Below are 72089 nucleotides of genomic sequence, written 5' to 3' on the forward strand. Positions count from 1 at the left end.
TGATAAGAAGGGAGAAAGAAGCGAAAACAGCAATTTTGAAAAAATAATCAATGAAGTGAAAGAAAGTGACGATGGATTTAGAGATGAAGGTTCATGCATAATCGAGGAGATAGAAAGCGAGAAAAATCCCAGTCATCTACGAGTAGTAGGCAACGTGGAGACTGATGATATTGAGGGGAAATGGGATGTCAACCCGATATTGAGCGTGGATGATAAATTTAGATTGAGAAAACTGATTCGGGAAAATTATTTCGGGAAACTCGAAAGCGAGCCGAAGACATTTGATTTTAAGGCATCCATCCTAGTGACGTCAGGGAATGCGACCTACTGTTCACCTAGGAGGTTATCGTTCGCAGAGAAACAGGAGGTGGGGAAAATAATAACTGATTTATTGGAAAAGGGAATTATACGGCCCAGTAATTCTCCGTACGCCTCACCCATTGTACTGACCAAGAAGAAAAGTGGTGAGGTTCGGATGTGTGTGGACTATAGGGCCCTCAACAAAATTATAGTCAGAGACAACTACCCCCTCCCACTTATCGAGGACTGCTTAGAGTATCTCGAGGAAAAGTCGTGGTTCACCGTAATGGACCTAAAGTCAGGGTTTTACCATGTGAGGTTAGAGGAGGATTCGGTGAAATATACATCTTTCGTGGTACCGAACGGGCAGTATGAGTTCTTGCGATTGCCATTCGGGTTAAAAAATGGACCGGCAGTTTTTCAACGATTTATAGCCGGAATTTTTCAAGATTTTCTGAAGAGAAACGAAATAGTTATCTATATGGACGATATTGTGATAGCTTCAAGGACGTTAGAGGAACACATGTGTTTGGTGGGAAAGGTAATGGACCGATTAGCCATGTATGGATTAAAAATTAAGATCGAAAAGTGTAAATTCGCCTATGGGGAAATTGAATACTTGGGATATAAGGTGTCGCGAAAAGGTATCGAGCCATCGGATAGCCACGTAGAAGCGATCGGGCGTTACCCGATGCCGAAGAACATAAAAGAAATGCAAGCTTTTCTCGTGGTTCGAGATATAGAAAACTGTCAAATCACCCAGATTCCTTATGATGGGGAGATAGAAGCCTGTAACATGAGGCTATGGAAGGCAAATGACCCAGATGACGGGGCCCAGGGCTGCTCTAGCCCGTAGTGTATATAGTTGTATCTAGTTGTATATAGTTTAGGTTAAGTGTTGTACAAATTTTGTTGTTTGATATTTGACACATTACCATTGATTAATTAATTTAACCCCCATGTGACCGGGGCGGTCACAGCCGTCAGGCTGGCCGAGATGTAGTAGAATTAGGAACACACCCAGTATATTTAATGAAACACACAGTCGTATTTACACGCATAATTGTATTTTAACACAGAGTTGCATGAAACACTCAGATAAACACAATAGATAAGATGAGATAAAATAATGTACCCTAGGCTAAGTTGATGTAGAGAAAATAAAGAGACGCCATTCATTGTGCGATCGTTAAAAAGACAAGACGTGTTCAACTCATGAATTTTATATGAGCGTGACCCCCAAAAGATGACGTTCTTTTTTGGATCCTTAGCATGTCATTTTAACCAATGCATTGACATGTCATTTTCAGCAATGCTTTGGCATGTCATTTTAACCACTGCTTTGACACGTCATTTTCACCCATTCTTTGACATGTCATTTTAACCAATGCTTTGACATTTCATTTTCACCAACCCCTTGGCATGACATTTTCATATCTTGTTTGGATAATGGAAATGCTCTATTGAAATATGGACAAACAAAACTCTTTATTAATTCAAACGAATTCACGAAATAACTACAATTAATTGATCAGCAAAAAGTTTACATCCAAAATTGCAATGTAATCACCACCGCTGCAACGCAAAAGATTACTTCCTCCGTTCTCCGCAACTGATATTCTTTCATCTTACAAAAGGTTTTTTCTATTATCTTCCCATCACCAGTTCTGATTTCGACATGGACTCCAACGGCACTCCTTTAAGTATATTTATTTCGTAAACTACAAGGCTCTGTCTTGAGCCCTTTGAGTTTCAACGTCTATATCAACGATATCTTTAATGACCTGGATGTGGAAATTTTGGGATATGCAGATGACTTAAGGTAGAGTTACACTAGGCAAATTTGCTCCAGCGACCGGCAGTGTGCGCTTCCTGAGAGCAAGTGAGCATAAATTCAATGTATTATTAACACTCACTTGACCTCAGTAAGCGCACAATGCAGGTCGCTGGAGCAAATATTTGCCTAATGTGACCTTACCTTTAGTCATATTTTGCGCAGATGCCGATTTAAATACAGCAAACCAAAAAATTTAAAATGCCCTAAACACCATTGTTACTCGTTTGGGCGAAATACAATTGGAAATTTCCCCTCAGAAATCAAAAGGTATTATTTTCAAACCATCTTATTGTCGCGCCATACACGTCCAACCGGATCTGTACATCAAGGGCGAAAGTATAGAATTTGTAAAGAATTTCAACTTTTTGGGTTTTATACTGGACTCTAAACTAAGTCTATTGCCGCATCTGGACCACATTCATAAAACCACATTTCAATTTATGAATATTATCCGGGCGTTATGTGGAGTTTCCTGGGGAGGCAACCCACAACAACTTATACGGCTTTATATTGGCGTAGTTAGGCCCAAAATTGAATATATGGGTCATCTCCTGCTTGACTGTCCACTAAGTAAAATTCTCAAAATACAAAGGATTCAGTTCCGAGCATTGAGAACCTCTCTCTCACACACACTCAATCGCTAGAATTGGAAGCAAACGTCATGCCATTACCTGAAAGACTTAAATTCTTGGCAAACAACTATATTAACAACATCTTAGCGATTGCAGAAACCCAGCCAACAAATTTATTTTAAAGTACAACGAAATGTTTTATGCCAAACCTACTCTCTTCCAAATGTACGAAGATAAAAAAACAACAACGAACTTAATAAAATTACAAAGGCCTAGTCAATACCAGTTTCCACTGAATGCTAACCTGCTAACTCCCAAAACGACATATTTAAACGTTTGTAAAAGCCAGTCATCGCCTTCCGACATCATCAACTTATACAACACAACGGTGGAAGCAGAATTCAGTGATTACATAAGAGTCTTCACCGATGGCTCGAAAACACATGACAATAACCTGCAGTGCTATATGGATGCCTTCTTTAGACATTGAAGCCTCCTTCTCACTTGATAACTCGTGTTCTATATACTCCGCTGAAGCACATGCCATTCATGAAGTTCTAACGCTGATAAGAACCTGTGAAACCGGAAAATACCTCATCAGCAGCAAGTCAGTCCTTATGGCCATCAGTTCCCAAAACAGTAAAAACACCCATCACTCTATTTACAAAATAAAGAATGAGGTGTATGAAATGTCAATGGAGGCCTTCTCCGTGCACTTTTTATGGGTGCCAAGCCATTGTGGCATTGATGGAAACGTGGACTCTCTTGCCACCAATCACAGCCCTGATGATTCTTACCCAAAAATATGTCCATCGGACTTAAAACGGCAAGATAGATCCGCTGCCATTATATCATGGCAAGAAAAATGGAATAATAGTGTATTTGGAAGAAGATTTTACACATTTTCACCCAAGGTCAACTGCCATCCTTGGTTCAGGAACCTAAAATTACCCCGAAGTGTCATAACAAATACTACAAGACTACGATTCGGCCATAATCAAATGAAATGCCACTTGCATAAAATTAATATAACCTGAGCCGAAAGATGTGATTGCGGTGAAGTTCACACTGCAGACCCATGGTAACACAAATACAAGGTAAAGTTAATACTACAACAAATACAACTCGAACAACAACCACAAAGGAATTTGTTTTTGTTTGTAACGTTACTGCCAGTTGTATTTGTAAACAAAACAAGGAAATGTCTACAAATTATTGGAATTTAAAAAACTAATAATTTTTCACATTTGGTTGAATATTTTGGAAAACATGAATGAAAATTCGTTACATTTTCAATTTTTATGTTTCCACATCATTCCACTAAATGCATAAATTCTCGCAGAAAGTAGAATTCTTGCAGAAAAGTTTGGGGTCGCTGGAAATTCATAGAAAAAGGAGAAGCTGTTTCAATGTTTCGTTTTAGAAATCAATGAAGCACATGTTTATTAGGGTTTTATTTTTTTAAATTTTAACAAAATACCTCACACATTAACAAACGTTGTATCGCCTCTACAAGCGGGGATTTACTGCGCGGCTTATCGTTCGAACTTGGAGGAGGTTACATATCATTGATATGAAGAAGTCTTTCTGGGAAATGTTTTTTTCCGAATGATATATATTTTTTTTTTTTCTAAAAAAATATATGTCCCTAATGTACATCGAAATAGAAATAAATGTATAAAATGTCATATGAAATTTGACACTAACGTAACAACCCAGTTCAGTCAGCTGTGTATTGCTGCTACCTTTTCTTATTCTACCATGCTGCAGACCACATCACCTTTCATTGTCCAGGCATACACAACAACACAAGGTTTTCCTTGCTGCAAAAACTGAGAACACTGAATATACACCAACCAACTATTGACTTAATACTAAAAAACAACAACATAAAGGCATATTTTGCCTTATGGAAATTTTATAAAGACGCCAATATCAAAATTTAGATTTAACATACAAAATTTACATTATACCCATGAACAAATTTCAACTAATCTACAAAGTTCCCGAGAAATATAATAATACCCGTGAAAGTGACAACATAGACTTAGAGCTTATTTACACGAGGAAACAATGTTCGCTCTAAAACGAGTGTTCCGTTTTGATTCTCATTCGTAATTGCATTTTCAGGGTTGCGTTGTTTAACAAGCGTTTTTACATAAAGTTACCAAAAATGATTCTCTACCTATTGTACATGAATATTCAAAAAACAACAACAAACTGTATAACAATCACAAGAAACATTTTTTACAACACAAAATACGAATGAAAATCAAAACGGAACACACGTTTTAGAGCGAACAAGCGAACATTGTTTCCTCGTGTAAACGAGCTCTTAGTGTCTCATGTCACTTTAAAATTCCACCCCAAACTTGGTGGAATTGACATATGGAAACATATGTCAGAAGAAGAAGAAAACTGTTTTTGCAGTTGTCGTCACACAGGCAATTTTTGTGTTTTTGACAATCAATGCACGAACTCAACTGTCATGTGTAAAGGCAGGGATATATGCACATTTCTACTCACTTTCCTATCTATAGATCCATTTAGCTACCCATTTTCCGATCTATATATCCCATTCGGTTGTCAATCATTCATTCCCAGTTTTGTTTTGCTCCAGATTTTCATTGATCAGTGTGTTTCTTTTTGCTGTGCGTAATTTATTTTGTTATATATTCTTATTTAACAAAACTATAAAACATTAATTTATTTGAAAATGTCTAGAGAAACAACTTGATGTTAGATGAACGGAAGAGCGACACTGGTTCCAAAGTTCATTTCGGTGACAGTTTCAAAAAAAAAAAAACTAAAAAGTGCATATTGCACGGAATTTTTATGGAAATAATACTTTCAAACACGGTAATCACAACGGTCATTGTAAAACCTATTAAGCAGAATCATTTCAAGGTCTAGTATAAATATAAATGGAGAGCCCCACAGATCCCAAATATGATGGCATAATGGATTACACCGACTACGATTGGTCAACAAATAATTTGCCTATGGAGGTTGGTATGAATGAAGAAGTCCTATATTTAGGTACATATATAAACGTATTAGTTCGAAACTTTATGCCAAATATAAAAACATTTCACGTGATTATGACGCACTTAATTGATCACTGTGTACATCGGTAATTTATTTTATTCAGTTTTATCTTGAATGAATGCATTGATATGTATGCATTCGTTAGACAAAGAAAGTAAAGTTTTGGTTAGTTAGGTATTAAGTCATGTGGCAACCACCATTCCAAGGTATTTGGAACAGTAATGTTTTTCCCATCGATTACGAAAAATATTTAAAATTATAATTTGGTCTGCTCCAGAACTGCAAGAATCTACTATTTGTTACTATTGTGTCCGATAATATAAAGGAAAAAATGTTATCGTAGTAAAAAATAGTAGCTTCTTGTAGTTTCTGGAACAGAGCAATTATAAATATTTAAAAATTATAGGTACAAAGTTTTAAGTGTCTTAAAATTTTAAATATTTTCATAATGTAACGTCTAATAATACAGTAAAATTATACCCTCTATTAGTAGGCAGGATTTGGAGAATTTTAATAAACTTAAAGCTTCCTATATTTATATGGACCTATTGAATGGTGTTCTATTTATAGTCAGCAAAAACAACAACAAATTATTTAAGACCTAGCTATCGCCCTCAAAACAATATTCCGTCAAAATATACAAATATAAGGTCTGTTCCAGAACTGCAAGAATCTACTAATGTTTACTATTTTCTCCGATAACATAAAGGAAAAAATGTTATCGTAGTAAAAGATAGTAGCTTCTTGCAGGTTCTGGAACAGAGCAATTTATTTTATAACAAATACAGAATACCTATTACTTTGAGGTGTCAATAAAAGTATTGTAACGAGAAAAACACATTAACAATACGATAACGAATCGGCTAATCGATAAGTATGCAAAGAATGGATATTTAACTCAATATGCATTCTCGGAAAATAGACCAATGTATAACAGCATCTGTAACAGTCCTTGCAGATCTGGAACAGACCAATTCATTTATATTCATTTGGCCTGAATCAAGGCAAATTCATATAATCTATGTGCAAGGCGAATTAATTTAATTTAATTAATTTCTTACACAATGCTATGTGCATGAATTACAACAAGTAACAAATTTACAAAAACAACATTGTTGTTATTGAAAATTAATTGTCAAAGAAAATATTGAATAATAGGGTCGTTCTAAAAATGTTCTCAGGAAAAACAAATACATTTTGAAATTTCTCTAAAATAGAAAAAATTTGAATCAAAATGTAAATATAAAGCATTCAGAACTGTCGTAGTAGTGTTGGGCAATCTCGTTTGTTGAGCGGATCGATCTTTTTCATTCCGTTCACCAAAAAGATCTGGATCTTTCACTTCGTTCAATATAGAAAAACTAATTTTTATTTAAATATAATTTTGTTTTCGCAGACACTTTCGTCGGAGTTGTATGAGGTTGCCAAGGAAAAACTTCTCATTGAACTTTTTTCTTTGCTTACCTTTATACTTCGAGCTGACGATTGATGTTTGGGTATAACAAGTTTCTTGTTGAAGAAGTTATTGAAAAATAACTTCGGTGGAGAATATCCACAAACAAGAAACAAGGGAACTGATGAGATCCAGTGGCGTGGATCGAAACTATAGTATTCCCTGCCTTACCCCTTGGCGAACAATGCCAAATCTTTTCCACTAATAAAAAAGTTGTTTTAAAATATTAAAACAACAACAATGGGATTAAGCCAGACTATTTTGAAAAAACAAAATTGCAAACGCTATCCCAATAAATAAAAAAAACGCCACAATGCTTCAAATTGAAGACACTGGCACGACGTGTGTTGTTTTTGCTGTAAAGCAGACCAACCAAATTTTGGTGTGTGCATTTGTCGAAATTCGACTCCACATACAAGTGGAAGAGGTTTGAATTGTTTTCGCAGACACTTTCGTCGGAGTTGTATGAGGTTGCCAAGGAAAAACTTCTCATTGAACTTTTTTCTTTGCTTACCTTTATACTTCGAGCTGACGATTGATGTTTGGGTATAACAAGTTTCTTGTTGAAGAAGTTATTGAAAAATAACTTCGGTGGAGAATATCCACAAACAAGAAACAAGGGAACTGATGAGATCCAGTGGCGTGGATCGAAACTATAGTATTCCCTGCCTTACCCCTTGGCGAACAATGCCAAATCTTTTCCACTAATAAAAAAGTTGTTTTAAAATATTAAAACAACAACAATGGGATTAAGCCAGACTATTTTGAAAAAACAAAATTGCAAACGCTATCCCAATAAAAAAAACGCCACAATGCTTATAATTTCAATTAATTTATACCTATAAATTAAAAAACACTACATTCGACACACAAGATATTTATTTTTTAATTCACCAACGCGTAATGATATTAACAAGAAAAAAAAAACAAAATGTTTTCATCGTAAGGGATACGAGTAGATAGAGCGAAAATGAACACACGCTCAATTTAAAAACTTAACAAAAACAAGTAAAAAAGTATCAGTCGGCTTTGCCGACAGAGATATACCCTCAGCCTGTGCAAATTGAAACACTTTTTTCACAAAAAAACTTATGTATTTAGGGGGTTTCAAAATTTTGGTCGTATGAACCGACAAAAATGTTGATTATTATTAAAGTTCAAAAACTTTGCGAAAAAGGTACTTAAAGGAATGGACCGACATAAACCATGGGGGTGCCATAGGGGGTTTTTACACCCTTCGGGCAGTTTTCTCAAGAAGTATGGACTTGCCCCTGAAACAACTTTTACAATCGTAATTGAGGCAGCGAATGTAAGTTGCTTCAACAAACATCAAAGTGATTCAATAGCAGGTCTTATCAAAATTTTTTGTGTGGGAGGTACGGGATGGAGTGGACAAATATAGTCTATATTCGAACCTGATCTTTATCTGGTAGATATTATGAGAATGTGTAAAGTATGGACCAAATCGGTCACTCCCATCAAGAGTTATCGTGCGCACAATTTTTCCGAATATTTTTGAACTTTTGTGGGGTAGGTATCTGAAGGAGTGGACCGATATGGATTATCTACGAACTTAAACTAAGTTTGGAAACAATATTACGAAGACCAAATTTTGGCCGGAATCGGCATTTCCGTTCGAGAATTATCTTGCGCTTCCACCCATAAACATGGTGTCATAGGGTTTGTTTTTCAACTTTTATGCTGTTTTTCAGGAAGTATGGACTTGCCCCTGCGGAAACTTGTACCTTCGTATAGGGGACAGTGAATACAAGATGTTACAACAAAAACCAAGGCGAATCGAGAGCAGGTCCTAATCTGAACTTTTCCGAAATTTTGTGTGGGAGGTACTCGAAGGAGTTTATCGGTTGAGTCCATATTGGAACCTCATCTAAGTCTGGTAGAAATTTCATAATGTGCAAACTATGGACCAAATCGGTTACTTCCTTCAAGAGCTATCGTGCGCACAAATTTTCCGAACATTTTCGAACTTTTGTGGGGGAGGTACCGGAAGGAGTGGGCCGATATAATCCATCTTTGAACTTCAACTAAGTTTGGACAAAATATTACGAAAGCCAAATTTTGGACCGAATCGGCAGATCCGTTCGAGAGTTATCTTGCGCTCCAACCACTACACACGTTGTCATAGGGTTTTTTGTAACTTTCAGGCTACTTTCTCAGGAAGTATGGACTTACCCCTAATGAAACATACAGCGTCGTAAAGAGGACAGCGAATACAACTTGCGTAAACAAAAATCAAAGCGATTCGAAGCCAGGTCCTATACTGAACTTTTCCGAAATTTTGTGTGGGAGGTACCCGAAGGAGTGGACCGATTGAGTCCATATTGGAACCTCATCTAAGTTTGGTAGAAATTACACGATGTGCAAAGTATGGACCAAATCGGTTATTCCCTACAAGAGTTATCGTGCGCACAAGTTTTGCGACAATTTTTGAACATTTGTGGGGGAGGTACCTGAAGGAGTGGTCCTATATGGCCCATCTTCGAACATAAATCGAATCTGGACAAAATATTACGATACCCAAAATTTGAACCGAATCGATTGATCCGTTCGAGAGTTATCGTGCGCACCAGCCAGCCAGACAGACAGACGGACAGACAGACAGACAGACAGACGGACGGACATTGCTAGATTTACTCAAAATTGTCTGAAACAGATATCGTACAAACATACTTGGGGTCTAAAACCATTATTTCGATGAGGCACATTTTTGGTCGTATCAAAGTGTAAATACCCTCTTTAGCCTAAAGGCTGAGGGTATAACAAGCGCTTTAAGAACGAGAACAGTAAAAAGAGCGAGGTAAGCAAAATAGAACGAGCGGATTCAGCTCAAAATTTAAACGTACGATGTAAAAAAACGACACAACTCGCAACCACATGAATTTGTTTTTCTTGCTTGCTTCTGCGTGTGCAAAGCTAATGGTGGTGGTTTTGTTTTGTAAGCAGCAATGTCTTGGCTATTAGCGATCTAAATGAACGATATAAACGAATGAGCTGGATACGGATCCGTTCGTTGTTCTCACGGAGTCGTTCCTTTGAGCCGGTTCGTTCATAAACGACACAACTATATGTCGTAGGGCATTTTTATTACAGGCTTAGGATGAAAAAAAGTATTTTATGGTAGCAAATTTCAAATTTCATCAGTAGACCCTATAACATTTTGAAAACTAAATTTACAAAAAAGTAAGAATACAGCTGATTGTCACCTCCAACTTATATAAATATGCCTTGGCCTGAATCAAGGCATATATATATGCCCGCGGGCATACGACACACACGTATACTGTAAACACATTCGTTCGTTAATGCATTGTTTAGTCCCGGGCCACACTACAGTAATTTCACTCAAATTTTGATATGAAATTATGCGTCTATAGATCGACGTCCATAGTAGAGTAAAATCATAAAATTGCTGTAGTGGGGAATTCGATTTAAGAACACCTAATTTCATGAAATTTTTTAATGAAATTCACGCTAGTGTGGACCGGGACTTACGTTTCCACTCACACTAGAACAAGTTATAATTTGCAAATGTGTGTTTTTGGCCATCACTGTTGTAGTTGTATGAGCAGCCCTATTTTAAGTAACTCAGCATACCAAAAAAAGCTTGAGAATTATATTATAATAAGCTTACCAACATAAGCCTTAAGCTTATAAAATACTTGAGAAATTTGTTGTTAAAAGCTTATGTCATAATTGTAGAATAATCGAAACGGATCCCTTGTTTATAAGTAGACATCGGATTTTGCATATTTTTTAATATTAAAGATACGAAGATTCTGATTGGACCAAAATTCGTTTCAAAGAAAACTGAATTCAATAACAGGGTCATATATTGTATTTATTTTGCATATGCACAAAATATGCAAAAAATATGCAGAATATGCAAAAAATATGCAAACAGATTTTGACTGAAAATCGTCATAAAAGTTGTAAAATTCTCATTTAAAGTTGGAAAAACCATCAAAAAATACATAATAACGTCGATTTTTCAAACGTTTTATGTAAAATTCAATATTTTTTGTCTTAATTTGTAGAATCGATCTCGGTTTTTTTTAGCCGGGGAGCCGCCTTTTAGTATTGTTAAATTTTAAGATTGCCAAAGTTTGAGTACAATTGGAATATGTCAACACGTGCTACTGGAGCCTCGAAGGTATGAAAATCTAGATTTTTTTGCTATTTGGCGACTTCGACGACCCATATATGTGGAACGGTTAAAGCTATTTGCCCGTGTTATGCATTCTATTAAAGGTCATTATGTTCTTAACATTGCTTGCTGAACAACAAAGTACGTACATAAGTGTTACTGAATTCGAGATAATAAAGCCAATGTCCCGAAAAAGGCCTTATGGAAAAAATGTAGTCTATTTTTAATTTTTCGAATTTTTCGATTCGAACCCACACAGCCACCATTATGTGACATGTTTCGCCTTTTGTAGAGACTCATCAGACATATCGGCCGTGGAATGGCTTCGCTATCATCAAACATTTATTTTTTCAAATGCAATTTTGTTTTTACAAAGATGGACATTTGTACATTCATTGTATGGCTTCAATGACAAACTCTTACATTTTGTTCATACATATTTAAATTTACGTAATGGACTGACATAATGTGGTTTTGGACCCATCTGAGTACAGATGACAACTTGGTGATGAACTCGACTCCTTGCTATGTCGCTCACAATTCTCAAGTTGTTTACCTTCCTTTACCCCTCCTGGTAATTGATGTTCTGTGGTCAAGTTGCAGGATCTTTTTCAAGAAATTCGGAGTTAAAGTTTAATCTCTTGAACAACAACTAAGTCTCACTTGTAATTAAGCTTGGTAAACCTTTTTCTAGGAATTTTGGCAGTTGATTTTTGTAAGTTTGGATCGAATATTTCTGGAGAAATTTCTATCTTTGCTTTGCTAAGATATTTGTCGTCTTTTGTATCTTTACGGTGTTTTGCGCTATCAGATCAAACAATGCCAGGCCAATGAGTTCAGGACTAAGGTACCACATATGATTTATCATTTTATTATTTCCTTTATCTTATATTTGTTTGTGAATGCCTTTCGTATTAAGTAAATCTTCAATGCGGTTTGGGTCTTGTTTTGGACCTAAAAAATATTTCTGACAAGTAAACTTTTCTCTTACGTCAAAACACCAATAGAAAAACAACAACAAAGCAACATTGTTTATGAAGTAGAGTGCAATGGGAATGAAGAAGAAAGCTGTGATCTTGTGTACATAGGCACAACAAAGCGGACTTTACAAACGAGAATGGGGGAACATAAAACTGATATAGAAAAAGGAACACAGAAAACAGCACTGGCTCAACACATATTGAAAACTGGACACAAGGCGAACTTTGAAAATGTCAAAATATTAGATAAGGAAAACAAAGAAAGGAAAAGATACACAATAGAAAGCTTGAGAATTCAACAAAAAATAGAGAGGACAATGAACGTTAAAGAAGATACAAATAACATTAGCATTAGTTACCGCGTTGCAATATAGTATAATCGATCTGTGATTCTAATTTTAAGTTGTGTTTGTTATTAAATGTGCTTCTTGACAAAAACCTTCATGTAAAATATACTTTATTCATTGTAAGTAAATTATAATTTCATGAAGATTAGATTTTAATTTGATGTTTTTAATAAAATAGACGTATCCCCTGAAGATGTCAACAAATATTGACGAAACGTCGGGACAAATGAAATAAAAAGGAATTTTTATTTACAAACACTTAGGTCTAAAGAGCTTAAATAACACAACAATACATTTCTGAATATCGTTTTCACTATTTTTTGTATTAAACTCAATCTATTGTCTCTATTTTTTTTTCAACCTATCGATAATGTTTACCCAATTTATCCTATATTATATCTATATAAACATTATCTTGTTAATTATACGTTTTGTAAAATCAATAACCCAAAATCTCACTTATAACACTCAGTTGTTGTCGTGAGGGATACCAAATAAATAAAATAGAAAAAACATTCCGGGGGCGTCCAGTCTCGAACGAATTAAACGCTAGGTGCTTGTATGGTCTCTTGTTCTTGGGAAGTGGGCTGGGCAGTAGTTTTAAAACACTCTCGCCTACTTCGAACTTGGATTTGTCAATCGCAGACTATTCTTATAGAAATTGCTTGAATGTGTTTGGTTGATGTCCGGATGTGCTTCCAAACATGCAGTCAAAAATCCCTCTCAACAATTTTTTAACAAGTTTGTGCAGTGGTACAGAAGCTCTCGACCTAATATCTGCTCGAGCTGGTGAGACCCCATTATTCTAGGCATTTGTATACTGCTAGTTCTTGTTTCTCCCATGAGCTACTGTTAGTTTCGGGAACGCCTAGGAGTTGTTCTTTACCTCCATGTGATACCAGAACAGCAACCCGTTTTTTCTTCTCTGTTTTGAGAACATCTGGTTACAGTTTTCCGTGCCAGTGCAAGCTCCTTGAAGCTGTTGCATGTATTTTTCACGGTTTATTATCCGCTGTTCACGGATAAAGCTTCTAGAGATCTTATATTTGTAGGGATCCTCCCCGATAGCTTCTACTGTAGCCACTTTACAGGGGTCCAGCACCAATGACAATTTCATAGTAACGATTTTCTTGAACCCACGCATGATTGTTTTCGGGACAGATGATTTTTCAAATTCTACGATACGTTTAGCATCAAAACAAGACCTAGACCTCATTGAAAAGGTATTGAAATATGAAAACATTGACACACAAATTTCAGAAAAGGGCAATAACAACATGATTAATAATTTGTGGTATCTTAGTCCTAAACTTGCTGTCCTGGCATTGTTTGATCCAACGGTGCAAAACGCCGTAAAGAGCCAAAGGGCGACAAAAATCTTAACAAAGCAAAGATTCCAATTTCTTTAGAAATATTCGATCCAAACTTCCAAAAGAGCAACTGCCGAAATTCCTAGAAAAAGGTCTGGCATAATTATTATTGTTCAAAAGATTAAACATTAACTCCGAATTTCTAGGAGGCGCAAAGGATGATAAACAACTTGAAAGTTGCGAACTACATAGCAGAGCGTTCTTCAAGTAGTCACCTGTACCCCCAGATAGCTCCAAAACCACATGATGTCTGACTCCATTTTCTTACAAAGACGTACATAGTCACGTTTTTCGGGACATTGGATTTGTTATCTCGAATTCAGTAATACTAACGTAGTTTGTTTTTCAGCAAGAAATGTTAAGAACAGAATGGCCTTTAATTTAATTCTTAATATGTACAAAAAGCTTTAACCATTCCAGAGAAATGGGTCGTCGAAGTCGCTAAATAGCCAAAAAATCGAGATTTTCATAACTTCGAGGCCCCAGTGACACGTGTTAACATATTCCAATTGTGCTCAAACTTTGACAGTCTTAAAATCTGACCATATTAAAAACTTTATGCGGGTGCCGCCATAAATAATCCGATATCGATTTGTTCCCTTTGAACAATAACCAGCCCAATGCTACAAATTATGACAAAGAAAATATTGAATTTTACATAGAACGTTTGATATTTTATCAAATATTCTATTTTTATGTATTTTTTGATGGTTTTTCCAACTTTAAATGACAATGTTACGACTTTTATGACGAATTACGTCCAAAATCTGTTTGCATATTTTGCATATATTTTGCATGTTTTTGATATGACCCCAAATATCGAAAAATGTACCTTTAAAACGCCTAGATCCAAAATTTGAGTCCAATCGGGTGAGAAATAAAAAAACATGCAAAAATCCGATGTCTATTTATAAGCTTACCCTTGTAATTGTAGAACAAGCTTATGCAATTAATATTATATTAACATATAAAAAATACAGAAAATACAAAAATTTTCAAAATTAATGGAAAATATGAAAGAAAAGTGTGCAATTAAATATAAAATATACATTCGCAGGAAAGGTTAGTATTTTTCCAGCTCATTTAATATGGGTTATGTGTTCAGATTCTCATAAAAAGTAAGTAAGGAAAAATAAATTATGTATGTTTTGTAGCTTTTAGAACCGCTCTTGGCCCTATGTGCTAGGTTCCCATTTATAAAAATAAATTGAAACTGAAATTGAAAATTATTTTTCTCTTAATTACGAATGGTGTCGACAGGCGAACAACGTAATTGGAACGCTCGTGTGAACATGACATTACCCTTGTAACTGTAAAACAAGCTTACATATATTTTTTAAATTTTTATTGAAATTTTAAAATTCAGTTCAAATTTTGAGATTTAGTTATAAATTAACAAAATGTGTTGTGCTTTATATCATTGTTATTTTTTAATTTAAATTAACTTAATTAGTGATTTAAGCTTTCACTCTATGGTATAATAAAAAAAATTTTATTTACAGTTACGTCTTTTGATTTTATAAGTGTTACCCATCTTTATACGATTTTAAGCGAACCGTCTTGAATGAATGTGCGGTTGGAGCTGCGGCATCTATGAAAAGTAGAAATTTAGTGCTAATAAGATAAGACATTTTTTTGCTATCATTCTTCAGTGAATGGCTTTTGAATTTAACATAATGTTATATCTCGATATGGTGATATAACATTTTTTTTTCTTTTATACATTTTTACGTATTTAACCGAATTTACCGATCCAATTGACATGGAATTATTCTTGAATAGATCCTTGAATTCAAAAATTTCGTTTCTGATACCATTACATGAAATGTTCCTCCTTGCTTGCGATTTTAAACTAACTGCAACCAGTTAAGGGTAATGTTTCTATACAAAGTTTGGTAAGGGGTAGTTTACACTATATGTAAATGTCATATGACAGGAAATTTTCCATCGTTATATATTCGCTAATATGTGTAATATTGGAGATTTTCCTTACGCCATTTACTCTATGCGTCCACACCAGCAAAAATGTAAAAAAAAACTACGTCTCCACATTGCCTCCGTGGGTAAATATTGAATGTTTTTATTTCGTGTCATATGACATTGATAGATAGTGTAAACTACCTCTAAACATTTTTTTGTTGCATGAATTTTGTCTAGTCTTAGTTGTATTTATGTCTTTGGGGTGTCTTTTTACTTACTAAATGTTGCTTAAACATTTTTTCAGCAACTTTTCCTTTATACAACTGTCAAAATCTACAACATTAGTAATAATTTTTACTAATTATCACGTAAAAAGACACAGCTAATATTATTCTCAAGTCCTATTACCCTTTATTTTTATTTGGAATGTTGTTTTTATTACACACTTAGGATGATAAACAGTATTTTATGGTAGCAAATTTCAAAATTTCATTAGTAGAGCCTATAACATTTTGAAAACTAAATTTACAAAAAGGTAAGAATACAGCTGATTGTCACTTCTACTTTATATAACACTATGCAACACTGAAAATGCTAACAACTTCTTGTGTGCATTTTTTGAAAGTACATATTTAGACTACAAAAACCCTAGTAGGGTTTTGTCCTGTCAGATCCAGTTCGGACTTTATGGCCTCGTCTAAACCGGGCTAAATCTACACGTTTTGCAATTATCAGGAATAGGAATGTTTCCTTGCTGTCTTTAGCAATATTGTAGCCCTAAACTAGTATAACTTATCTTTTGAAAAAAAAAACATAAGAAAACTCCATCTAGGGCATCAAAATCCATAAAATGTAGAAAATTTTACATAATTGCTGAAATTATGGTCAGTATCGGCTAAACTATTGGGAGTTGAACCAAGTAACCTTCTGCAGAAATCTTCCAATTAGAGTTCTAAACAATTCTTTAGAACATTCTGAAACTCTAAAATACTTACTTCATGTTGTTTCAGCGGTATTTTGCATCATATCTTTTACAACACGTATTTCACACACAGTTCACACCAACAGTTTATTCTCGCATTTCGGATTTCACTGCATTATTGATATTTTTATTAAATCGTCGTTGAAAAATGTACTGAAAACTGAAGAGTTGTGTATTACATTCCGGGGAATATTTTTCCAAAAGAAAATATTCAGTAAAATTAACGGTTTTGGAGATACGGTGCGAAATGTATAAAAATTGTGGAATTTTTGCATCTATTTTTAAATTTGTGGCAACAAATGTGGTTTTTCGAGTTTATTATTTCTCCAAATATTTTATTCCTGTCCATATCTACAAATTTGCTTCAGAGGTCAGAAGAAGATTCGCATTGATTTCAGAGATATAGCCCCGAATTTCTTTAAAAACTCAATATTTAACCATGTTTAGATGGGGCCATAAAATTCGAACTGGACTGACACAACAAAACCCAACTAGGGTTTCTTGTCGTTTGGGTCTGTACTTTAAAAAAATCCTTAGTTCGAATTTTTTGCACAAGATCACCTTAAAAATGTTGCACAGTGTAATTATGCCTTGGCCTGAATAAAAATTATAATAAATTTATACTTTAGGAAAATGTCTAGGCACTGCTCAACGTGTTCCTAACTACAGCATCAATCCCAAGGCAGCCGGTTCTTTCGTACCGGATTGACCCTGCGTAGGTTTAAATGCTGCTACAAGAACAACAACAACATGACTACAGTATTCACCAAGACAAACAACATTTTAAGGCACATGTACATAGGACCACGACAATTGGAAAAGTACGAATTAAGATGTAAAATATATTTTTGTTAAATTTTCTATGTTTTTAATTTTTTAGTCTACAAATTCTAACCGAGCTAGTTCTTTCTGTCATTTCGAAATTTCAATGGTCAGAAAACTTCACACTAAACTTTTCGTCGTAGATCAAGCTGTTGGTAAAACTGATTTATTTATTTACAATTATACTTATAGTTAATATAAGGATAATTACAAGGAGTACAGGAGCATTAGCTACAAAGGCCATCAACTCATGCTTGGTAAAATTAACGATAAATTATATACATATGTATATTTATACCCGTGCCACCGTGGTGCAATGGTGTGCACACCCGCCTTGCACGCTGAAGGTCGTGGGTTCGATTCCTCGGTCAGTCAACATCAAAATTTTCAACGGTGGCAAAATACCCCTCAGTAATGTTGGCGACATTTCCTGAGTATTTCAGCCATGTAAAACTTCTCTACGAAGTGGTGTCTTAAGACACGCCGTTCGGACTCGGCGATAAACAGTAGGTCCCATATCATTGAGCTAATATGAATCGGGGTGCACTCATTGATATGAGAGAAGTCTCCCTTGTCTCGTATGGGATGTTTGTGGAACAATTATTATATATATTTATACCCTACACCACTATGTGGAAAGGGTATTATAAGTTTGTCCCCATAAGTAAGCAAAGGCTATAGTCGGACGGGGCCGACCATGTGATACCCTACACCACAACTTCTAGGAATTAGCTATGTGCAACCACTTTGCACGCTGAATGACCGGGTACGATTCCCACGCCTGGCCACATCAAATTTTCAACGGTGGCATAATACCCATTTGTAATGCCGCCGATATTTCCTGAGTACTTCAGCCATGAAAAACTTCTCTACAAGTGGCAACTTAGGACACGACTCGGATTCGGCGATAAAAAATACGTCACATATCAATGACATAACATGAATCCATTGGTATAAGATAAGCCTCCATTGTCCCTACTAGGATATTTGTGGAAGAATTATATAAATTATACATTTCTAAACAATATGCCAAAATAGGAAAATTCACATTGATTGTGGGTTTATTTAAGATCTATCGTCCTCACATGTGCTTGGTAATGCACGCAGTTTTGTGATTTTCAGGCCATTTCGAAAATAGTTCATTGTGGTTATAAACATATGTATTTTATTCCGATAGAAATAACTAATAATGAATAGAAATTCAAATAATTTGCATGCAAACAAATTTATAAATCCCAAAATTATTCATATTCCATTACACACCAAGTAAGATAGTATAAGTCAGCTCCCCTAACGGTGATACACCCTCAGCATCTGACCAAAAAAGAAGTTTGAGAATTATTTTTGGAAATTTTGGACCATTATCTCAGAAAGTATGGACTTACTGCGGAAAAATTGTGCCGTTGCAATAGGTACCGTGAAAAGAAACTTCTTCAATTTAAATAAATCCGAGACTGGTCCTCAAACTGCACTTTTCCAAAATTATAGGAGATACTCGAAGGACGGGACCGATATAGTCCATATTCCAACCTGATATATTACTGGATGAAACATTAGGATGTGCAAAGTTTCGACCAACAAGAAAATCCCCTTTAGAGTTATCTTGCGGATTTGCCATTTTAGTTTGTTTTCTTGCTTGTTTTTCAGGGTTTCTTGGACCTTTTCGGCCATAATCTCTGTCATTGCAATTGTACCATCGTAAAGCGGGCCGCAAGGACAATCTGCTGAAAAAATCAAAACTATTCGATAGGACACTTAAATTTCACTTTTCCAAACTTTGTGTGGGAGGTAATCAAAGGTGTGGACCGATATAGCACATATTCGAAATTAAACAAAGTTTGGGCAAAAAATTATGAAGTGCAAAATTTGGTTCGCATCGGTAGATCTATTCGGGAGTTATTGTGCGCACCAGCCAGCTAGGCAGTAAGAGAGACAGTTGAACGGACATGGCTAAGTCGACTCCAAATTGTTTGAAACGAATTTCGTCCAAACATACTTGGGGTCTAAAACCATTTTTTCGATGGGCACATCATTGGTCGTATTTTGTATGTTTTGTATTAACCTAAAGGCTGAGGGTATACAAGAGGCGGCGAAGCGACCCCATATTTGTATAATAGTTCAATTGGACAACTTAACTGAAAATTTCTGTGTCATGATTGAAACAATTTGTAGTATGAGAGGAAATTGTGGTTCTCTACACAAAACCCACTATATATTAGGCAGTAGGCCCGTTATCTAGCAGACACATTTTTGCAATTTGCATCAGGGGAAATATCAGTATTTATATTTCCATATGTAGGCTACTTTGCTGGTATATGCCATCCAGGAATAAAAATATGGACCAAAAATAAAATTAGTATATTTTTCATACTAAAGTAATGGTCCATTTCACCCGCTAAATAATATCGGATCGTCATCCAAAATTGTAGGCATCTTCTTCGATCTAAACCCTTACCTCGTGCAAAATTTCGTGACTATTGAGCTATAATTGCGACCTCTAGTGTGCTTATGATTACACTTCAAGCAAAAAACTGGATATATTAAGCTTTAACTCTGTTATCTGACCGCGTAAATCAATATAATTAGCATCAATGGAAAGGGCAAGAGTTGGTCTTCCAAATATTATTTATGTGGGCGGAATGTGTCTTCCAGGAATAAAGATATAACCGGTATATAAAATAATTTCACAATTTTCACACAAAAGTTATGGTCCATTTAACCGTCTTAACATCATCCGATCACCGTCTCAAGCTGCAAGCTTCTTTGTCATATACTGTTAGCTTGTTCGAATTTTCGAGGCCATCGGGCTATTATTGCGACCTACAGAGCAGCTACAAAACCAAACAAGTGGGAAAAGCGTTAAGTTCGGTCGGGCCGAATTTTTTATACCCTCCACCACAAATTTCAGCCATTTCGGTGGATTAATGTGGACACAACATTCAAAATACCGAAAATCGGAAGTTACCGTTCTATGGGGGCTATATGATGGCGCGGACCTATACCTACAAATTTAAGGGGGGGGGGGGGGGGGGAGTTTTATATCCCCAACGAAGACTAAATACCAAATTTCAGCCATCTCGGTGTGATAATGAGGCCAAAACCTTCAAAATACCGAAAATCCGGAGATATCGTCCTATGGGGGCTATATCAAAACGTGGACCTATATAAACATTTTATGGTCGAATTGTTTCTTAGCCTCTGGAAACACAAAATACAAAGTTGCATCCGATTCTGTTGTCAAATGGGACTAATACTTTCAAATTATATTAAAATGACGCGTACTTTATATGGGGCTATACCAAAACGTGGACCTATATAAACCAACTTTGGTAGGAATGTTTTTTGGCCTCTGGAGACACAAAATAACAAATTACAACCAATTCGGTGGTAAAATGGGACAAATATCTTAAAAATTCCTTAAAACGACGACGCGTCACTCGTCATTTTGTATGGGGGCTATACGAAAGCGTAGACCTACATAGCCAACTTTCAATACCAAAAGTCCTACGTACAAATAATAGATTTTCCCAAAATTTCATCCACCTACGCCAATCCGTTCGGACGCTAGAGTGATTTCCACAGACGGACAGACGGACGGACACGGTTATATCGATGTAGAAATGCACGCTGATCAAGAATATATATAGTTTGTGGGGTCTACAATTATTATTTCGAGTAGTTACAAACGTAGTGACAAACTTAATATACCCCCATCCTATGGTGGAGGGTATAAAAAAATATGTTTTTGGTCCATTTCACCCGCTAAATATTTCACGATCTTCACCAATTAAAATAGCGATCTATTCTGATGTGAAACCGACTAATGGTTTTAAGTTAAGGCTGCTCAAAGGGCGCCCTTCTGCTGTCGGTGGGTGTCACACAATTAAAAAAGAGAGCTTTTGTTTTTGAAATGAAAATTTTCAATACACAATTTTTTCCATTACACAAGACAACCCAACAAACCAACATTAAGGCCTGCGTACATAAGCTGCTCTGCCTGATTGCCTTGCTTTCCTGCTTCATTTCTGACGTAATAAAAATAAAAGAATAAAGAAGGCCGAGGAAATTTCGAACTGGGTTGCCCTTTTCTTTTTTATTCTTTTATCAAAAACAAGCAAGGCAACCAGGCAAGGCAGCTTATGTACGTAGGCCTTTACTCGAAAAAAAAAAAAAACATCATATTTGAATTATAAATTCTTGTGTAGCCACTCATGGTAGAACAAGAAAAGGTAGCAGCAATACCCAGCTGACTGAACTGGGTTGTAGTGTTAGTGTCAAATTCCATACGACATTTTATGTATTTATTTCTATGTTCGATGTATATTAGGGATATATATTTTTGAAGAACAAATTTATTCATCAGAAAAAAAACTATTTCCCATAAAGACGGCTTCATATCATTGACATGTAACCTCCTCCAGGTCCGAACGACATGCCCCTCACTAAAACACCGCTTATAGAGGCGGTACAATATTTGTTAATATGTGTGGTATTTTGTTAAACTTGAAAAGAATAAAGCCCTAATAAACATGTGCTTTTTTGTTTTCAAAAACAAATGATTGAAACAGCTTCTCTTTTTTCAATGAATTACCAGCGACCCGAAACATTTTTGCAAGTATTCTACTTTCTGCGAGAAATTATGCACTTAGTGGAATGATATGGAAACATTCAAATTGAAAATCTAACGAGTTTTCATTCATGTTTTCCAAAATATTCAATCAAATGTGAAAAATTATTAGTTTTTTAAATTCCAATAATTTATAGACATTTCCTTGTTTTGTTTACATTTACGTTGACACTAAGGTTTACAAACAAAAACAAATTTCAATGTGGTTGTTGTTGAGTTGTATTTGTTGTAGTATTAACTTTACCTTGTATTTGTTCTACCATGTGTAGCCACTGGAGAATAAACGAAACTTGATTCTCTTGAAAAAATGAATGTTTATGCTAATTATTAGCTTATCCGTGTAATTGTAGAATGTATGTTGGGAAACTATCAAAATGTTTGTGCTTCAAAACCAACACAATAGCTCTGTTCCAGAACTAAAAAGTTTTTACAGTTTTTACCACTTTTACACATTTTGCGTTCCCGTACACAAAATTTATATGAAAATCGTTTACGACTTTTACAACTTTTACGGCTTTTACCACTTTATAAAGTACGGGAACAGGCCAAATAACAAAATATGTTTGTAGTTGTATGAACAGCACTATTTTAAGTAATTCAACACCTCTGTAGTGGGATTCTGTAACTTTTTTTCTACCGAACCGATATCGTTAATTAACGAAAAATGTTCGGTTGAAATACCGAAAGTGCTATTCTGTAACTCAATGTTATCGATACAAAAATGTTAGCGACGAATATCGGTAGAATGACGGAATTTTAAAGAATATACACGTCATTTCAAAATGAAAAGCTTATAAGAAGTATATAAATTATTCTAATTTTGAAACATTTCTTGTTATTTTTAGGAGAAATGGAAAAAAAACACACTTTAAACGAAATAATGTGCATTCAAAGTTAACATAATTCAAATTTATAATGAAATTATTTAAATCACTATTGTATATAAAATGATTATTTTTCAAATTACATGTAGAAAATTTCTACCTAAAACTTAAAAAAAAAAATTTTAGATAAAACTATAACAGCCTGTTTCTGTGTGTCGAAAGAAGAATGTGTGCGAAAGAAACACGTCCAAACTCTTGTGTGTTTTTTAAATTTGTTTTTTGTTTTGAAGCAAAAGCAAAGGTAAAATTATTTCGAAAACTAAAGTCCGGGCGTGTTTCATTCGCACACATTCTTTCAACATACAGAAACTTGCTGTAAATGTACGTTACATATAACTATATTTATTTATTTATATATTTTTATATATATTTATATATTTTTTTATTATTATTTTATTTTCATTGTCAAATCCATTGAACGTACGTATAAATTCTCATAACACGACAAGTTTTAATGTAAACATTTTTATAATATTCGACAAATTGGTTGAATTGTTTTTATTAGAACTTTTATGATTTAATTCGATCGAAATGGAAGATATAGAATCCTAACATTTAATATTTATATATTGAACAGGAATTATTAAATTGTGTATATTGATCAGTTATTTCAGAACTGCGTATTATCAGGGAATTTGACGACTATGGTGATATTCTTCTTTCTTTTATTGTTGATGCTAATCGATCGTAAAGTGTCATAAGCTTCCTATTACTTACATTGATAGGACCCTCCATATGTCGCAGAATTTTCTTTTTCATGCGGAAAGAAATATATCTCAGCTTATTTTTTATTTGCCATGAAATATATTCCAAAATCAATTCCTAAACATCGTTGATTTTTTTGTTTAAAATATGAAAATTCTTTTATGTCGGTAGACTTAACGACTCCTTTTTTTTCGTCGGTAACTGACCGATGATTTTCGATAATTACCGACATAAAAATCGGTAAAATTGGTATACAGAATAGCACTTACCGACTAATATCGCTAACTATCGACATTTGTCGTTAATTCCATCGGTAGAGAGTTACAGAATCGCACTACTGCTTTGCAAAAGTGTGCGTTGTTGTTGGGATAGATTACTGCAAGATTGAAGAATGTGTTTGACGTCCGCAACAGCGCCGCATTTGGGACATTTATTATCCATACCCCATTATTATAAGTCTTCTTTTGTTATTGATTGGATTTTACGGACAGATTTATAGCGTTCCGGTTAACTTAAAGTTAAAAGTGATAATTGAATTTCAAGGAGGAGCTTAAAGTCATTAACTTTCAATGTGAAAATTATATTTTTAAAGCCTCCAAATTAGTTTATTTTGCATTTTCAAATCCATCAGATAGTAAAAGAACACATGTAATAATGACCCATATTCTTATTAATTAGATGTTGATGTGTGATTAATGATGGTACCACCTGCAGTGCGATTCTCTAACTCATTTTTTGAGTTAACGACAAATGTCGGTAAAATTAAAATGCAAAATTACGAATGAAAAGTAAAAAAGAAGTTGTCAGCACTCTTACTATCGGTAGAACTTTACGAATACTTTTTATTCGTCGCTAACTTACCGAAAAACATCGTTAATTACCGAAATTATAAGCATTTAAATTTTACCGATTTTTGTCGGTAACTCAAAAAATTAGTTAGAGAATAGCAGTACTGTAGTGCGATTCTGTAACACATTTTTTGAGTTACCCACAATTGTCGGTACAATTAAAATGCTTATATTTTCGGTAATTACCGATGTTTTTCGGTAAGTTAGCGACGAATAAAAAGTAGTCGTAAAGTTCTACCGATAGCCAGAGTGTTGTCAACTTTTATTTGAACTTTTCATTCATAATTTGGCGTTTTAATTTCACCGATTTTTGTCGGTAACTCAAAAAATGTGTTAGAGAATCGCACTACTGGTTGCCTTACTTTCCTGCTTCTGACATATAATAAAATAAGAGAATAAAGAAGTCCGAGCCAATTTCGAAATAGGTCGCGCTTTTCTTCTTTATTCTTCTATTTTTGTTATGTCAAAAACGAAGCAGGAATGCAAGGCAATCAGGCGAGGCCTTTAGAGAATCGCACTACTGATTGTGGGTACATTTTAGTTTTGACCTCCATATTCTTTTGGAATATTTTTCGATATACAGTTAGACAACAAATGTATTGCAAAGGTCAACATTGTAAAAAATTTCATATTAATTGTTCGTTTATGGCAACAAATTATGTAGAAACTATAAGTTTTTTTTTTTTGCAAATCGCTTGCTGTTGGTCCCCAAAACAATATTCCGTCAAAATATGCAAAGTTTATTTGCGATTTATAAAAATACGGTGAAAAATAAGATTTAACTACTAGTTGGAGTTGATAATAAATGTATTGCAAAATTACCAAATCTACGGTATTTTGAAAAATTAACAAAGTTATGTTCCTTAATGAGTTGTCTATACACTTTGCACATTCATTGGAGCAGTAATGCTCTTATTTAAACCAAAATTTAAGGCTCGGCATGTAACACTCTAAGGATACTGGTTCCCCAATTTTTTTTTAAATAAATCGAGATCTTTCGTTGGATGACTTTTTTCGAGTTATTTCTTAAACTGCAGCCAAAAAATTTATAAGTGTTGATATCAGGATATAGGCCCGAGGTATTTATTAGTTTAGTGTTGTTATACTACATCAGCAAATTACACAAATTAGATTAATATGTCATGATCTGTCCTTTGGAATTGTGGTATTTGAACGTGTTTGAGCTTTTTGGACCCGTTTACCGACTTTCCGAATAATGACTATTAAATATTTCCTTATCATGCCAGAGGGGATGTCTTCCCAATCAGTATTATGTCCGTGAACCAGATTTTGCATACTTTTCTGCTTGGTAAAAAATATAGTACCCAAAAATTCGGTATTCCAGATTTTCTAGAAGTTGTATAATTTCCATATTTGATGGGTTTTATTAGATTTGGAGCAGTTTTTTGGGATTTATTATGATAGCAGAGTATATTATCTATCCATTTAGTAAAAATGAAGTGATTCCAGTAATATTGAGAGAGGAAATGGAGCTCTGTTGTAGGTCTTTCAAAATAATACACTGAGGGTCTATTTTTCCCTATAGTGTTCAGAGGTATTTGGATGTTTTCAAAGCCAAAATCTGACTGTTTTGCATTGGTTCATTGTCCGACAATACATATTGAGTCAAATATTCATTGTTTGCATACTTGTCTGCGACCGATTCTTCATTGTTTATTGTCAATATGGTCTTATACGTTTTTTACCTGATACGATTTAATTTAACAATTGAATGTTTTTTACGAAAATTATTTGATTACCCATTGCAACAAAAATAATTCTCTTCCCATATCATAAATTAACGGCTGGCCGTTGCGCCGCTTTTTGGTGGGATTTGATACCTTAAGCTGGGTACACATTGTCAGTTTTGAATGACAGCTTTGTTGTTGCTAGCTAGTGTGGCTGTTCATTTTTGTCATTCATCATGCAACCGCAAAATGTTTTGTGGTTGCTGGACGGTTTGACAGTTATCGATAATTGCGAAATATCGACATTCAAAACTGACAATGTGTACCCAGCTTTAGAAATAAAACAATCATCACAAACTACAAAATAAGTTCAATCCCACGGCAGCGGGTTCTTTCGTACCGATTGACCCGAAACCAAACGTGTTTCGGCCAGCGGCTGCCAACCCAGCGTCCTATGCTGCCACAACAACAACAACAAAATAAGTTATTTTACAAAATATGTAAGTCGTTTTCCATAATTTATTTAGTTATCTTGTATTTATTTTAATAACCAAATGTTTGTTTATGTTTTTGCCAAGAATATCAAAGTCCGCCACAAAACATTCGAATTTAAATCAGCTGATCAAACTTGCAAATTCTTACAAGCATAGACTAATGAAGACATAGATTTCGGAATGTTCTTACCGACTGTGTGGTAATGTCATGTTCATACTAATACTTTAATTATCTTGTTCGCTCTCACAATTACGTATACGAATTAACCCGTTCATACGACATGGTACATACTTCATACCAACATAGTTCATATTTTCATACATTTTGTTTGCAGATTTTAAAGAAAGTTTCAACCAAAAAACGTGCAAAATTAGTTGAAATGAACTAGAAAAATACTTTTCTTTGCTTCAATCATCTATTTTATTTTAAATTCTGTTCTTTTCATTCATGTTTTCTATTTTTTCTAAAAATTTTGGTGTTTTCAAGACATTTTTAATTTTTCTATTTTCAAAATTAACGAGAGAGAGAGAGACCTGCCAAAATAACTTTTTGGTATACAGACTTTCAGGCAGGCATTTGATTTTTGTTTCTAGATTTGTACGCGAATTTGAAACAATGGACCAATAATGCAACTGCAATGGAAGAGAATACAAAATTTACTATGATTGGAATGTATACTATTTATTTTTTGCAGTTTTTCTAAAAATGATGGTGTTTTTATAAATTTTGAATTTTGTCTGTCAAAATTAATTTATTTCTTTTTGGTTTTGTATCGTTTGCTTATTCATTTTGATGCTTTTGTTATCGTTTGGCTATAGGCTTTTTTATAAATAAAAATCAATGTTGTGATTTTTAATGATTTCTTTTATTTCCAATATTTCGATTGGAATCTCCAATCATCAGGGAACTACAAATGTATACATATATCAGCAAAGAGTTTTACAAAAAATACCAATTGCAAACTTACTTAAAGAGAGTTAACGTTGTGTAATTGTCAGCGAACTTACTTTAACTAATGTTTGCCCGATTTGTATTTGTTAACAATGTGTCTGTAAATATGAGCACAGTTGTCAGTATCAGTAGGGAGTGTAACTGACTACATTTCGCCTTCGCTGGATTTCGATGCAGCGAAGGTCTCTATCCCTGACAGAAGTGAATGGGAGCATGGCAGGCCACTACCCGATAGCCTCTCCATCTTTACTGATGGTTCTAAGATGGCTGAAGGTACTGGAGCGGGGGTGTACTGTGAGGAGCTGAACATTAGGCGTTCATATAAGCTCAATACAAATTGCAGTGTTTTTCAAGCGGAAGTCTTCGCAGTATTGAAGGCCTTAGAATTGGTAGTAGGACTGACGGATCAAGTAGGTAGGACAGTCACAGTCTACGTAGATAGTCAGGCTGCCCTTAAGGCGCTTGGGTCATATACTATCAAATCTAGGATCGTTCAAAATTGTAGGTCCTCCTTAAAAACATGTAATTTAAGCGTTAACCTTTGTTGGGTGCCAGGACACTGCAATGTTGAAGGAAACGAGATTGTTGACGAATTAGCAAGGCGTGGTTCCCAGTCCTCTGACCTTACGGTAGAGGAATATGTCAGGCCACCGCTCTGCTACTTCCTCGGCAAACTCAGTCAGTTCTATGCAGAGAAAACCGTAAGAATTTGGCAAGACGCACCTGGTTGCAAGGTGTCGAAGTCAATCTGGCCGGCAATCTCAGGGCGTAGAACTGCGTCCCTTCTCTCACTATGCAAGTCGGAAATCAGAATAGCTACAGGGGTCATTACTGGCCACTGTAGAATAAGATCTTTGACATGTAAGTGGGATGATAATAACATTGAGTACTGTAGGTTATGCGAGGATGAGGAGGAAACGGAGACAATCGAACACCTTTTATGTAGATGTCCTAGACTGATGGTCAAAAGGCATAGACTATTTGGTGTACATGTGATTGACTCTCTATCTTACTTCTCCTCTATTGACCCTACTATCCTGGTGGTTTACTGTAAGAGTCTAAAGTGGCTCTGGGGCGGGTCAGAACAGGCTTAACACAGTCTAGGAAAATAATCTCTTTTTCTTCTTCTTAAAACAATCTGTTACTCTCCTTTACAATTACTCACTCTTTTGATTCTTTTCTCTTTTGTCTTATCACTTTCACCTTCCCTCCTTCCCATCTTTCCACCTAATCCACAATCTCCTCCCACATAGCTCACCATATCATCATAAACAGCCTTGCATCATCATCTGCAGGCCTACAGCACCATTCAGAATATAATCTGCAGTCTCGCAACATCATACAGAATCGCTCACAACAAGGAACACATCACACCATCTGCACTCACACACCATCGTATACCGTATGCACAAATCACCATATACCCATCAGTCACACATCACCACAATCTGTAGTCACGCAACATTATGCAGCCTCGCCAATAGCAAGAATCACATCACACTTCCCACTACACATCAACATCATCAGCACTCACACATCACCACATAGCAGCATCTAATATCATCTCATCCATAGTCCACAGTGAATCTTCCCTTCAACACTATCCATCATCCATCCATAAAATCCACAACCGCACACTTCATCATCATCAACAGCCTTGTATCAACATATGCAGACAATAGGCACCATTCAAAACATACATCATAGCTCATGACTCTTGTACACCATCATCACCACACGTAACATCAAATAACAAATCCATAATAAACAACATATCACACTTCTACTTCACACCATCACCTACTATGTACATTCACACTTCACCATACAGCAGCATCTATAATCACTTCATCAAATACAACACATATACTTCAATAGTCAGGATGATCACAATGGACCTCAAGGTCTCCGAGTGGAGTGGCAGCCAGCACGGCAGCTGCGCATCCTAAACCTAACCTAACCTATCAGTTTTGTAGTTAAGTCTTATATTGGTAGGAGTGTTAATTATGTGTAGCATCTCAAGAGTGAATCGTTTTTGGTAGTTGTTCTCTTGAGTGAGAACTTTGACATCATTAAAATCAGGGGTATGCCCCGTCAATGTACAATGAGCAGCCAATGCCGTCTTTTGCTCTATAGGTTTATTCTGTGCTTTATGGTCAGATTTATGTGCGGATATCCTTGTCTTTAATTTCGTTTTAGTAATGCCAACATATACCTTCTGCCATATGTTGGACTTGTCACCCTTGCAATTTATCCGGTATACTAGGTTAGACTTTTCCTCGTCATTTACTTTATTTTTCAATTTGCTAAACACATTGTTCAGTGTGTTGGTAGATTTAAATGCCAGCTCGTATTTGGTATGGTCATATATATTTGCATCTTTTAGCCTTTCTGAAAAACCCCGTATGTACGTCATAGGTTTATATATTTTCTATATTTTTATTTCGATAAATACTCTCATTTGTTAGAGACGTCGTTCGGAGAGCAATTTAAATTGAACAATGTACTCAAATCGTTCTTCGCTCTCAGAATTTTGTATGGAAAATGAAGTAATTAATACATAATTAGGGCTCGAACAACGAATAGAGAGCGAATTACCGTCAGTATGAACAAGGCATTACTAATATCCCGTTTCCACGGTACGTTGTTCGTTCTCTATTCGTTGTTCGACCCATAACTACGAATAAATTACTTATTTCCCCATACAAAATTCTATGAACGAACGACGATTTTTTTACGTCGTTCGATTAGAAATACTCTCTCAACGACGAATAAGTATGTCCCATCCCTAACAAATGAGAGAATTTATCGAAAAAATTAATTATGACATGTCTAAATTCAAAATTGAAAAATTTGTTGAAAACACAAACATTTTTAGAAAAAAGGAAAAGAAAGGAAAAAAGATGAATGAAAATTAATGAACTAAACATTTTATATAGATGCATAAGGAAGATGGTCGTGTTTCCTTCTTAATTCCACACGCATTTCTTGTCCATTGGTTCAAAATCGCGTAAAAACTCAGAAACAAAAAGGAAACAAATAACTGAAAGTCTGTATACACAAACATTGTTTTAACATGTCTCTCTCTCCCTCTCTTTAATTTTGAAAATAGAACAGGCCTGCTCAAGGTGCGCACCTGAGCTGTCGGTGTGTGTCAATTTTCTCACACACACAATTTAAAAAGAGAGCTTTTGTTTTTGTTTTGAATATTTTCAAAATTAAAAATCAGTCTCTATTGAACATTCAATGAGGAAGGTTCTGTTTTCGAATTTGTCTATGAATTTATATGCGTACACTGAAAAAATGAATGAAGATACTGAATACGAATTTTTATTTGCCTAAAATTTTTACGGCAAATTAGAGTGTTTGGTTTGTCAACGCACTTTGGTTTGTCACGAACTTGATTTGCAACAAATTATAACATCAACAGTCACATTTGGTCAAAATAAAATAATTATTCTACTCTATATTTTGAAATATAAAATAAAAAAAAAAAACTGTTACGATATTTCTCACAGTATACAGAGAGACAAAGGAAAATTGAAATTTGTGTATTTCAAAACCAACACAATTACAAAATGTGTTTGTATGTGTCTGAGCAGGCCTGAAATAGAAGCATATAAAAATATATTGAAAATACAAAATTATTCAGAATTTATGGAAAAAATTAATGAAATGTGTGTAGTTAAATATAGAAGATACGTTTGAGGGAGAGTCTATTGCTTTTCCTATTCATTTAATTTATATTTTATCTGTTTTCGGTTCAAATTTTCGTGAAAACAAGGAAACAAAAATGAAGGAAATTTTGTTTATGTTTCTGTTAATTACGAATGGTGTCGTGGAAACGGGTTAATTCGTGTACGTCGTTCGACAGGCGAACAACGTAATTGAAACGCTCGTGTGAACATGACATAAGAAACTCAATATAAAATGCCAAAAAAAAAATACAACTTAACAAATATTTTGTTCTGACAAAAGACTACATATAGTTAGCTTTTGATGGGAACTATATCCTTGGATAAAAATATCCAAGAAAATATTGCAATTTTCCCCAAAAATCGTCTTCGAACTTTTTGGAGTTTTCGGGTTTGAGTCACTCGACCGCGGAAAAATTGAGTGGTCCGTCGTCTGTATGTTCATTAGTCTATAGGTCTTGCACAACCTTTTACAAAATGCTGTTCGATAACAAACTTGCAAAGTAAAAGAGAGAGAATTTGGAGACAATTGTGAGAGAATATTGGAGAGTTTTGTTTACAAGTTTTTGCAAGGAAAATTTTTCTTGTAAGAATTTGCAAGTTTGATCAGCTGATTTAAAGTCGAATGCTTTATGGCGTACTTCTTGGCAAAAACATAAACAAACGTTTGGTTATTAAAATAAATAGAAATAAAAAAGAGGAAAAATATTAAATAAATTTTGAAAAACGATAATGTAAGTGAAATAAATTATTTTGTAGTTTGTGGTGACTATTTTTTTTATTTTATTTAATCTTTTCCGACAACTTCTTCTTCTTCTTGTTTATCAAATCAGCTGACTTCTTGCAAGTTTTTGTAAACTGCTGTTCGATAACAATCTGCAAATTTTTTGCTTCGAGAGAGCAAAATATGTGGAGAGAGGTTGCTGAGAACTTGCTGAGTGCTTGCAAGTACTTTTCACTTGCAAAGTTATCGTACACACCTTATTTTAAAACAATGGTGGGCAAATTGCGAGAGACTCATGTATTTTTTACACTTTTTGTGTATGCGGCCGAGCATTTCTGCCCAACAGTGTTTTAAAAGGAAAAACTTGTAAGTTCTCAGTAACAAAAGTCTCCAAAATTCTCTCCAAATTCGCTCTCTTTTACTTTACAAGTTTGTAATCGAACAGCATTTTGTAAAAGTTTGGATAGGTGGTGGGGGTTAGTTTGCACAGATGTTCCATCGTAATGCATCTATGATGGTGCATCCCTGTTTCTTATGGTATATTATTCAATTTCTTAGCTTTTATTTAATTTTATATTTTAATTTTATTTTTTTATATTTTATTTTGAATTTGATTTTAGCTTTAGTCATTTCCATAACGTGCTGTCTTTTAAAATTATTTTATGACTTCGGGTAACCGCATAGGAGAAATTGTTGGTGATGACTCTTTTATTAATTCTTTTTGTCACAGCAGCTTCGGATTAGCTAATATTGGTTTCTGTAATGTTCAATCTATCAAGCCTAGTTGTAGATCTACTAAGTTTGATGAACTTAGAAATATTTTGCTCAGTGGCAAACTTGATATAATTGGCTTTGCGGAAACATGGTTGAAATCATATGTTTCCAGTAAAAGTATTGAAATACCTGGCTACAAGCTGTTTCGTAATGATCATTGCTATTCTCGCGGAGTGGTGTTGCTTTTTATATTTCTGCGAAGAAAAATGCCAGTCTTATTGTCTGTATCTGAGCCTAGTTGCGAGGCATTGTTCCTACAAATAAATACTCCAGGACATAATTTTGTAGTAGGTGTCACTTATCTGCCGGAAATTTCCCTTAGGGTGGAAGATTGCGAAGGTTGTTCCAATCTTAAAAAAAGGAACTTCGGGTTCTTTGTAATCTGACTTTAGGCCTATATCAATATTGCCTGCTTTATCTAAGGTCCTTGAGGTTTTACTTAAAGAACAAATTTGTGCCCATCTTGATTCGTCGTCCTTAATAAACAGCTGTCAATCTGGGTTTCGTAAACACCACAGCACAACATCTCTTGTAATACATTTGACTGATGAAATTCGTCATTGTGTCGATATGGGAAAAGTAGGTATCCTCGCAATTTTGGACTTAAGTAAAGCATTTGACTCCGTGGACTACAATATCCTTCTTCGCAAACAGCATAATGAGTTTTCATTTTTGCCACATTCAGTCAATTCTGTACAATCGATCGCAATTTGTTGTTAGTAACGGTTATGTATCCAACACATCTTCTTTGCATTGTGCCGTTCTTCAGGGGTCTATTTTAGGTCTACTACTTTTTATGCTGTATGTGAATGATCTTTGTGCGTCTGTCCAAAATTCTACACTCAGCATTTATGCAGATGACTTCCAAAGACAAAATGTGCAGTGTTTGTTAGGATTCGGCAGGAGCTTCTGATCATTCTATTGTAATACAAAACTGCAATGTAGCTTTCACTAGCTCTGTCTTTTGTCTGGGATTTGAGATAGATAATGACTTGAATTTTTCCGGGCATATTGCTCCCAAGTTAACCTTATACTAAGACATGTGTACGCTTTAGATGGGGTTTTTACCACTCATGTAAAATTCAAACTTGCCCATTCTTTATTAATGCCTTACATGTTGTACGGTCTAGAAGTCTTTACAGGCACCAATTCTGTAAATTTACGCAAAATTGCCTCTTGCTTCCACTGCGTTCTAAGATTTATACATATATGGCAGTCGGTGTCGTTCTGACTATGAGTCTTACCCCCTGTTTTTGTAACTTATTTTTGTTCGTTCGTTTATATTCGTAATAATTTAAGCATCCATAGCTCAGCCCCCAGAAGACATACACATCTAATTTTTCGTATACCCGTTCCATGTATCGTTAAGAATTTCTCATTTAAAAATCAGCGCTCAACATTTGCGTTAAAGCGAGAAAATCGATCTATAAAATTTGACAGTTCGTGTGAGAAGAATAAAATTTTTTACAAAAACTGGGGGTTACTCCTTTGAAGTCAGGACGAGACCGACTGCCATATACAACTCTTAGAACGCTGTGAAAGCAAGGGGCAATTTTGCTACAGAATTGGTGCCTGTAAAGACTTCTAGACATGTAAGGCATTCTTTATTATCAAATATCGTCTACCGGCTAATCTTTTTAACAGTATTACGTTTTTAAATAGTAGCAGAAATACACAAATACTTTTGCGAAGTTTTTCGCATCCAGTTTTTGAACGTTCATATACGATTCGTGTTGCCAGGTTATTGAATTTATTGCCGAACCAGCTCAAAAATTTCTCTGTTCATCCTTATACTTTCAAGCGAAAGCTTTTGAACTATCTGTCTACGCTTAATCATCCAATCCGAACTTCACATCGTTACGAACAGTTTCTTCTCTAAATTATGTTATTCTCTTCGTCATACAATTTTAGGGGACAGCGCGTTATTTCTTAGGTTTAAGATTTCTTTTATAAAAATGGCATTAAATTTTTTATCTACAATACTTTGCACATTATATCTCATCAACATATGTTGTCCACTAGAGCATTCGTTGGTTGTGTAAATAAATAAATAAATTTGTAAAAAAAACTTTTGGGATATCGTACAGACCTAATCTGAACAGACTTGCACGATGAGTTTATGTGCCTGAAGATAAAAAACGATTTTAACTAGCGAAGACACTTGCTCATTTAACGAAGACACCGTTTAGTGGATGGAGACATACGTTGTGCTGTATAAAAGGTTATCTTCTTGTATCACGGTGGAATAATAAGGTGTTACATCGATAACAATAATCGGACCATTTACCAGACCAAACGTCAAAATTTGCGAACAAATGTTGACGTTTGGTGTGGTAAATGGCCCGATTATTGTTATCGATGTAACACCTTGTTATTCCGCCATGATTTGTATAATAGCCCGTTTCCACGGTACGGCGCTCGTTCTCTATTCGTTGTTCGACCCATAACTACGAATAAATTACTTATTTCCCCACACAAAATTCTATGAACGAACGACGATTTTTCTACGTTGTTCGATTAGAAATACTCTCTGAACGACGAATAAGTTTGTCCCATCCCTAACAAATGAGAGAATTTATCGAAAAAAATAATTATGACATGTCTAAATTCAAAATTGAAAAATTTGTTGAAAACACAAAAATTTTTAAAAAAAAAGGAAAAAGATGAGTGAAAATTAATGAACTAAAAATTTTATATAGATGCAGAAGGAAGATGGTTGTGTTTCCTACTTAATTCCACAAACACTTCTTGTCAATTAGTTCAAAATCGCGTAAAAAATCTGAAACAAAAAGGAAAGAAATAACTGAAAGTCTGTATAGGTACACAAACTTTGTTTTGACATGTCTCTCTCTTTAATTTTGAAAATAGAAACATATAAAAATATATTGAAAATACAAAATTATTCAGAATTTATGGAAAAAATGAATGAAATGTGTGTAGTTAAATATATAAGATACATTTGAAGAAAAGTCTGTTGCTTTTCCTATTCATTTAATGTATATTATATGTGTTTTCGGTTCACATTTTCGTGAAAACAAGGAAACAAAAATGAAGGAAATTTTGTTTATGTTTCTGTTAATTACGAATGGTGTCGTGGAAACGGGTTAATTCGTGTACGTCGTTCGACAGGCGAACAACGTAATTGAAACGCTCGTGTGAACATGACATAAGAGTTTATTATAATAAAACCGATAATTGTCGATATATTAACAGCGAAAACGATTATTTGGCATTACTAATGAAAATAGGTCTGTACGATAACTCAAAAGTTTGTACAAATTTGATGTTTGATGTTCGATAACAAACGTGTTCAGTAAAAAAGAAATGAGAAGTACTTACAAGTAGTTGCAAGAACTTACAAATACTTTTTACTTGCGAAGTAATCGGACAGGCCTCATGTATGAGCAGTAATCATACCCGCTAGAAAAAATGGTATTTTAAAACATTTTCTGCTTTACAAATTGTAAAATCTTTCATATTTGTGGGACCACTAGTCCAAATTTATGCTGCGTAGGTATATATGGTGAACATCACTAAACATTTACTGCTTTACAAATTGTAAAATCTTTCATATTTGTGAGACCACTAGTCCAAATTTATGCCTACGCAGCATACATGGTGAACATCACTAACAAAGCTTTGATTGGAGAAATTAAAAAAAAAAAAAAACAAACGATGATGAATATCAAGTGGTCGATTATGCATTGCCACTAAACTTGAGTTGCGTTGTCAGTTGTCAGCACAACTGAGATGAAATGTTGTATTATTGATGTCAATAATAAGTATTATTGATGATAATAAGTATGATAAGTTCAGTGCAATTATTTTTTAATGTTTAAGAAAATGTACAGGAATCCATTGGAATTGCCATCTGCGCTGTAAGCTGAAGCTCATGTATAATCTGTAATTTTTTTAGGTTTAAGGCGTATTTTCGATTGCCAAAGGTTTACATTGTGAAAACGCTAAAGGACGACTTCAAGTTACAGATCAACAGCAATACCCCCACTTTTAAAAGTGGAGGAGGAAAGTTTCCAAAAGTCCCATGGCAATGATTACAACAATTGTATGGCTCAATCTACATTGTCGAACGTATTGAAGGAAATTGTCTACTTGATAGAGGACAAATTGGATCGTTTCGAAGTTGACGAAGGAGGAAAAAGACAAAACAAAAATCATTTTTTTTATGTTTACCTGTTAAGGCGATGATGATCATATGTTTTAATTTTGTTATTTTTCTCTTTCGAGACGAGCTGATTAATCAGAAGGTTTTTGTAAAAGAAAAAGAATGTCAGAGAAATTGTCATCACAAACCACTACACTACATGTTTCGCACTTTGCTCATCAGGGTATTTTGTGCGGCAATCTGACTATGTCTCTACCCTAAATTTTTCCTTCTATATATACTGAATTTATTGCAAATTTGCAATTAGGAATTCAATACACCGGATTTTTTAAGGCAGATGGCATTGCCAACTCTAACAATCTTATTCATTAGCGAGTTTTTTGCAGGGCGGACTTTATTTCCACACAGCTGCAATTGTCTCCCACATGTAGTCACATTTAACTGTACTATTTTTTGGGATGTGTTTATTTTTAGAACGTAACAACAACCATTTGGTTGCAATTTTTATGTTGGAACGTTTTGTTAAGCCAGGCTCGGCTTGCTTTATTTATGTTTACCTGTTAAGGCGATGATGATCATATGTTTTAATTTTGTTATTTTTCTCTTTCGAGACGAGCTGATTCATCAGAAGGGTTTTGTAAATGAAAAAGAATGTCAGAGAAATTGTCATCACAAACCACTACATGTTTCGCACTTTGCTCATCAGGTGTATTTTTGCGCTCATCAGGTGTATTTTGTGCGGCAATCTGACTATGTCTCTACCCAAAATTTTTTCATACATGTGGGACACAATTACAGCTGTGTGGAAATAAAGTCCGCCCTGCAAAAAACTCGTAAATAAATAAGATTGTTAGAGTTGCCAATGCCATCTGCCTTAAAAAATGCGGTGTATTGAATTCCTAATTGCAAATTTGCAATAAATTCAGTATGTATATGTAGAAGGAAAAATTTAGGGTAGAGACATAGTCAGATTGCCGCACAAAATACACCTGATGAGCGCTTCTCACCAAAGTGCGAAACATGCAGTGTAGTGGTTTGTGATGACAATTTCTCTGACATTCTTTTTCATTTACAAAAACCTTCTGATGAATCAGCTCGTCTCGAAAGAGAAAAATAACAAAAATCATTTTTATTCAAAAACTAGATTCCCAGGTGTAGTCGGCTGTATAGATGGAACCCATGTGCACATCGGATTTGCACTCAATTTATCAATCAATATTTCAAACTGTTGTTTTGTTGTTATTTTCACCGTATTTTTGATACACGGAATTAATTAATCATGCAAATAATCAACAATTGTTAAGAAAATGTTTTTTTACTTTCAATTTTACTTCTTGTTTCTAACTAAAAATAACTGGTTGCTGAAAAATAGCCGCTTCGTCAACTGAGACTCGCAACTTCAGTTAAAAGTTGCCATACATAAAGTAATTTTGGCAACTGACAACGCCACTCAACGATAATTGCTATAGATAATCGACCCCCAAGATTCAAGATTTATTTATTGCGACTTATATGTATATAGTCTGTTCCAGGGTATCAGTTCTGTTTATACGAAAATGTGAAATGAAACATTTTATAAAGGAAATAAATATCAAATGAAAAATATTATAAAGGAAATATTTTTCATTTTAAATTTTCATAGAACTATAATCAAGGCAGGCCCAGAACTCCAAAAATCTACAACTATTTACTATTTGTTCGATAACATAAAGGAAAGGACTCCTAAAGCTGAGTACACATTGTCAGTTTTGAATAACAGCTTTGCGGTTGCTTGCTAGTGTGGCCGTTAATTTTGTCATTCATCATGCAACAACAAAATATTTTGTGGTTGCTGGACGGTTGGACAGTTATCGATCATTGCGAAAAAATCGACATTCAAAACTGACAATCGGGTATGTGATGAAAACCGAATCGACTCGATTTGCAGAATCGAAATGGTATATAATCGGAGTGCCGTTGATGATATATATAGTTATGCTTCGCAAACACCCCTTATTTGAATAATATTTTTAAAATCCATTTTCAATTTTATTAAATATTCACCAAAATTGGAGATATTCGATTTCGGCAAAACGAGTCGAATCGTTTTCCATCACATACCTGTAGTGCGATTCTCTAACACATTTTTTGAGTTACCGACAAAAATCGGTAAAATTAAAACGCAAAATTATGAATGAAAAGTTCAAGTAAAAGTTGACGACACTCTTGCTATCGGAAGAACTTTACGACTGCTTTATATTCGACGCTAACTTACCGAAAAACATCGGTAATTACGGAAATTATAAGCATTTTAATTTTACCGACAATTGTCGGTAACTCAAAAAATGAGTTAGAGAATCGCACTACTGAATGTGTACTGCATTAGTAGTCTTTCATTCTGTCAGTGTGTTTTTACTATTGGTCTGTTCCAGTACTGCAAGAATCTACTAATTTTTACTATTTTTTCCGATAACATAAAGGAAAAAATGTTATCGTAGTAAAAAGTAGTAGCTTCTTGCTGGTTCTGGAACAGAGCATATGTTTTATTTATTTTATTTTTTTTCTTTTTTACCTTAATAACTTTCAAACATGGCACAATAACCAAGGTAGTGGCGTCGTAAAATTTTGAATATGTTATGTCAAAATTTTCTTCATGTAGTTGGGAAAATTACAACAAAAATAATTTTTTTATAAAGGGATTTGACTTTTCATATTCGAACAGCTGGCGTGATACCACTACCTGGGTAATTGTGCCACGCTTTCAAATTAATATTTTTTGGTCTGTTCCAGTACTGCAAGAATCTACTAATTTTTTCTATTTTTTCGATAACATGTAGGAAAAACTGTTATCGTAATTAAAAGTAGTAGCTTCTTGCAGGTTCTGGAAAAGAGCATTAATTTTATGAATTTAATTGAGTAGTACTTTTAATTCTGTTCCCTGTGCAAAATTGTATTTATGCATATTATAAATCGTTAGAATTGATGCTCAATTTCCGTAATTTATTGTTTTTAATATGTAATGTTGTGAGGTATTGCTGCTTGGAAACCGAGTAGTTTCTTAGCCGGATTGTGATTTATTCATTATACATATACCGATGCTTTCACTAGTTCTGTTGTTAATTAGTGAAAAGTAGTTGTGTATTTGAAGATTTTATATGTTTTTTATTGTGCCTATGTTGAGCATCTCTCCAATTAATGTTTTTTCTGTTAAGTTATATATCCTGATGTTTTGTCAATTTCTTAAATGAGGTCTTCGGACTTGAAATTGGAAAGAATAAATAAATTAAAATTAAATTGTTATCGTAGTAAAAATCTGTAGATTCTTGCAGGTTCTGGAAGGCTTTTAATGTTTGAACTGTTACAATTAGCATGTGACAAGGAAAACTATTTTGTATTATTTTAATTAATGTGTTACGGCGTGAGCTACTTGCTTTCCCAAACATCAGATCACAGTATTTAGGGAACGACACAATACCAGATCTTAATCAGGTCATTATAGACGACCTCAAACATTTACGAGATTTTGTTAAAGGCACAGAGTTCCTTAAATAAAATACAGTAGAGTCCCCTTCTACAAACAAACCTAGTCTATAGCGCACAAAAGGCCAAATTCTGGCTAAGTGTATGTCCACCAGGGCATGTAGCGATTACTCGCCCCTCTTTTCAACCTAACCATAAGTTACAACAATTATTATCAATACCCGTCATATATAATCGTCATTCGCTCACAAAATGTTGTAAGGGGAATTAAGTTTTTCAATGATAATTTGGTGTCGGAACAACGAAAAGAAATCGAATAAATACCTGTCCCAGAACCTGCAAGAATCTACAAAAGATTTCCTTTATGATATAAAAAAAAGAATAGTGACAATTTGTATATTGTTGCATTTCTGGAATAATATTGTAATAAGCATTGTAGAAACGGCACATATTTGCTCTGTTCATAACAATTTTTCCTATATGATATCAAAACAAAAAAATATTAAAAATTAGTAGACTCATGCAGTTCTGGAACAGACATAACCAGCGCGATCATGAATATCATTCACGGTCGGGCTGAACAATTACAAATGTTACAGAATGCCTGTTCCAGAACCTGCGAGAATCTAAAATTTTTAACAACGATAATTGGTCTGTTCCAGTGCTAGAATCTACTATTTTTTCTATTTTTTTTTTTTTTTTTTTTGATATCATAAAGGAAAAATTGTTATCGTTGTAAAAAACTTCTTGCAGTTTCTGGAACAGGCATACATGTAATTTGTCCTTTATGTTATCGAAAAAATAGTAAATATTAATATTCTTACAGTTCGGGAACACACCAAACATGTTACTTTTTTGGTCGAATTTTACAATTGTATAATTTGCTCTGTTCCAGAACCTGCAAGAAGCTACTACTTTTTACTACGATAACATTTTTTCCTTTATGTTATCGAAAGAAATAGTAAAAATGAGTAGACTCTTGCAGTACTGGAACAGACCAATAGACAACTTAAAAAATAAACCTATTATTTAAATAAAAGTTTAGTTTTGTATTTTACTTTAGCGAAATTATACTAAAACATCTACTATTTTTAGATTATTTTGCACATTTTTCGATACCTGAATCATGCAGATCTACAAGCAGCCGGAGCTACGTGCTTACGATGGCGTGAGGCGCTTTTTGTTGGCGAATTCAATCGCAACATCCAAGTTCATTTTGCCAAAGTTTGCCTTTCCGACCGACTACCACCTGCAAAATACTATCTCATGTGTCAACGACCATATCGTACTTTTTGTTTGGAAGAAGTAACATTTGGTCAAGCTCAAAATCTCTTACAACAAATTGGTAGTACAGCGGTTGAAGTGATATTCGACAATGCCGACATCGGAGACAAGCAATTTTACGCTTTCATGCAACAGTTAACAAAGCTGGAATGCCTCACAGTGACGCGATGTTCACCACTCTTTATGTCTGGCTCTTTTTTGGAAGGCATCACAGATGTGGCTGAAGGGTTTGCAAATGTTCGTCGCCTTTCCTTGAAAAATAACCAGTATCTTTCGGATGCAATACTCCTGCGTTTGACTTCGTTGATTAAAACAATGGAATCATTCGATATGTCAGGATGTCACATAGCATACCACAACGCCATTCATCGTCGTTTTTATCCGAATGATGCCTTATCAAATAATCCCAGCGAGTCAATATTAACCTTTAAATTTATTGCAAAAGTGGCCAACAGTCATAGGAAACATTTGAAAGAACTTAATCTCAGTCACACAATGATGAGTGGACCGGCCCTACAATCCCTAGCACGTAGTGAGAATGACGAGTCGGGTCTCAATCTCGAAAAACTGTACTTAACAGGATGTCAGCAGATTAATACTAGTGGACTGAAATCATTTTTGCAAACACAAGCTAATTTAGTGACTTTAGACCTGGCTGACACTCTGTGTGTGAACGATGATTGCTTGTCATGTATTGTAAATGCACTGCCTCAATTGCAAGACCTCAATGTTGCTGGTTGTAGTGGAATAACTAATGCGGGGGCCATTTTGCTGTCAAATTTGATTCGTCTTCAAAACTTAAATATATCTCGATGTGACGGCATAACAACCGATGGCTTGGCCCAAGGAATCGCCAAAAAACTAAATTCCGTTTTACAACGCCTCTACATGTCCAACCTCATAGTATGCGAAGAAGGGATAAAGTGCATTGCACGAAATTGTTCTGAGTTGCGAGTTCTAAATGTGGGACACTGTGTTAATGGAGTTACCGATGAATCGGTACAGTGCATTGTTCAGCATCTACGATGGCTGCGTGAGCTCTCATTGGAGGATTGTTTTCGTCTCACGGATGCGGCTCTCACCGGTATTGATATATCGAAGTTGGAGGTGAAGAGTTCAAAGAGCTCGTCTACGGGCATACTGGAAAATTTTCATCCAACACCCCCCTCATCTATGCATGAATTAGACGTTTTGAGACCATCATCGCCACAGTTTATGAAAATCTCTCTGCGGAGCAAAGCAGAAGAAGATATTGTCAGAGATGCCAATCGTAAACGTGCATTATTTGCCGCTTATGAATTAAATCTTGTAGATGATGCCACAGTTGATGGCTTCAGTATACAACAGCTCAAGGGTTTGCGTTCTCTAAACCTAAAGGGCTGCAACAAAATCACAGACGTATCCCTTAAATACGGTCTTAAATTCATTGAATTACAAAGGCTTTGTTTGTCGTATTGTCAACAAATTTCCTCTTTTGGAATGGAAGCGCTGGTTTCAAATTGCCCCTCCATTGAAGAATTGGATTTGTCCGATTGTTATAATATCAATGACAAGACTATGCAGCTAGTCACGGCCAAATTAAAACGCTTGCGTGCACTTCATATAAGTGGATGTTCTCAACTTACCGAACACAGTTTGGATGCAATTCTGGTGAATTGCAAGCGCCTACAGGTAATTAGTAAAAAATATTATTTCCCGTTAATTTCAATGTAATTCCTTTGCAGACTCTCTCGGTATATCGTTGTCGTAGTATGTATGCCGATATAGAAGATCGCCTGTCTGTTCTACCTACATTGCGTAATTTGAATATGGACAATTCAAGAACATTTGATAATGGTGAAATCTTTCGTATGAAAAAGCGTCTAGACTACTGATATTTTGCTGCTATTTTTGTTGTATTTCTACTATATTATTTTCAATTATACAGATTTCATTAATTCTTTTCCTTAGCCATGACGCAATAATGGTGAATAGCAAAATCTAGTTAAATTAGATAAATTAATTGAATCACAAAAGTACTTTTGTCATTTCATTCCACTATAGGTAATTTGCCCAGTTTTTGAGGCAAAAAGTCGATTTTGCATCTTTTATTAATAATAATTTTTTAGTTGGCATTGAAAAAAGAACATGCCAAAATTTATTAATATTAATTAATATGAATGACATTTTTTAAAATAGCGCCATTATCGCGGTTAAAATTGCCGTCAAAGTGAGAATTTCGAAGAAAAACTAAAAAAATATATATTATAAGGCATATTTCAATGTAAAAACCGCGGAAAAATAAACCAAATATAAATTTTTGTAAAATAGAATAGATTGGCAATTGCGAGAGGAATTTATTTAATACAATAATAAAGCTTAAACATTTTGGGTAGCGACCAAAAAACACAAAAAGTCAGAAAAAATATTTTATTTTTCTTAAACTCACTTCATATAGACTTATACTAAATTGGCCGTGTTTGGCCGTGATTTTGCCACCTAGAACACATTACTGAAAATCTTCTGCATTGATATTACTAGGTTTCAAAACCCGATTTTGCCCGTTTTTTGATATTTATCAGATTTTATAAGGTTACTTCTCAATAAAAAGTCTTAAAATTGTGTAAGTTTGGATTGAGGAAACAAATAATAAATATAAAAAATATTGTTGTTTACAATTTCATTGCAAGTAAAATAAGTAATGGCGACAAATTGTTCGTTATATACGTGGTTTTCTATAAACGGTGCGGCAGTAGTAAGCTTTATTTTATCTCTCTTTTCATATTAATCATTGACACCGTTTAATGAAGTACTAATCTCGTCCTTATTAACATATGTTCCAAAAATATACAAAATTGTAATAACAATTTGTTTGAAAATCTACTCGCGGGAACAAAATTTTTGTTACTTACTACCGTGATCGTTTTCAACAGTTTGTTGTGTATAAGAAAACTATTGAAAATGACATTGGAAGAAATAGCTTTGTTCGTTATATACGTAGTTGCCTATAACCGTTGTTCGTTATATCCGAATTTATGTGTAGAAATCTTTATATTATCTCACTTTTCACATAAATAATTTAAAAAGTTAAAAAATCCTTTAATTCCTCTTTTATTCATTTTTGCCCCAAAAATAGAGCAAATTACCTAAGTGCATTCATCACAATTTTATTCTCTCAAAATAAACAATTATTGTTTTAAGCGATTTAACTGTGATTATAATGTATGTTTATATAGGATTATACAACACAACAACAAAAAACTTTTGTTATATATCGTCACCATAAATGCCCGAAGACGTTACCCACAAAACCAAAACTTTACAGGAGAAGCAAAAAACGTTATAAGATTTAAACGGTGTAATCAAATAACGAAAATTTTTAGTATCGTGTTTTAAGAGATAAAATAAATATATTTTTGGAAAAAAATTAAATGTTTCTTCAGAATTTCAGAAGCTGCGTGTGTTACGTCTTTTGGTATAGTATTTTTCTAAATAGTATGAATGAAAAATTATAATCAAACTAGAACTGACTTATTGGCCTACGCGGTTAGGGGAACTTTAAACTAGCAATCTGAAGTTGTTGGGTTCAATTCCCAGTCTTGACGGTGATATTTCAATGGACCACAATTAGGTGAACTGTCTATTCCAACCATCACTATAATTACTTATAATTTCAATTGTATTAGACGGTATTTAAATCTGGAATATTATATTTATTGTTGTATTTAAGTCAATTTAGGGACAAGATGTATGTAGTTAATATAAATTAAGTGATCTGTAACAATTTAAATGTAACTTTAAATTCTCATAAATAATGTTGTCATAAAAGTAATGAATTAAGCGTTTTAAGTCTTGCAGGTGTTGAAATTTCTTTTAGCCTGTGTGTGTACATCTGAGGAGGATCCACTGCCTCAAAATTTCCGGAACTTCTCTGTGGTAGAATCTGGTAGTCGTCTTTGATACAGTTTTAAAAAAGATTATACTGATAGGATCATAAGCCAATGCTTGCAGTTTATTGACTGTAGGATCTCCTGTCGTTTTGTCTAAGTACCTATACAGAAAATTTGCGTTTTTCTTTGGACCTATTTGATTACAACAATCAGTTGAATTTACCCAATTATCTCTATTATACCATGGGTTGGTTGACAAGACCATCTTTTGCAAACTTACAGCCTAATCGTATCCGTCTTTAAAGAATACATCTTTGTATTAGGACGACGTGAATTTTGAGCATATACACGTTTCGTATCAACGCCTCAATATTCTCGTTACGTGCATCTTTTTTTGTTGTCAGAAATTTTTAATATTTCCGTTCGTTCTTTCTCTTGGAAAAATGAGCAATATCGTGACTACCTGCTTTATATCCGGGCTTCATTTGTCTTGCATTGCCTTCCGAATAAGCACTTTCTTTTGTCCGGTTAACATATTGTTTTCCATATGTGCGTTTTAGATGTTTATTTAAATCAGGGCATAGGTCTTCTGCCATCATCTTCAATTATTTCAATTATGGATTTTTTTTCTGTAAGACCATTAAAAACCATCTAAAGTAAAAGATGTTGATTTAAAAATTAACTAAAAGAACGGTCTTTGTGATTTTTGAAAAAAAAAACTACAATTCTTGAGATATCATCACCTAAGAATCAAATTACACATATGTAGAAATAAGCCGAGTAAGAGGCAAAACTGTAAAAGTAAGTACACCATAGGATAGGTATTTCCATAAGCTTTTTTAGAAATCGGTTGAGTAGATCCGGGTCTAACCCGGTTTTGAAACTGGACTTTCGAGTCAAATAACCGGATCCGCCCACGTGGAAATTATACATCATACTCATTAAACCCTCCCTCTGGCATTATAATTGCTGCAAAAATCAAAGACTTCATTGTTTGTACTGCTGTTTAATTTTCAAATGATGTGGGTTACGCCTTTTGTGTTTTATGAAAATTACAGTACGTTGTTACTTCTTTTGGCATTTCTTAAATAGGATCGTTATTTTTGAACGTATACGTTTGAAATTTTGCCAGAGCATGTATTTTAGCTTAATGTATCAGATTCCATCAAAAACGAATTTCGATTTTCATGTTGGTTACGTCTTCCGGCATTTATGGTGACGATATACAGATTTCATTAATTCTTTTCCTTAGCCATGACGCAATAATGGTGAATAGCAAAATCTAGTTAAATTAACTTCTTAATTGAAGCACAAAAGTACTTTTGTCATACCATTAATGTAATATCACAATTTTATTCTCTCAAAAGAAACAATTATTGTTTTAAACGATTTAACTGTGATTATAATGTATGTTTATATAGGATTATACAACACAACAACAAAAAACATTTGTTATATATAAAATTGATATTTACTATAATTATTTATTATCTGTCTCCGGGTAAACTATTAAATTTACAGATGTTTTTCGTATATACATAAATATGTAATTATACATACATCCGTATATATATGATATAAGAAAAGATGTATAATACATACATAAATATATCATCATGGGTTTATAAATATTTAAATATTAAATATTTTGTTTCACAGTAAATAACATAAGAAACATCAGTGCAATCGAGAAATATCAAAGACATAAATACAACTAAGACATGACAAAATGCATGCAACAAAAAAATGTTTACGAAACTTTGTATAGAAACATTACCATTAACAGGTTGCAGTTAATTCAAAATCGCAACCAAGGAGGAACATTTCATGTAATGGTATCAAAAACGAAATTTATGAATTCAAGGATCTATTCAAGAATAATTCTGTGTCAATTGGATCGGATTCGGTTAAATACGTAAAAATGTATAAAAGAAAAAAATGTTATATCACCATATCGTGATATAACATTATGTTAAATTCAAAAGCCATTCACTGAAGACTGATAGCAAAAAAATGTCTTATCTTGTTGTATTTATGTCTTTGGAAATATGCAGACATATAAACCTTTTTGTGACATGGTTAAATTAAAGGTAAGGTAACAAATTTGAATACAACATATGCTCTGTTCCAGAACCTGCAAGAATCTACTAGTTTTTACTACGATAACATTTTGTCCTTTATGTTATCGGAAAAAATAAGGTCTGTTCCAGTACTGCAAGAATCTACTAATTTTTACTATTTCTTTCGATAACATAAAGGAAAAATTGTTATCGTAGTAAAAAGTAGTACCTTCTTGCAGGTTCTGGAACAGAGCAATAGTAAACATTAGTAGATTCTTGCAGTTCTGGAACAGACCAATATTGGTACCATACACTCAAGGCATAATTATATAAGGTATATGCATGAATTACAACAACTAACAAATTTACAAAAACTACATTGTTGTTATTGAAAATTAAATCAAATAAAATATTGGCATAAAATGAGCTGGCCAACTATGCTCGGATCGAAATGAAATTTTTATCACATGTAGATCTCGTCACCCTGATCACAAATATATATAACATTTGTTGCGGAAGTCCATACTTCCCGAGATATGGGCCTTTGAAGTTCCAAAAATTCCTTTGTTAAAGGCCAGCTGATAAGAGAAAAATTTTAAATTTAAAAAAGTTGTTCCCGTGCCCTAGATTGGCTCCTGTCCATTGGAGAAAGTCTTAAATCCCCGGCCGAAGTCCGGCAACTTAAAAATATACAATTTAAAAAAAAAAAATTGAGCATAGTGCGTCAACTCAACTTGTTCCAAAATATTGAATAATAGGGTCGTTCTAAAAATTTTCTCAGGAATAACATAAATAAATTTTGAAAATCCTCTAAAATAGAACAAATTTGAATCAAAATGTAAATATATAGCATTCAGTACTGTTGTAGGTCATTTTTTTGGATAAAAACAATTATTTTATGGTAGCAAATTTCGAAGTTCCAAATTTCATGAGTAGACCCTATTACATTTTGAGAACCAAATTTACAAAAAAGCATGGCACAATTACCAAGGTAGTGGTGTCGTAAAATTTTGAATATGTAATGTCAAAATTTTCTTTATGTTGTTGGGGAAATTACAACAAAAATAATTTTTTATAAAGGGATTTGACTTTTCATATTCGAACAGCTGGGGGGTTACTCTGTATTGCGATGCGTAAGAAAAATTGTACCGAATCAAGTAATTGGTACTCTCTAATACGTTTTCGCATCTCCTTTCGCATCTAATTTTCGCAAATCTTGTATCACCGCACTCTGTAATACGAAAACGTATGTCAAACTCGTGCGATAAGCGCAAATATCTTGCGTTAACAAAACACCAAACGCAAAGGAAACGAATCATGTAAGTTAGCACAATTAAATGCTTGTATTTACATCAAAATTGTTTATTCTTTTCGGGAAATGTTGTTAAAATGTTGACGTATAATAATTTAATAAATTATTATTAAAAAATCAAATTACAATTATTAATTATTTGCGGCATTGGAAAGTACTCTTCGTCGAGTCTCATATTTCATAGGTTTTAGTAATAATGATGATACAAGTAAACAAGTTAAGACCCATATCTCGGGATGTATAGACTTAGCTCTGGAAAATTAAATATCGTTATAATCAGGTAAAAATTTCAGACCCATGCGAGAGGTGCTTCTAAACGACACTTGTTCCAAATTCTTTATTTGTCACCCAAAGTAGTAAGCAATGCTAATTTTTCACTGTATTTTTTAGATATCGTAAAAAACACTTTGTATCGTTAAATGAAATATTGTTTTGAGGACCAATAGCAAGAGATTTGCGCAAGAAACCGTATAGCATTTACATAATTTGTTGCTATAAACGAACAATTAAAATGAACATTTTCAAATTTTGGTTTTTGCAATATGTACATTAGTTGTTTAATGTACATAACCGCATCTTTATTGAGACGAAAACATTTTTTCTCCTTGTAATCCGTTCCGCCACCGAATCCATATTTTTTTTTTTTTGTTATAGACGATTAGCAAGTTTTAGTAGTCGTCTTTGATACAGTCTTAAAAAAGATTATACTGCTAGGATCATAAGCCAATGCTTGCCGTTTATTGACTGTAGGATCTCCTGTCTTTTTGTGTAAGTACCAATACAGAAAATTTGCGTTTTTCTTTGGACCTATTTGATTACTACAATCAGTTGAATTTATCCAATTATCTCTATTATACCATGGGTTGGTTGACAAGACCATCTTTTGCAAACTGACAGCCTAATCGTATCCGTCTTTAAAGAATACATCTTTGTATTAGAGCATATACACGTTTTCGTATCAACGCCTCAATATTCTCGTTTTTGCTGTCAGAAATTTTTAATATTTCTGTTCGTTCTTTCTCTTGGAAAAATGAGCAATATCGTGACTACCTGCTTTATATCCGGGCTTCATTTGTCTTGCATTGCCTTCCGAATAAGCACTTCCTTTTGTCCGGTTAACATATTGTTTCCATATGTGCGTTTTAGATGTTTATTTAAATCAGGGCATAGGTCTTCTGTCATCATCTTCAATTATTTCAATTATGGATTTTTTTCTGTAAGACCATTAAAAACCGTCTAAAGTAAAAGTTGTTGATTTAAAAATTAACTAAAAGAACGGTCTTTTTTGATTTTTGAAAAAAAACTACCATTCTTGAGATATCATCACCTAAGAGTCAAATTACACATATGTAGAAATAAGCCGAGTAAGAGGCAAAACTGTAAAGGTAAGTACACCATGCGATAGGTATTTCCATAAGCTTTCGTACGTTACCCTTTTTGTAAAAATCGGTTCAGCAGATCCGGGTCTAACCCGGTTTTGAAACTGGACTTTCGGGTCAAATAACCGGATCCGCCCACGTGGAAATTATACATTATACTCATTAAACCCTCCCTCTGGCATTATAATTGCTGCATGTGGGTTACGCCTTATGTGTTTTATGAAAATTACAGTATGTTGTTACTTCTTTTGGCATTTCTTAAATAGGATCGTTATTTTTGAACGTATACGTTTGAAATTTTGCCAGAGCATGTATTTTAGCTTAATGTATCAGATTCCTTCAAAAACGAATTTCTATTTTCATGTTGGTTACGTCTTCCGGAATTTATGGTGACGATATACAGATTTCATTAATTGTTTTCCTTAGCCATGACGCAATAATGGTGAATAGCAAAATCTAGTTAAATTAACTTCTTAATTGAAGCACAAAAGTACTTTTGTCATACCATTAATGTAATATCACAATTTTATTCTCTCAAAAGAAACAATTATTGTTTTAAACGATTTAACTGTGATTATAATGTATGTTTATATAGGATTATACAACACAACAACAAAAAACATTTGTTATATATAAAATTGATATTTACTATAATTATTTATTATCTGTCTCCGGATAAACTATTAAATTTACAGATGTTTTTCGTATATACATAAATATGTAAATATACATACATCCGTATATATATGATATAAGAAAAGATGTATAATACATACATAAGTATATCATCATGGGTTTATAAATATTTAAATATTAAATATTTTGTTTCACAGTAAATAACAGTAAATAACATATACAGACATATTGTTACGAATGTAACTGATAGGTTTAAGTTAGTTTAGTTTATAGGCCGTTTACATATAACCGGGTTAACCCAGTGGGTCTGGGTTTCAAATGTCATTTCCATTGTGTATACTTCAAATAAATCCTCATAAAGAAGGTTAACCCTGCAAAAAACTATAATCTAAACGCCGTATTAGTTTCCGTTAATTTAAAAATTTGAATTGTAACGTAAAGTTATTACGCAGTTACTTTATTTAAGCAACAACAACTACCATGTAGAACTCTCTTCATTATTCTAGATGTTACTTTACCTTTCATTAATGTGCTTTTATTTTGTTTTGCCATAGTCATGTAATTATTGTTTAGTTTGTCACTTCTTTATTTCTTGCATCTGTTTGTTGTTGTAATTACGTCATTACTGTGCTGGTCTACTTGTATGTATGTGAGTATGGTTGTTCGCTTAGTGCGAATGTGCGTCTGTGTGTTCGCTGCACAGATTCGAGATGTTGCCAGATTTTGTGGATAATTCTAGACCAAGAGATTTTGGATATAAATAGCGGTAGGAACGGCAACATTGGGTGAGTCGTGTTTTAAGCGTTGAACTGAACAGATCGGTTAAAGAATAGCTGCGTGCTAACTAGAGACTTGCTGTGTGCTTAGTAATTAAAGTCGGTTCCGAATAAGTGTAATAAAGTAAATAAAGCATTGTAGAAACGTAATCTAAAACGAACCCTGCTTTATTTGGTACAAATCGTACTGGGGAATAAAACAACGTCTACACGGAGATTAGTTAAATCTAATTCCGTAACAATATAAACGTTTTTGTGACATGGTTAAATTAAAGGTAAGGTAACAAATTTGAATACAACATATGCTCTGTTCCAGAACCTGCAAGAATCTACTAGTTTTTACTACGATAACATTTTATCCTTTATGTTATCGGAAAAAATAGTAAACATTAGTAGATTCTTGCATATAAGGTATATGCATGAATTACAACAACTAACAAATTTACAAAAACTACATTGTTGTTATTGAAAATTAACCCCCTGTTTTTGTAACTTAATTTTGTTCGTTCCTCTATATTCGTAATAATTTAGGCATCCATAGCTCAGCACCCAGAAGACATATGTACATACCTATTTTTTCGTATACCCATTCCATATATCGTTAACAATTCCTCATTTAAAAATCAGCGCTCTACATTTGCGCTAAAGCGAGTAAATCGATCTACAAAATTTGACAATTCGTGTGAGAAGAATAAAAATTTTTACAAAAACAGGGGGTAAATCAAATAACATATTGGCATAAAATGAGCTGGCAAACTATGCTCGGATCATGGCAGAACTACCAGGTAGTGGTATCACACCAGTTGATCGAATATGAAAAGTCAAATCCGTTTATAAAAAAATTATTTTTGTTGTAATTTCCCCAACAACATAAAGAAAGTTTTGACATGACATATTCAAAATTTTACGATGACACTACCTGGTAGTTCTTCCATGGCTCGGATCGAAATGAAATTTTTATCACAGGTAGATCTCGTCACCCTGATCACAAATATATAACACTTGTTGCGGAAGTCCATACTTCCCGAGATATGGGCCTTTGAAGTTCCAAAAATTCCTTTGTTAAAGGCCAGCTGATAAGAGAAAAATTTTAAATTTAAAAAAGTTGTTCCCGTGCCCTATATTGGCTCCTGTCCATGGGAGAAAGTCTTAAATCCCCGGCCGAAGGCCGGCTACTTAAAAAAATACAATTTAAAAAAAAATTGAGCATAGTGCGTCAACTCAACTTGTTCCAAAATATTGAATAATAGGGTCGTTCTTAAAATTTTCTCTGGAATAACATAAATAAATTTTGAAAATCCTCTAAAATAGAACAAATTTGAATCAAAATGTAAATATATATATATAGCATTCAGTACTGTTGTAGGTCATTTTTTTGGATAAAAACAATTATTTTATGGTAGCAAATTTCGAAGTTCCAAATTTAATGACTATACCCTATTACATTTTGAGAACCAAATTTACAAAAAAGCATGGCACAATCACCAAGGTAGTGGTGTCGTAAAATTTTGAATATGTAATGTCAAAATTTTCTTTATGTTGTTGGGGAAATTACAACAAAAATATTTTTTTTATAAAGGGATTTGACTTTTCATATTCGAACAGCTGGTGTGATACCACTACCTGGGAAATTGTGCTATGAAAAAAAGTAAAATTACAGCAGATTGTTATGCCATGTTCATACTAGAATTTGAATCACGTAGTTCGTTCTCATAATTACGTACACGAATTAACCCGTTCATACGACATGGTACACAATTAATAGCAACATGATTTTTATTTTCTGATTTTAAAGAAAGTTTCGCCCAAAAGACGAGTAAAATTAATTGATGTGAACTGAAAAACTATTTGTCCTTCTTTCAGATATCTATTTAATATTTAATTACATTATTTTCATTCATCTTTTCTATTTTTTCTCACAATTTTTGTGTTTTCAGCAAATAAAAATATTTTTCTATTTTCAAAATTAACGAGAGAGAGACCTGCCAAAATAACTTTTTGGTATACAGACTTTCTGGCAGGCATTTGATTTTTGTTTTTAAATTTGTACGCGAATTTGAAACGATGGACAAGAAATGCAACTGCAATAAACGAAAATAGAAAATTTGCTATGATTTGAAAGTTTATTAGTCCTTAAACCGTTTACTTTTCATTCAGGTTTTGCAGTTTTACTAAAAAATTTTGGGTTTTTAATAAATTTTAAATTTTATATTTTTCCTGTCATAATTAATTTATTTCGATAAATTCTCTCATTTGTTAGAGATGGGACATATTTTATCGTCGTTCTGAGAGTAATTTAAATTGAACAAAGTACACAAATCGTTGTTCGTTCTCAAAATTTTGTATGGGAAATGAAGTAATTATATCGTAATTTGGGGTCGAACAAGGAATAGAGAACGAATTACCGTCAGTCTGAACAAGGCATTACTTCTACCCAGGTTTTCGGAGTCGAGGTATTTTTGGCTCGACTCCGACTCCAGACGGGTTTTTTTCACGACTCGGACTCCGGGTCGACTCCGATAGTGAATTCATATACCACTAACAATTAATAAAATGTGCACAATTTTTTAACTTTTTCCTATATTTTGGTCTAAACAGGCTAATGTGTTGGTTTTTTCCTTACATATTCATTACAAAGGGCATTCGTTCGAATACATTGGAATATCAATATTGTTTCTGCCGAATCTTGCATTGAAAAATAGCAAAATTAGAAAGTTTTTGTCGGTTTTCCTTTTTTTGCACGAGTATATTCTGGACGGAATTCTTCCGCGTGAGAAAATCTTTAAGCTTTCACAATATGTGAAATCATAAGGACTACATACAATAAAAATTATAAGCAATTCATCCCCAAGTTTCAAACTGGATGTAAGCCAACATTTTAGTGTACTTAGCCTTAAAAGGAGGCCCCCTGTTGTAAAGCTCTATAAAAGCCATTCTTCATGATTTTTTTCGAGAAAACTACGTAACTTATTGGCAGATTTTGTTCTTTATCTGAAAGAGAAAAATATTACGAAGTTTTGAGGCCGTCTACGAAACCCTTTATTAATTAACTCTAGCTCGAAAACTAATAAGCCAATTGTCATATATTTTTGTGGCCGATTTCGAGAAAAATACATTTTATATGCTGCATACAAAATAAATTTTTCACATCCAACGCTCATACTAAGACAATATTGTTCCGATCGACCTAAAAATTTGACCACATATTCTATGCTATTTATACTTTCTACTTTTTTCTGAAATTTATAAGCAGGGATCATCCCTTAAACTAAAATTCAGCGCTCACATTTTGAACTTTGGTGTGGAGTGGATAATTTTATTGAAATATTTGAGATATATTGTGTACACCACTCAGCACGTAGGCAGATGGATGTTTTCTGGAACTGAAAAATTAGCAAACGATGATATTTCTTGCATGAAAATATTCTACAAAAATGTTGCTAGGAAAATTTTATGTAGGGTCAGTCCACTAGGACAAGAAATCGATATTGTCATGTTTTCATTGTCCTTTATCACTTTTACCCGATCCCTTCTCATGAAAACTCTATAATTATGTATTTCATTGAATTGAAACTCGGATACACATGAAATACAGTCAACCAAAAAAGTCTACATACACCCTGTAAATCTCGAGTTTTAAGTTCTATTTCATATCCCTAATAAACAATATTACATACAACAAAAATACATTCCATAATACGAATAACGGTAAATTCTATAAAAATTAAAAAATTAATAGGGAAAAAGTGTACATACACCCAATGAAATATTAATGGGCCGATTCCGTACAGCGAGGCGAGTCATGTCGCGTCGTCTATCGTCTCTGTGACAAAATTTAAAAAATGCACTACGTACAGCGATAGAAAATAATCGTCGATAACAAGTTATTTTTATTTTATTTTTATTCGTTACAAGATCTATTTAATTTATTATTTCATCATGATTCGTTAGTAAAAATGAACGGCGACAGCTAATTTGTTGTCGCCGGAAAATGAACATTACGGCGACAAAATTTGACGTCGTCGTGCGACTTTTGCCATACGTAATGGAAAAATTGCAACTGGCAACGCGACACGACTCGCCTCGCTGTACGGAATCGGCCCATAAGATTACCGTAAAATTTATGGAATAAGCAATACAAATTTTACATTGTATTGCTTTATCGAATGTCTCTGGTTGTCTATGATATATTTTAGACAAAATAGGAACACATTTGTGCTTTAATTGGCGTTATTTAAGGTCAGACTTCGCGTATAGCTCGTTAAGGCGGACCCTTGCAGATTTCTTTGAGTTTTTCAGTCTGGTAGTTTATGAAACCCCAGGAAATACAGTGGGACTAATTATTTTGAGATCCTAGAGCGCTTTGAAGTTGTTCTTATGGATAATATATGCTCCTGAGCTTCGCTAAATATGCGAATTCCTGAGTTTTTCATAAATTTTATAGTTAGACATTTTGTAATATATCATAGACAACCAGAGACATTCGATAAAGCAATAAAATGTAAAATTTGTATTGCTTATTCCATAAATTTTACGGTAATCTTTATATTTCTTCAAGTGTATGTACACTTTTTCCCTATTAATTTTTTAATTTTTATAGAATTTACCGTTATTCACATTATGGAATATATTTTTGTTGTGTGCGATATTGTTTATTTGGGATATGAGACAGAACTATGTACTTGGATTTTCATAAAAATGCTTCCTTACCCTTAAAACCCGAGATTTTGTTTGTTTTTTTTTAGAAAGTAACGGGTAAAACTGGTAAAGGAAAATGAAAACGTGGCAATACCGATTTCTTGGATATGAGAAACCTAACTACATTCCTTTTTGAGTTCAGAACAAAAAGGACACGGAAGCAACTGAGCTAGAAGGACAACATATTCGACAGAAAGGTTCCTCATTCAATTTAACTGAAAACATGTCATCTAAAAATGATGAAACAATATCTCCAAACGGAGATATAAAGCTATTTTCTCAATGATTGATGGGGTCAAACTAAAAATTCATTATGTCGTCACTCAGCATTTTCAGCTATGGGATCCTTTGGGATTCTTAATTGGGGAATTTTTCCTCCCCCAGATCTTAACTTCCATTTTGTGTCACAGGGTATTCAGTAAGATTTCCCATAGAGTCCACAATGTCTTTAATAGAAGACAAGGATGACTTCTCATAAAAAACAAGATGAGAATACCAATAGACCTTTGCGAGAAGACCAGTTAGACTTCTGACGAAAGAGGTTAAATGTCCTATTTTAATTCGATTGTCATAGAACTTTACTTTTGTTTGCAAAAATGTAAACAATCAATTGGATCAACAAAATAGACTACACTTCAGAGGATAGTAAATATCCTGCGAATTGTCCTTTAACTTAGTATAATATATAATTTGCAAATATATATTTTCTTATACCTTTCTTTTAAAATAAATGATTTAAAAAAAATGTTGTTGTTCCAAATTTAATGTTATATTTCTATAACGTGGAAAAAATTTCCCCCGGAGTCGGAGTCGAGTTATTTTTTTCGACTCAGACTCCGACTCCAGCAAAATTGCTCGACTCGTAGACTCCGACTCCGAAACCCTGCTTCTACCTAACTAGGCGTTTACACTAGACAATTTGCCCTAAAATACAAGCCTGTAATGGAATTCTGTACTAATTTTTCGAGTTACCGACAAATAGCGGTAAAATAAAAATGCTTATAACAAAATTAACAAAAATTAATTAATTAATTAATTAAAAAATTAACAAAATTTTTCGGTAAGTTAAAATCCAAAATAAAGCTGTTGATAAATCCTATAGATAGCAACAGAGCTGTCAACTTTTTTGATACTTTTCATTCATAATTTTAGGTTATAATGTTACCGATTTTTGTCGGTAACTCAAAAAAATGAGTTACAGAATTCCACTTCCGGGGCTGGATTCTTGTTCTATGAAAATTTGAAATTAAAAATATTTTCTTTATCGGCCTTACTCTAAACGAAAATTCCCTGTACATTTTTTCGCTTTCCCCTTTCGCCTTTCACAGTGAATTTTTTCGCATTCCGTCCTTCACCTTATTCCAAACGATGTTCGAAAGCGGAAAATTTTCACAATTTGTGAGAAAATTTGCGCCAGTAATTTGAAAGCGAGTTGATCAATATATCAATCAATAGGAGGAGTTAAAATATAGGAAATAGGAAATTTTACTTTTTCAATAGGAAAATTTTAGAGAAGTGCAATAAAATAATCTGTGATTTTTTTATATTTGTTATATATTTTAATTTAGTGATATAAAAGTAAGTTATTCGAACATATTTATAACTTCGGTCAATACTTTGCTTAAACTAGATTGGCCTATTGAAACGTCTGAATCCTTTCCAACGCCTTTTTGGTAACCTCCTTCAACAACGCCGCACTCAGCTTAATAGCAAATGATTTTTGTTGACTTTGAATGTTGGAAGTTAAGGCCAGAACAGAATCAATCGTTGTTTTGCTTGCTTCCCAAATGTCAAACTATAAAGGAATGCCAGAGCCTCCTAAGGGGTAGTTTACACAATATGTAAATATCATATGACATTAAATTTTCAATCGTTTTATATTCGCTAATATGTGTAATATTGGATATTTTCCTTACACTGCAATATGGTATATCCCCCTCCCGTTTTTTATAATTTCACGATTTCGGCCATATTTTCCAACTGAATGTGCTGCAATTTGACATTTTGAGTTTATAATCTGTATCAAACAAAAATTCAGCAATATATATCCACATATTGGTATAGTCCTATATCATGTTAACTCCCGATATTTGGCCTAAAAAATTTGTAAAAGTCATGACATTTTATGAATTTTGATCTTGACAAGGATTAACTGGTAACAAGTATCAACAATATGAGGCACAGGATATTCTTAACATATGTTACAAAGAGTATATTAAATGTAAACAATGTCCTACAGGTCTCAAATAGGGAATATCTGGAAACTAAGATGTTATATGATACGTTTAGTTCGCGAGGATGGGTTAGCATCTATTACAATAAATACTAGCTACAGGATATCTCGATTAGGAGAGTTCCCGGATCGACTAAAAATATACCAGGATATATAAACAGTAAACAAGACCACACAGGTGGTCCTGCCTGTCAATTTAACCATTCTACATTGTAAAGTTTTCTGTGTGGAGCTTCAATCGACAGCAGGCCCTCCGCGTTTTTAATTTCAACGGCAGATAATTCTTGATGTAGCATGTATGTTTCGAGCTGACATTGACAAAGTTTTTTGAACACCATATTTCAAAAACATACAAATGTGAAAACACACATTCATACTGTAATCCAAAAAACATCAAAACATCCGGACACTGCAATATTGTGGGTAATGAAATCGCTGAAGAATTGACTCGCACAGAGTCTAAATCTGAAAGTACTCAGACAGAATGAGGCCGCCGATTTGTCATTTCATTGGTGAGCTCGTAAAGTTCTACTCGGATATATCCGGTCGAGCTTGGCGTGAGGAACCGATGTGTCGGGTGGTAAACTTATATGGCCAGTCATATCGACACTTAGAACCTTAGGTTAGATTAGGGGATGTGCAGCCACTAACTTGTGACTGCGTCACTCGGAGACCTTCTGGTCCATTGTGATCATCCAGTACAAAAAAGAGGAAAAAAGCTGCAAAGAAAAGAGTAGATGGAAAAGAGAGGATAGGGGGAAGAAATAAAAAGAGGAAGTTGTTAGAAAAGTAAAGAACGAATAAATTGCAAGAAAGTTTAAGAGGGGAGGACTAGGTTTAGAGAAGGAAAAGGATATATTTTTATTGGTAGGCAGAATAGTTGAAAACATAATTTACGCGTTCAGGTTGCGCTGTCCCAGCCACTTCAGATTTTTGATGATGTTGTAGATCACATCAGGTTCCACAGTTGAGTAGAAAGTTAGACACGGTGGAAAGTGAACACCTACAAACCTATTCCGTATCCCATTTGATGGTATGGGTCCTGATATAGCAGTGTCCAGTAATGACTCCCGTCGTTACTCTAACTTCAGCTTTACTCAGGTTCAACAGAGAGTTCGTTCTTTTGACTGGCAGAGACGGCCATATGGATCTTGCCACAATGCACCTAGGATCATTATGCCACAATTCACTGGCTCTTTCGTCAGAGATCGTTTCAAATTTTTTTTAAAGAAATGACAAATGGCTGAGCGATCCTCGTCTAGCTAATTCGTCTGCTCTTTCATTACCCAGATAGTCACGGTGTCCTGGTACCCAGCATAGCCGGAAGCCGTTAGTTAGCGTTCCCGAGGCTGATCTACACTTAAGGACGACATCGGATATGATGTTATAGGATTTGATGGCTTTAAGAGCCGCTTGACTATCAACAAAGATAGTCACAGGTTCAAAGATTTCTGCATCCAAACTTTTTATCAATTCCGCTGCCTTCCAAATCGCGAAGATTTCAGACTGGAAGACACTACAGTTGCTGTCTAGCTTGAAGGTGTACTCAAGAGATAAACTTTCACAGTAGACGCCAGCCCCGGGAGCTTCCTCCATCTTGGAACCATCTGTATAAAAAGCCAGACCGGTCAGAGGGGGGTTACTGCGGTTCCAGTCGTCTCTACTAGGTATAACGACGTCTATATCGTCAAATCTCAGGACTGGTGATATATAGTCGCTCAGTTTTCCGCGTTGGTTCACATTTATGCTATACATCCATGATACATCCATGCCATAGGTACAACCGCGCCAGAGATCCTGTTCATGCAGCCGTAGGGCACTGCGAGTTGCCTGACACTTAATGCTGAGACTCTGTGGTTTTAAGTTCAGCATTAAGTTCAGAGCAGCCTGTGGTGTGCTCCTGGTGGCTCCAGTTATGAGAATCGAGGCAGCTCTTTGTACCTTGTCCAGCCTACCGGATGTCGATTTTTGGCGCAGTGAGTGCCACCAAACAAGAGAACCGTAGGATAAGATGGATCTAACCACGGTGTTATACAACCAGTGTATAATCGATGGGTTTAGACCCCAACTTTTCCCAATAGAATTCTTATATGAATAAAGTGCAATCAATCCCCTCTTCGCCCTTTCCTCAGCATTCCTGTTCCATCGCAATTGACAGTCCAGGATTGTGCCAAGGTACTTTGCCTCGGGCGAGAGCTGAAGCTGCACTCCATACAGTGTTGGTGGTACAAATACGCCGAGCTTACGCTTTCTCGTGAACATTACCAGTTCTGTCTTGGTTGGGTTTACTCCAAGGCCATTGGCCTTAGCTCAGCGCGACAGCGTCGATAATTCTCCTTGCATAATCTCCGAAATGGTTGACGGAAACTTACCGGAAATCAGTAGTACAACGTCGTCCGCATAGGCAACAACTTTTATACCTTGATTGTCCAGATCAGTCAAAATATTGTTTATAACAAGTAGCCACAGTAACGGTGAGAGCACCCCTCCTTGGGGGGTGCCTCTAGTTACTGTTTTAATAATTTTTGTCTCCCCAATGCTGGAGTTTATAATTCTGCTTTCTAGCATATTATTTATTTTGTTAAAAGCTGCTTCTATGTCCAGAAAGGCAGCCAAGGTAAAGTTTGAGTTTTCCATATTCCTCTCAATGAAGCCAACTACCTCATGCAAGGCAGACTCCACAGATTTGCCTTTAATATAGGCGTGTTGTGAGTTGCTTATAGAGGCGGTGTCTACATGGCTCCTTATCTCCAGATCGATCAGTCTTTCGAGAGTCTTAAGGAGAAAGGATGATAACCTAATGGGTCTGTAGTCCTTTGTTGCAGAGTGACTAGGTTTTCCCGCTTTGGGAATGTAAGTAACTTTTACCTTTTTCCACAGAGCCGGTACATATGAGAGAGTCAAACCCGCCCTATAGATCTCCTCCAGGATTTGATATAAACGTGGCGATGCAAATTGAAGCATCGCCGGCGTTATACCATCCGGTCCAGGTGACTTATACGGCTTGAAAGTGTTGACATCCCATTTAATCTTTTTTCTGTTAACCACCTTATCAATGAGATCCGAATCCATAGGCTCTTGAATTTGGCGGTCGTCACATTCATTATTGACGGTGTCCGCATCCTTACAGCCTGGGATGTGGGTTTCTGCCAAGGGGATTAGAGTCTCGGTAGCAGAGTCTGTCCATGCACCATCTTGATTCTTGATACTTCCGATGGATTTAGGGTCCTTGGAAAGTAACCTTCGAAACCTACCTGCATCGTTGACTCATTCTACTGACTCAACCAAATTAACCCAAGATTTTTTCTTAGCTCGCTTGTTCTCACTCTTGTATTTATTGAAACTCACCTTGTAGGAGTCCCAATCAATTTCGAGTTTAGTCTCATGCGACCTGTTATACAGTCGCCTGCTGGTTTTTCTAAGCTCGCCAAGTTCCTTGTTCCACCACACAGGCTGAGATTTCTTCCCAGGATAGGTTAGTGGACAGGATTCCTTATGGCAACGGAGAAGAACGTCTGTAAGATTTTTTACGGTCCCATTAAGATCCTAAACTGTTTCTACATTAATATTAATAGTACGTTTATATATAACCGGATTTAACAAACCCACTGGGTTTCAAATGCCAATTCCTTTGTGTATACGTCAAATAAATCCTCATTAAAAAGGTTAACCCTGCAAAAGGCTATAATATAAATATGGCCTAAGAGCCAGTTGAGAATTCGTTAGTTCCGTGTACTTATCCCAGTTTGTTCTCCGCGGGTTCCTATAAGGAATTTGGCGACCTCCGTCCAAAAAGACATCAAAGGATATCTATGATCCGAGAAGGAGCATTCTTTAGATACGCTCCAATTCCTTAGGACGGAGTCATCTAGAGAGAGGGTTAGGTCGATGACCTCCTCCCTATCCCTAATTTTGAAGGTTGGATCATTACCCCTGTTACATATTCGTAAATTATATGATAAAATAAAATCAAATCAAATCAATCACCCCTTTCGTTGGTGTCCTTGCTGCCCCATTGGAAATGGTGAGCGTTTGCGTCCCAGGATCACGTTGCAGGTACCCATCATATCACCGAGCAACCGTCGGCCATCCAGGTGTGATGGGTCTGGGGCCTCAAAAGGCATGTATACAGATGACAGCAGCGTGGCCATACCCGTACCATGCTCCAGCCTAACCGTGCACATGTCACCGTTGCTGTAATTAGATAGAAAGATTAGATTTAAGCTCTTTTTACCTATTATACAAGTCCTCACCTTGTCCCCCTTCGTACGCGGCGAAGATGTCGAAATTGGCATTGCTTAGTCCAGAAACCTTTTTCTTATAGATATAAGGCTCCTGGACTGAGACAATGTTCACTTCACAGGTCGTGAGGGACAAGAGTAGTTCAGCGGCGGCGCCTTGCAATGATGCAGATTAATCTGCAAGATGCGCAGCCTTTGCCGCTTCCCTACCCTTACTGAGTTTCGTGGGGTGGACTCAGTCGAAACCGAACCCATCCTGAACCGAAATTCAGTTTTCCCTCACGTTCTCTAAGATATAACTCCCCATGGGGGTCAACCGCCACTCTTGCAACCAAACCACCATCCTCGTTACAGGGTGCTAGACTTATTACAGTCCAGCCCGACGTAGTGAGGTTGGGATTTTGCAATCTCAGCATTTTCAGCAGGAGCTCCTTATCCACAGTAGGTGGGCGAATCCACGTTGAAAGAATCTTCCTGGACGGAATATCGGATAGGGAGACCGCCGCAAGATCAGCTCCTTCCCACAGAGCGCCAAAGCCCTCAACTTTCCGAACAAGAAAATCTCGTGATTTCTTGTTCAGACAGTTAATAACCTTGACACCCTTTCGTAAGAAGGCGCTCCCAAATGTTCGGTCTTCCTGATCTTCCGGTCCAGAAACTATGGCAGACCGAATACCAGTTTCAAAAAGCAACCAGTGACTGTCGCTGATTCTACCATTTGGGTCAGCTCTGTCGATGATTGCCAAATGAAGGTCTTTATCATCTGCCACTGTAACCGGTCTACTGTATGGCTTCTTGCGTCCTTGACCGTGCGCCTTGGGGTTAACTTTTCCAGAGGAGGTGGATGCCTTCTCTGTACTCAGTTGCTTCCCCTTGGCTGTACGCTCAACAGCCGCCGCATACGAGGTTGATCGTTCAACCAGCTGAGAAGTCATCGTCTTCTTTGGTGAAGGCTGTGGACCCTCGGAGGAACGAACGCGCTTCACAGATTTATGCTGCGGGGCATTGTTCGTTCCTCCAGAAGACGATCTTTCCTTAGCTGGCCTAACCATCTTCCTATTGAGACCAGCATTTCCAGCCGCTTCACCCTTGCCTTTCGGAGCAGAATCGGGCTTTGAGGCAGAGTCCTTTACCGGTCGGTCATCACTAGGGGTGCCTGTAGGTTTGGGGGTGCACTCATTAGCCTTTTCCTTTACCTGTCGGTTCGGGTTAAACTTCTGAAAAGGTTTCGGCGCAGCAGTAGGCTTAGCTGGCTCCACTACTTTATCCGGGAGGAAGATCCTTTCCACCTGGAGCTCGCGATGAAATTCACGCGGGTAAGTTCTCTCGAACTTTCTTATGAATTTCAGCTTACCCCTGATGACCTCCCTCGCCGAATGCAAGTTCGCATCTCTCCCTACGAACTTGCGGAGATAGGATACAGCACGTTTGTAGTGCTTCGCATCCGATGCTTCTCGTGCAGATGCAACTTTCGAGTCGCTGCCCGTTGTCGGGGTCTCGTTAGATTCCCCGTCGTCGGACATCGTTTCAGTTACAGTCTGCCTTTGAAGACTATTGTCGGCAAGTGCCGACACAGGACCAGTCGGAATCAGACTTGCATCCGGTTGGGTTTGTTAGAGTCACAACAATCTTCCTGCGTAGACTTGGCCGGGATCACCGTGGTGTCCAGCTCATCGCCAGTCAGGGTCAGATTGTGTAACAATTCCTCCGGGAGTGTGTCCTCACAATGCTCATCCGGTACAAGCCTATCCAGCTGGTCGAGGAGATCCCTTCTTTGCCTCTCTAAACTGTCATGAATAGTTCTGAGGGTCCCGTGAAGGTCGTCCCCGACCACAACTGCGGTCCTGTCTGCCGTAGACTGGCTTTAACCAGCCCTGGCTAAAGCATGTTCCGTTTGAATTGCCGGGTCGTCATCTATTTTGGGGGTTGGAATTGATGCACTTGTAACACAGCCGGATTACAATAGCTTGATTTCGACGACACATGGCTTGTGGTCACACCAACGCTTGCCGCCGGTACTGGGTTATTAACTCCCTGCACCGTAACTTTATTTCTCCTGTTCTTTCTACCCATTTTAGTTAATTTATTTAAAGGAACTACCCCGATCCAATTTTTGGTCCACGAGGGGCCCAAAGACCCCCAGGTTCTCCACGATGTGCGGGATCGGGTCCGACTTTGGTTGCCCAAGAATGGCTCATCCGGGAAGACGCGCCTGGTAGGAGAATGGCAAACTCCCCCAGGACGTAGAACCTTATCACTACTTTTGCTTAGTAAGTCCGAGATCAGAATCGCGATAGGGGTAATTACTGGACACTGTCGCATCAGGACAAGAACTTGCAAATGGGACGGTACCGGCATTGACTTATATAGGCTTTGTGAGGATGAGGGAGAGTTAGAGACGATTGAGCATCTGCAAAATTGAGAGTATCGTTTTTATTGGGTGTTTTTACAAACTTAAAATTTTCTTTCGTTTCAATTTGTATTTTTCACGCTATCTACCACACACTATCATCTCCTTCTTCTTCTACTACGAACCCTTCGTATCTATCCCTTTATTTCTTTCTAATTTCAGGGTGAACACAATGGACCTATGGTCACCGAGTGAAGCGGCTATGATGAATTATGGTCGCGCATCCTTAAACCTAACCTAACCATTGTAGGTTATGTGAGGATGAGGAGGAAACGGAGACAATCGAGCACCTTCTCTGTCGATGTCCTAATGGTCAAAAGACATACACTATTTGGTGTACATGTGATTGAATCTCTCTCTTATTTCTCCTCTATTGACCCCAGCATACTGCAAGAGCCTTAAATGGCTATCGGGCTAGACTTTAAATAGTCTAGCAAATTTTCTAAATTAATCTATCTTCTAATAAACAATCTGATCTTTTCTCTACATTTACTTATTGTTCTTTTTATTCTTCAATCTTGTCTTACCACTTTCCACTTCCCTCCTTTCCCACATATCCAACCTAATCAACCATCTTCTCCCTCATAGCGATACCGAAATCCAACAGCACACATCACCATATAGCCGCATTTACAACCACCCATCTCATATACAATCACTTCATCCATATCCGTGATCATACCATACATTTCTTCCACACCATCACCGAATCCATAACCGGAAACACCTTTTCATCAAAATACATAGCTGTTCGAGAAACCACATCCTACATCTACACACAAAAAACCCGACTTACACATCATCACAACAACATCATCATCTCTACCATTATATTACTTCAATAGTCAGGATGATCACAATTGACCTCAAGGTCTCCGAGTGGAGTGGTTGCCAACGGGCAGCTGCGCATCCTAAACGTAACCTAGCTGCACTTATCTTTTATCAGAAGTGACGCTCAACTTTATTGAAACGTTGGATGTGTGAACAATTGCGATGTTGGCCTTTAGTGGACTGTAGATACTTCAGCGGTGGCAAACTTCTCAATTGTAAAGCGGCCTTTTTTTGGAAATAAAAAGGCAATGAATTTTTTCTTCAAAATGGTGGCAATGGTTTGTTGCGGTTTATTAAGGAAAACGTTCTTAATGCGTTAGCTTTCGTTCAGCAAGTGAAGGTTTTCTTTTTTATAGACATTTTGTGTAACGACAAAAAATGAAACGTTTGGAATCAGAAAATGAATGGCAGCCTTTGATCCAATGAGTCAAAGCTCTGTTGGATTAAAGGTTGCCATATTGTTATAATTCAATTCAAGCATTAATTCGGTTAATTGTGGAACTCAAGTTTAAATTTAAATATAGAGAGAAATAGTAATTCATTGTCTTATTCTAGTTTGTTGAAACAGAGTTCAACATGCCGCCCCCTTTTGCTGGAATGCAACTCAGTATTGACATCCGCCGGATATTATCCAACCAAATGCAGAGCTTTGGGCGATGGGCATGTTGGATGCGGTTTGAATTAGGCCAGCCTTTATAATTTTTGGGATCTGGTCGTTAGCAATAATGATTTCAACGTTAATTGGGTTGAAAAAGTGTGGATCGGATAAATCGTTCAAGTGATTGTAGATGTTTTTCTTTAGTTGGATCGGGTGATGTAAAATTGTGATGACTTCGAACTTCTCCGTGTATTTGTATTTTGACTGAGTGATCGTGGAACGACTGCAGATTGATGGTTGTATAGGTTTTCCTGCCCTCTGTGTACTTTTAAGTTGCAAGCGCTCTACTAATTTGACAGATATCATCGTATGGGCTTTTCCAGAGTTTAGTAGAAGCCGAACCTTGTCGCATCCTTCTGTAGTGATGACTTTTGCTAGCGCAGTTGGCAAAAAATATGGGTTCTTGTGCGACAACTCAACCTCTCGCTAACATTTGATCAGTGCCGTTGTGTTGAAGACGAAGAGGAGGGCTTGGATTTGGTATCGCGTTTGGTTGACCGACCTGTTCGGTTGTTGTTGGACCTGGGCTCAAGGCTATCGCTGGGTGATGGTGATCTTTGGTTTTGAGTAGATTTTGTTTTGGGCTTCGCGTCGACGTGCAACATAGTACGATGTCCTTTGTGGCACACCATGCACGTTTTTCGGCTAGGACAAAATTCGCGTTTGTGAGCCGTGCACAGGCAATTAAAACAGAGGGCCTTCTGCCGAGCCACGTTTCGACGCTTATGGACATCCATTTCATGAAAGGTAGGGCAGGAATTTAGAAAGTGTCGCTCTTGACAAATGCGATATTTTGGCAGTGAAGATGGGCTGAAATGTAAGAGGTTACTAAAATGTGAGCATATGTAGGAAATCTAACAATTCGGGCGAACAGTGATTCCGTTCTGCGTGCGAATTTCTGCTACGCGAACCTTGGAATCTTTACCCATAAACACTTTAATTACTCTCGCCAATCGGTAGGAGGAAGATTGTCATCTTTGATTACAACGAAGTCATTAGCTTTTAAGTCTCGTAGGGTGGTTTTCCATTTATATATCCGTTGCAGTCTTGTGATATACTCATTTTCCAGCGTTTCGCAAAGTGCAGTTGAAGAGTTTTGAGTCTTTGCCATCGATTTATTAGTGTCAAGTTATCCGAGAAGTTTTCAGGTGCTGCAATTAATGGAGCTCCTCTCAGTAAATGACCGGGAGTAAGTGGTATTAATTCGTTAGGTTCTTCACTCAACGGTGACAGCGGTCTCGAATTCAGAATGCTTTCGATTCTTACTAGTAGAGTAGAAAACTCTTCATATGTATACTTTAGCTTTCCAGCAATCTTTTTGAGATGGGTCTTCATGCTTTTTACGGTTGCTTCCCAGATACCTCCCATGTGTGAAGCGTGAGGCGGAATATGTGAAATTATATTTGGAGATTATGTGTTGTTCCGCGGTTCGTATAAACGTTTTGTACTGTTGATTTAAGGAATGACTGGCCCCTACGAAGTTGGATCCATTATCAGAGAATACTGGATTTGGTAAGCCTCTTCTTCCGATAAAACGGCTGAAGGTGGCAAGAAAAGAATCGGATGTTAATTCGGAACAAACTTCTAAGTGGACAGCTCGAGTGGAAAGGCAGACGAAAATGCGGCATAACCTTTTTCCTGAGACGGGACGTTTTAATATCAAAAGGAATGGTAATGAATGGTATTGGTGAATGGTAATGAGAACGTGCATCTTTCAGATGGTAAAGCGGCCATAATTTGATTTTGAACGCGGTGTTTATAAATTGTGCATGTCCGACAATTTCGAATACAGAATCGAACAGCACTTTTTAAGCGTATCACAAAAAATTCTTGTCGGATTGCTCGCAACATGGCTTGATGTTCAGCGTGTAATAGAAATTGATGGGTAAATTCAATTAATAGTTTACAGAATCGAGACTTTTCAGGCAAAATGATGGGATATTTTTCATTGTTACTCATGCCAGCATTTTTAAACGACCATTAACACGAAGTAGTTTGTTGTCGTCCAGGAACGGATTTAGTGTCAGCAGTCTGCTTTTTGAGGGAATAGGCTGATTTGTTTCAAGGGCTTGGTATTCCCATAGATAATGCGATTTTGCTTTATTCGTATCAGGTGATACTTTACAAAGGATGGAACGTGTTTCCAGGTTGGGTTTCCGACATTATCCAAAATCTCGGAAACTTTATTGGCAACGAATGTTTTCCAATGGTACGGGGGTTTACTGATCCACGATAGCGTGATTGTGGAATCAGTCCATAAGTATAATTCAGGCGTTGGTATCTCGAGGTTTTTACAGACAGATTTTACAAGTCTGGACAACATAGCTGCACCACACAATTCTAACCTGGGCAGGCTAACGGTTTTTAGCGGAGCAACTTTGCTTTTGGAAACTAGTAAGTTTGTGTCGACGACATTATCTTCAAAGATGGCACGAATGTACAAACAGGCACAGTATGCCTTTTCTGATGCATCGCAAAACCCGTGAATTTGAATTCTACTTTCAGGGGATGGTGGATGTCAGAGAGATTTAGAATGAACGATTTCCATATTTCAAAGGAGTTTGGCTTTATTTCTTCATCCCAATTCGTGCCATCGATCCAAATCTGCTGCATTAAAACCTTTGCAACGACTATTATTGGGGTTAGCCAACCCGCGGGATCAAATAATTTTGCAACAATTGACAAAACCTTTCGTTTTGTCACAGAAATAGTAGGTAAATCGATTGGAGTAACTTTGTAGAAGAAAAAGTCCATCATTGCGTTCCACTGTATTCCAGAAGTTTTTGTCTCACTTAGATCTTCAATTCTTAGGAAATCTTCACTAAGAAGGTCCTCCGGGGCCAAATTATTCAGAATTTGAGAATGGTTAGATGTGATTTTCTTCAACGGAAACCCGGCAGAATTGAGCAATTCTATGAGCTCCAGATAAGATATCATCGACATAAGTTTGGTTCTTTAAAATGCAGGCTGCGGTTAGATGCGAAATACTACAATCTACGCTTAATTGATGCAAAGTTCTGATGGCCAAGTAGGGGGCGCAGTTTACCCCAAAATTGTTGGTCGTCTTCATGAACAAGTATTTGGCGGTACATTTGCTGAATGTCGCCGTTAAAAACATATTTGAAGAATCGCCATTTTAGAACTATGTTCATCAAATCGTTTTGTAATGTGGGCCCAGTGTAGAGAATGTCGTTTAGGGATTGGCCACTTTCCGTTCGTTTTGATGCATTGAACACGACCCGCACTTTAGTCGATGTTCGTTCAGGTTTAACGATGGCATGATGTGGTAAATAGAAAGATAAAAAACGGTAGTTTTCAATTATTTCTGAACTTGTTGTTGGACCCATGTGTCCCAATGTTAAATATTCTGATAATATCGAATTGTATTCAGATGCTAGATCTGGGTTCTTTTCAAGAGTTTTCTCCATTCGTAAAAATTGGCCCATGGCTGAACGTCTTGAAGACCCCAAATGTTTTGCAGGTGGCAAGTCAGGAATAAATGGTAATCTAACAATATATCTCCCATCAGATCTTCGATTTACTGTGTTCTTGTAAAACGTCTCGCACCAGATGTCTGCCGCAGACAAGGACTTTTCATTGGGAATAGTTTCTAGTTCCCAGAACTTCTTTAGTTCTTCATTAATGGGATCAATATTGGTGGACCAAGAGGCAAAGGTAACTACGGAATTGGGGGATGGTTTCCCGCTGATTATCCAGCCAAATTCGGTGTTTTGGGCTAGTAGATTTCCAGATATATGTTTTTCTAGTCCTGGTTTTATGATAGGTGGAAGTATGTCACTTCCTATTAGCATGTCTATAGGTGCGGGTGTGAAAAATTTGGGATCTGCCAACTCCAAGCGTTTTGTATTGTTAAAATCATAAATAGCGGTTGTTGATGTTGGCATTAAATGGTTAAGGTTCGAAATAACAATAGCAGAAGCGTTTAACTTGAAGTCAGATTTTCTTGATTTTAAGGTGAGCTCGCAGACCCTTGAAGAGTTTTCCAGGAGAGTTCCTCCAAGACCGGAGATTATGGTATGAGATTTCTTAGTCGGAATCTCAAAGCGGTTTATAATTCGATTTGATATAAATGATTCTTGGGTGCCTTGATCAATAAAGGCACGAATCGTAAACAGAATACCTTGATGATCTATATCCACTAAGGCTGTGGGCAAGACCGTTTTTTGCCCCGATAGAGAAAAGTGATTTTGGTAGAGTTGGGCAATCTAGTTCACTGAACGGTTCGATCTTTCTCGTTCCTTTTATCAAAAGGAACTAGTTCCTTAATATCGTTCCTTCGTTCCATATAGTTCCTTCGTTCGTTTGACATTTAACTCAAATGTTCTTTTTATTTAAATCGCTCCTTTGGATGAATCGTTCGTTCAAATATCATTTTGTGTAAAACCGTTCTTTTAATGTTAAACAGATAAAACACGTTTTTATTATTTTATTTTATAGAATTTATGCGCGCTTTATTAAAGACTAGTAACAAATATTTGTAAATTTTTGTAATTGATAGAGAGAAGTTATCACCTCATTATTAAAGGAATAATATTAATGATATGTGAGGCAATTTATGATCTGCTCCCAGCTCTTTAAATTTTCTTACTCCTTTGCCATTTTACAATCTTTGCATTTTTTTACGGGAACACACACTTTTTATGTTGAAAATATATTATATTTTCCTACACATTTCGTAGTTAAACGCAAAACCCTTCACATACACACAAACACACGCATCGTCAATAGCAAACAAAATAGAAAAGAAATTCAACGTTCTTTTCTATTCTGTTTCTATTTTGTTTGTTATTGCCCAGCAAAATGTTCGATGACAAATCATGAGTTGAATCATGGGTACAAGTGACATGCCATAGGTGAAAATTTAGGTGAATCACCAGTGACATTTACAAGGGAGTGACACATACTTTCACCA

At 35.5% G+C, this 72089-nt stretch overlaps 1 protein-coding gene across 1 annotated transcript; it reads left to right on the forward strand.

The window, feature by feature from the left end:
* The first annotated feature begins 5245 nt into the window (after positions 1-5245).
* Positions 5246-45459, forward strand: LOC141387021 (uncharacterized). The gene is made up of 4 exons (XM_073956095.1): positions 5246-5360; positions 5434-5717; positions 41865-43724; positions 43778-45459. Exons 2-4 carry the CDS (start codon positions 5634-5636, stop codon positions 43925-43927), a joined length of 2094 nt encoding a protein of 697 aa, XP_073812196.1. The 5' UTR covers positions 5246-5360; positions 5434-5633; the 3' UTR covers positions 43928-45459.
* Positions 45460-72089: the final 26630 nt, after the last annotated feature.

Source organism: Musca autumnalis, unplaced genomic scaffold (assembly GCF_047663935.1).
Source record: "Musca autumnalis isolate F117 unplaced genomic scaffold, ASM4766393v1 scaffold_5, whole genome shotgun sequence".
Taxonomy (NCBI): Eukaryota; Metazoa; Arthropoda; class Insecta; order Diptera; family Muscidae; genus Musca; species Musca autumnalis.

What these genes read in the sequence shown, in the direction of transcription:
- LOC141387021 (XM_073956095.1), top strand. Translation starts at nt 5,634, where the DNA reads ATGGAGAGCCCCACAGATCCCAAATATGATGGCATAATGGATTACACC. An exon ending in CAAATAATTTGCCTATGGAG is followed by an intron (nt 5,718 to 41,864) that starts GTTGGTATGAAT and finishes TACTATTTTTAG; the next exon opens with ATTATTTTGCACATTTTTCG. An exon ending in TGAATTGCAAGCGCCTACAG is followed by an intron (nt 43,725 to 43,777) that starts GTAATTAGTAAA and finishes ATTCCTTTGCAG; the next exon opens with ACTCTCTCGGTATATCGTTG.